Genomic DNA, 69,772 nt, shown 5'->3' with positions numbered 1-69,772 from the left:
GTACACGCACACACAAGTCATGGTTGCGAGTCTGCGTGGAAAATGAACTCCCGTCTCCTTGCCGTCATCCTGCTTTGCTTTCCAAACTCGAGAACCTCTCGCCTCCCCCAGCAGGCGGGAGGTGAGGCCCGCGGGAGATGGGGAGGTGGGGCCGCGAGAGCGTGGGGAGGAGGCTGGAGCCGAGAGGGGGCTCCTGGCTGTCCCAGGCCGGGGCTGGGGGCCCCCATCTCCAGGGCAGGAGAGATAAAGGGGCTGCATCTCGGACCCATCAAGACAGTAAACTTTTTGAGTCTCCGTAAGCTAAAATCAATATTGGCACAACTGTGTGTCGTTACAAGCGAAATGCATACGACGCAGCCAAGCGGCCACCTGTTAAACAAGTGAGTTCTGTCCACACCCAGGCACAGCGGGTCATTAAAATCCACAACACAGGAGCGTCGTCATCTGATGGGAGAGCCTCGCCGTGAGTCGTGTGTGTGTGCCGGGAAGCGGGGCCTCCCGGTCTCCCCGCACAGGGACGCTCGGCCCCTCCGAGCTGCAGGAGGGACCCCAACATCTCGTCTTACCGATGACCACTAGGGCCTGGGATACTTCATCGACGAGAGCCAAGGGACCCGCACCTCCATCTCGGAAGACCCAGCCGTCCCTGGCCAGACAGCCAAGAATATCTGTCTTCCACCCTGATGAGCCCAGAAGCCAGGCGGCTGTGGGGTTGGTGGAATGATTCACCATCGTCGTCACCAAAGGTACTTCCGTCTTTACCGTCTGCCTTCCCCCACTGCGATGTTTGTTCCCTCATGGTCACAGAGCGGCTGCCATGGCTCCGAGTATCTTCACTGCACACAGCCATAGCCAACAGCGGTTTCTCTCCCACATCTCACCGTGTAAGGAAGCAAGATATTTACTGGAGGGGCCGGCACTGTGGCACAGCAGGTTAACGCCCTGGCCTGAAGCACTGGCATCCATATGGGCGCCGGTTCTAGTCCTGGTTGCTCCTCTTCTGATCCAGCTCTCTGCTGTGGCCTGGGAAAGCAATAGAAGATGGTCCAAGTCCTTGGGCCCCTGCACCCACGTGGGAGACTCCTGGCTCCTGGCTTCAGATCAGTGCAGCTCCAGCCGTTGCAGCCATCTGGGGAGTGAACCAACGGATGGAAGACCTCTTTCTCTTCTCTGTGTAACTCTGTCTTTCAAATAAATAAAATAAATCTTAAAAAAATATATATTTTCTGGAAGCCCTGGAAGTTCTCCCCACTGGCCGCAGAGACAAGGGAGCCCAGGGCAGCATCACGGACGTCTTCAGGCTCCCTCTGCCCCTCAAAGAAGATGTCTCCTCCTGCCTTCCAGTTATCTGTGATTCCCCGGGCGCCTCGCTCCTTGGTGCCCCCCGGCCTGCACACCCCGACTTGCCTGGGCCCGGCTCTGCCTTCCGGCTCCCCGAGCTCAGCCAGACCCGAGAAGCACGCTTTGTGCACTTCGCTATTAATTTTCACAGTTGCCCAGCAGAGTAGATGCTGGCGTCTATGGCTGTAATACGTTTAAAGTTTTGTTTTTTGATTGACACTGGGTGCTATTCGTACTCAAGGAGCACAGTGTATAAATGTGTAAAGATCAAGGCGAGACAAAGCCTCCACGTTACAGATAAGGAGACCGAGCAGGCCCTGACACGTGGCAGATCCAGGGTCACACGTGATTCCCAGCACGGCCTGGGCTACGGCCCTCCCTTTACTCTGAGAGCCGCGGCTGGAGAACCACTCTTTCTTTCTTTCTTTCTTTTGACAGGCAGAGTTAGACAGTGAGAGAGAGAGAGAGAGAGAGAGAGAGAGAGAGAGAAAGGTCTTCCTTCCGTTGGTTCACCCCCCAAATGGCCACCACGGCCGGCACTGTGCTGATCTGAAGCCAGGAGCCAGGTGCTTTTCCTGGTCTCCCATGGGGTGCAGGGCCCAAGCACTTGGGCCATCCTCCACTGCACTCCCAGGCCACAGCAGAGAGCTGGACTGGAAGAGGGGCAACCGGGACAGAATCCGGCGCCCTGACCGGGACTAGAACCCAGGGTGCCGGCGCTGCAGGCGGAGGATTAGCCTAGCGAGCCACGGCGCCGGTCCCGCCCTGTCTTTTGAAGCAGGGTCTGTCTGCAGGGTTTGGTCCCACCACTTAACACCGGCCTCCTGCCCCCACTGCCGGTGTTAAGTGGTGATCGCGCTGTGTTAAAGACGACCACACAATATTATTTCAGCACGTGTTCTCATAGCCCGTGACAGTGGCCAAGCTCCGTGCACAGACCTTGACCACTGCCCAGCAAAGGGCAGTTTGCTTGGCGCACACGGTGAGCACACGGCTGGCAGGCAGCCCGCCAGTCGTCCTGGCTGGCTGACACTCAGAGGCGTCTCCCTGAAGGTGACATCGCTGCGGATGGCTGGTGTGGAGAGCTGTGCTGCTTCCTGCTCTGCTGGGGGACCATGGCTTGGGAGGAGCCCTTCGGCCGGGAAGTGTGGGGGCACATGGACGTGGCGACCCCTTCTGGCCAAGAAAGGCATGACAACTAGGAATGACCCTGGGGCATGATGGACAGAGGGCTGGAGCTGGCGAGACCGTGCCCCATGTAGCAGTGCCTCATTTGCAGGGACGTGGCCATCTTTGGCCCCTCTGGAAGCTGGAACAGGTCAGAGCCCCAGGATGCCCTATCCCTAGCCACTACGGTGCTGTCCCTATGTGCCAGCCACTCTGGGTTGTATCAGAGCCCTGCATAGTAGCACACACTACTCCTCCTGCCAGGGTGGCCGCTCCTTCTCTGGGCCATCTGGTCTACCAGGTCACATCCAGCTGCACTACTCCTGGGGCAGAGAGAGCCACTGCCTCCTCCACCCTCCACCAAGGCCCTGAGCCAGAGTTCCTTCTGTGTGCAATGACGCTGTTCTGTTCAAAAATGATGGGGCTGGCGCTGTGGCGTAGCCGGTAAAGCTGCCCCCTGCAGTGGTGGCATCCCATATGGGTGCTGGTTCGAGTCCTGGCTGCTCCACTTCCGATCCAGCTCTCTGCTGTGGCCTGGGAAAGCAGTAGAAGATGGCCCAAGTGCTTGGGCCTCTGCACCCACATGGGAGACCAGGAAGAAGCTCCTGGCTCCTGGCTCCAGATTGGTGCAGCTCCAGCTGTTGCAGCCAATTGGGGAGTGAACCAGTGGATGGAAGACCTCTCTCTCTCTCTCTCTCTTTCTCTCTCTCTCTGCCTCTCCTACTCTCTGTGTGTAACTCTGCCTTTCAAATAAATAAATAAATCTTTTTTAAAAATGACAAGGGCGTTACATCGGCGGCCACTGTCCCTGTGCCAGCTGCTGAGCGGCACGCGGCCGTGGGGGATCCTACGTCAGCCTCATGAACGCACTGAGGTGGGTGCGATGATTCTACTTAGGAACCCAAACATGGGGGCTCGGCGAGGACCGGTGACTCACGTAGCCGCACACAACTGCAGAGCCCGTCCCAAGAGAGAAGGTGGACAGACGCTGGGACTGGGGCGTGTGCCCATTTCCTTGGCGTAACTGTGCCCAGCGTGGTGAGTTCCAGCCGCCAGTGCATCAGCACTGGGTGCGCGATGCCTCTGAAAAGCGGGCTGTTGGCTTCTTTGGGCCGAGTCGAGCTGCTTCCAGTTTGTGGCTGTGACAACGGTGGTCTGTCCCCAACTCTGGGACAGGTTAACCCGTTAACCTCCGTGCCCTGTAGTGGACACTAAATCACTATTTGTTGAAAGGAGATGGATTTGTGAGCACAGAGCGCAGGGGCCGAGGGAACCCAGACAGAGCCCCTCGGCAGAACATTACCTTGCCCTCGTCTGTAGAAGGACGATCAGTGCCCGGAGGGTTCAGACCCGGAAGTGAGCCCCGAGGCTCAGGGCTGGGAACCGGGGTCACCTCTGGGCGACCGTTGGGATGGAGCCTTCAGGGCAGGCAGCCAGGACAGGTTCAGGCCCCCTGCACGTGCCTGCCTCCCACGGTCCCGCCGGGGTCCGGTTCTCCTAGCAGGAGCTCAGGGGCTGCTGCATGGCAGGTGGTGGACAAAGGGACAGTGGCCCTGCTCAGGTTGGCCCCAAATGATAGCAGGGTCCACCTTGAACATGTGTGTGTGCAGGGCAGGGCCAAGGCCAGGAGGGGAGGACCTGGAGAAGAGGGTCCCCGGGGAGGCTGGGGTGCCCATGATGGGCGACTGGGTGTAGGGAGCCTGGGGCCATGAGATGAGCCCTGGCGAGGCTGAGACCTGATCCTGGAGCGGGGTGGGGGACGCGGGGGAACCGGGGGGTGGAACAGCGGCTCTCAAAGTCACAGTAGAGGGACGGGCTGTCCCAGCAGGCTCCAAGGCCAGAGAACTCCAGGTGGTGCGGGATGTAGATGTCTGAGAACAAGAACGCAGTAAAGTTACATGAATGCTGGCATTGGCATCAGAGACCAGCGGCCAAAGCAGGAGCCCAAACCTTGAGTGAGTGATTAACCTAGACCAGAAATAGGGACCCTGGGGGTGTGGACACAGACGGCACGGGGCGGGGCCATCGCCAACAAAGGCAAGAAGCAGACAGGAAGAACGTTATCTGCAACACAGTCACAGCCCCAAAGCCAAAATTCATAAGGCGCTCAGAGGAACCCGAAGAAAAACCTGAAAAAAAAAAAATATAAAGATGCGCGCGTCACCTGGGTGAGCCGTAGCCACTAAAAGAAATGCAATGACTCAATTTGTCAAAGTCCAATAATGAAAGAAAGACGGCTGGATACCAAAAATGAGGTTGCCAGGTGCTTTTTTGCTTCGCTGATTGACCGAGATTTTTATCGCTGGTGTTTTATTTGATTTCTTTCTCCATAGCTTGGTGTTCAGATTGCATCTGATTCTCCGCAATGCTGTCAAGAACAACTCTATGGGGGCCGGCGCTGCGGTGTAGCGGGTAAAGCCGCCGCCTGCAATGCCGGCATCTCATGTGGGTGCCGGTTCAAGACCCGGATGCTCCACTTCCGATCCAGCTCTCTGCTAATGGCCTGGGAAAGCAGTGGAAGATGCCCAAGTCCTTGGGCCCCTGCACCCACGTGGGAGACCAGGAAGGAGCTCCTGGATCCTGACTTCGGATTGGCAGAGCTCCGGCTGTTGCGGCCATCTGGGGAGTGAACCAGCGAGGGAAGACCTCTCTCTCGCTTGCTCCCTCTCTCTCTCCCCCTCTGCCTTAGCCTTTAAAATAGATAAATAAATTATTTTTCTAAAGAACACCATTCTATGATTATTTTTTTTTTATTTATTTTTGACAGGCAGAGTGGACAGTGAGAGAGAGAGACAGAGAGAAAGGTCTTCCTTTGCCGTTGGTTCACTCTCCAATGGCCGCCGCGGCTGGCGCACCGCGCTGATCCGATGGCAGGAGCCAGGAGCCAGGTGCTTTTCCTGGTCTCCCATGGGGTGCAGGGCCCAAGCACCTGGGCCATCCTCCACTGCACTCCCTGGCCACAGCAGAGATCTGGCCTGGAAGAGGGGCAACCGGGACAGAATCCGGCACCCCGACCGGGACTAGAACCCGGTGTGCCGGCGCCGCTAGGCGGAGGATTAGCCTAGTGAGCCGCGGCGCCGGCCTATTTCTTCCTTTAGATAAATTCCTGCCGGGTCAGCCCTGGTTAGCCTCAGGTGTGGCTGATGATGCAGTTTTCTGAGTGATCGGAGCAGGCGGCTGGGGTCAGGGCTGTGGCCCCGGGCCTGCACCCTTCCTTGCCTGAAAGAAGCGAAGGTGCGTCTGTCCCAGTGTGCAGGGGAGGAACAGGCCAGGAGGGGCAGTCCCTTCCCTGAGGTTGCACAGTGAGCAGGGCTGGGGTCCAGGCTGCAGGCGCCTGTGGCGGGGGGTGGCGTTGCACTCCAGGAGGGTAGAGGTCCCGAATGGAGGGAGGTGGGGGGACCCCCCACCCCTGCCCCGGGGACAATTTTGTCTCCATTTACAACGTTCCCCGAGGCTGGCCCTGCCCCCGGATGCCCCCAAGTGCACCCCACAAGGGAGCGTTCTACACGGGAGAAGAGCGCTCCCTGCCCCGCCCCCACCCTGCTTTCCAGGTGCATTTAAATGGGCCCAGGAGGACCGTCTGCGTCCATCGTCCGCGTGTGCACTCACGCTTCCCAGCACTCAGCGAGGGCGAACACATGTCTGTGCTCTCTGGGGTCCCCGAGAATCCAAACCCTCTCTCCTCTAATTGCTCTCCCAGCCTTCGGCGCTGCCTGCCCCGTCATGCCCCTGCCCAGCCCAGCCCTCCCTCCCCTGCAGAGCACAGAGCCGGTGTGTGCGACATTTTCAGCAAAATTGGGACATCCAGCAAAGGGCGTTTGTTTTCTTTTTTTTGAAGATTTATTTATTTGAAAGGCAGGGTGACAGAGAGAGGGAGAGACATGCAGAGAGAGAGATCTTCCATCTGCTGGTTCACTCCCCAAATGGCCACAATGGCCGACACTGGGCCAGGCCGAAGCCAGGAGCCTGAAACTCTATCCAGGTCCCCATGTGGGTGATAGGGGCCTGAAGACTTGGGACACCCTCCACTACCTTTCCAGATGCATTAGCAGGGAGCTGGATCGGAAACAGAGCAGCCGGGACTTAAACCTGCGCTCTGCTATGGGATGCTGGGGCCCCAGGGGGCAGCTTAACCCGCTGCGCCCCACACCTGCTCCGGTTAGTTAATGGCCTAAGAGGAACCACTGCTGTGGCTCATGTGTGTGTCTCCTGATCCTAGACAGCCAAGATGAACCCTGGACCCAGCCAGGGCCGGCAGGCAGATGAACCACCCCGCCTGGGTCCGAGACGGGCGCTGAGCCACTTCCTTCCCATGTCTGTCACCGGCTGCTGTTATCCCCCCAATATTTGGCTGCTCCCTAAAGACACAGAGCTCAACAGGGAGAGCTTGTGAAGTATCAAGACGAGGGAAACTAGGCATGTGCTTTGACCCCGCACAATCTCCCTCCCACGGGAGGGGGAGGACAGCAATGGGACTTGTGCAATGCTCTGCAGGCCGCCTCTTCATGGCCCCTGGGATGCGACTGAGGACTGGAAACAGACCAGCTGTCAACCTGGGCCTGGCAAGGGAAGTGGCTGTGGCTGTTGAAGCTTATGTTGCAGGAAAGGTGAGGCCGGGGGGTTGCCATGTAACCGTTCCTGACGGGGGAGGCGAGGTGGGCTGGAGCCCAGCCACCGCCACCGGACACGGGTTCAGGAAGGAAAAGTGTGGGGAGGAGTGGGGAGGACGGACGGAAGCCCGGGGACCAAAAGTGTGGAGGAATTTGCCTCCAGGTGATGGAGTCACGGGTGGGTCCCCTTCCTCATGCTCTTCAGTTTTCCCTTTTACTGCAGTGAGCTCCCTTTGCAATCAGGGAAACTTCTCTTTTATTTATTTATTTTTAAAGATTTATTTTATTTATTTGAAAGGCAGAGGGAGAGAGAGAGAGTTGTCTTCTACCCACTGGCTCATTCCCCAAATGGCTGTAATGGCAGGGCCTGGGCCAGGCTGAAGCCAGGTCTCCCCTGTGGATGCAGGTGCCCAAGCACTTGGGCCATCTTCTGCTGCTTTCTCAGGCACATTAGCAGGGAGCTGGATTGGAAGCGAAGCAGGCGGGACTCGAACCAGCTCTCACATGGGATGCCAGTGTCACCGGCACCAACTTAACTTGCTACACCACAACACTGGCCCTAAAAACTATTTTTAAAGAGGTGGTTCTGTTCTGGATCCTTCAACTCAGGGCCTTGGGGGCTCGACAGATGGTGGGTGTGCCTGCAGGTGACAGACAGAAGTGTCTGCTTCGGGGTGTGGCCCCTACCAGGAGGACCCGGCTGCAGGTGGCCTTGGGGCTGCTCCACGGTGGCCTTGCCCGTGGACATGGCTCCTGCCTCCCCGGATCCCACGGGGCACCATCAGTATCCCAGATACCCAGCCTGTTAGACAGAGCGGCTGATGGAAGATCAAGTTCTGAGATTAGTGCCCGCTTGAAAAATGACCCGAGCGTCCCCGGAGATGGGGCAGAGCCGGAGCACGGCGTGGCATTTATCACCCGGCCTCCCCACGCCGGCCTGGACTCCGCGCAGCCTTGACAGATGATTCTCCCGAGAAACTTCCGGCTTCTATTTGATTATGGGCTCATAAGCACAGATTGCTACGGAGCGGAGTGCGGGCTGTGCCCACAGTGGATCTGCCGGGCGCACGCCTCTGACACGCCTGTCCGCCACGGGTGCCCTGCAGTCACGCGTGGGTCCTGGTGCAGCTGCAGCAAGTATCCACGTGCAGCCTCCACCGGGGCGTCTGCCTCTGGATCGTCCAGTCCTGCCCAGCTCTGGGGGGCCAGTGTGCCCAGCTTGGGTCTGGGGCTGCCCATCCTGCTGCTTCTTGTTCGCTCGCTCACCACCTGTCGTCACCAAGCAGCTGCTGTGTGTCAGAACCCGGGCCCAGAGACCCCAGGTAGCCCTGGGGATCGGAGACCACAGTCCCACGGCTGCCTCCGGGGACAGGGCCACACGCCTGCACCTGGAGGCTAGCTCAGGGACTAGGGCGGGTGGAAGGGGACCATCCCCGCACGGTGCCCCAGCGTCACCAACCAACACTGCTGCCCGTGGGGACAAGGGGAGGGACTGCCGCAGGACCCGGGGACCAGCGTGCGTGAGCACTCCACAGCAGAGTGATACCTAAGGGACTTGATCTTGGGCTGGACCTGGAAGAGAGAGCTGCTGCTCGCGGTGGCGGGGAGCGCTGGGGGAGGGGGGTGGGGCAGTGCTGCCTCTGTCCCAGCCCTCTGCCTCACAGGCCCCTGACCAGGGCCACACCGTCTTCTGTATACTTCTTTTGTGTACCCCACGCACCTTGCACTGCCTTCCGTGTGCCACAGGAAGACGCTTGCCTCGGGTGGCTCCCCCTTCGTGGTGCAAACGGCCATGCACTGTGGCTCGGAGCCCAAGGTGTCCTCCAGAAGACCAGGCCGCTGAGAACCAGCCCTGGGCACAGACCCTGCAGCTGCTGCAGCCTCTTGGCCGTGCACCCCGCGGTTCCATCCCCTCCCCGGGCCGTTCCAAGGTTTGGTTGCAAAGCCTCCCGCCCAGGCCTTGCCCACACCGGCTCCTTCTGCGTGCCAGCTGCCCTGGTCGCTGTCCTTTCATCCTGGCTCCCAGGACCCTGGCGCAGACACATCTGGGCTTCTTGGGACCACATGACAGAAACATCTGCCGCTGCCACCGGGGAGGGGACAGCACCGGGCTCCTTGTGTCTCACCCCCGACTGTCCCCAGCCCCGGGCCCTCGCATTCTAGGCGTGGATTTAAGCGTTTCGACGATGGCCCAGGAAGCGTGGTTCTGCCCCAGCTGAGCCTTCTGCAGTCCAGGTGGCCGTGGGAAGGAAGAAGGGCACGGAGAGAGAGCCGGCGCCTGTCCCCTGGCTTCCCCTAGAACAGGACTGGGAGAGGGAAGCGGAGGTGACGCAACAGATGGCGCTGTGTCCCGGGGACCCGCAGCTCCCGGGCTTTCCTGTTGGCTCCTGTCTGCAGTGTCCCCGTCTCTCTGTTCCAGGCTGTAGGTGAGCCTGTCCAAGTTTGCTTTGCCAGCAGTTGGGGCGCTAGCGTCTTCCTCCAGAACAGCCTCCCTGGCGGCTGAAGGTGTGCGCACGTCATTACCCCAACTCCCTCACCCCCTGCAGGGCACCCCCATGGGACAAAGCTCCAGTTACCCAAGACCACCCCCATGCCACCCCCACCTCCCCGAGCATGGTCCTGCACCCTTCATGCTGTGCCAGAACCTCCCCTTGGGACCGCTTGGCGGGTGAGCCCATCTGAGACCCAGCATGGCAAGTGTCAGCCTCTAAGGGTTTGGGGGTTGTCTCCAGGGGAGTTCAAACAGGCACGGAGCAACCGTGGGGTGTTCCGAGGCCTCAGAACAGGAAACGGAGGCCAGGGGGCGGGAGTGAGCCGGGGCCAAGTGCAGCTGTCCGCAGCTTTGCTCTGAACGTGGCTCAAGCCCAGAACAGGTGCACGGAGCCAGCCCTCCAACACGGGCGGGGGGAGGGGTGTTCTCTATCACCCCCATCTCCCGACAGACAGGAATGCCCCCTCTTTGCCGGAATCCTGAGCTGTTGAAACCTCGACTCCGGAGTCAGAGGTTGGAATCGAGACGGCGAACTCTGACCTCGTGTAAGATGTCCGAGAGCCGCCACCTCAGTGAGGCGGACGCGGTTCGCTCATGCGCGGCTCTCGTTGGGGAGGTGGAAGTTCTGGGGCCCGGAATTCCTTAGACGGTGAGTATTTGCTGGCTAAGTGTCTCCTTAGCCACAATGCGGTCATAGGGTCACGCGTGTGCGACTTTGCTTTTTTTTTTTCTTTTTTGACAGGCAGAGTGGACAGTGAGAGAGAGAGACAGAGAGAAAGGTCTTCCTTTGCCGTTGGTTCACCCTCCAATGGCCGCCGCGGCCCGGCCGGTGCACCACGCTGACTCGATGGCAGGAGCCAGGTGCTTCTCCTGGTCTCCCATGGGGTGCAGGGCCGAAGCACTTGGGCCATCCTCCACTGCACTCCCGGGCCACAGCAGAGAGCTGGCCTGGAAGAGGGGCAACCGGGACAGAATCCGGCGCCCCGACCAGGACTAGAACCTGGTGTGCCGGCGCCGCTAGGTGGAGGATTAGCCTAGTGAGCCGCGGCGCCGGCCGCGACTTTGCATTTTACAACAGGGAGCCCCCAGCTCCAGTGACTTCATCGGCACCGCCTCACCCCTCCCCTAAAGCGGACTCTCGCTGAACAAAGCCTTGCAAACGTGCGCCCGCTCAGGCCCCTCTGTGCGTCCCCGGGCGCAGCATCCGCGAGTTCAATGAAGTGCAGACTGAGAATATCTGGGAGAAAAAAAAAAATGCATCTGTACGGACTTTTCCTCTTTGGGATTCCCTGAGACTGCAGCAGCAGCGCCACCTCTGGGGTACTCACACTGCGTGCCGTGTCGCAGACAACCCGGAGATGGAGTCTGTGGGAGCAGGTGCCCAGGCTCGGGGCAGACACTGCCCCACACAGCAGCGACCCCTCATTCTACAGCATCTCCTGATCTGGGAATCCTCCAGGGGTCCTGGAGCCCACCCGCGATGGACACCGAGAGGCGACGGATCCGCTTCCACGGTGCCGCCGCCGCCCAGGTCCTTGGTGGCGGACCAGCCTGGTCCACAGCCAGTGCAAGGGCACCCCAGGGTGCAGCTGGGGAAGGGACAGCCCCTCCGCCGTGCTCACAGAGCTGCGGATGCGATGGAGGGGTGTCTGGCTCCCGTCTGAACAGATGGCCTGCTTGCAAATACTTGCTTGGATTCTCTGTAACATACAACATCCTGTCTGCGGTGGGTGGGCACAGACCTCAAAGGAACACCTGCCCCAGGAGGAGCAGCGCTGACTGCTGAGCCAACAGGCCATGGGCACCGCTGCCCCTTTAACGGGGGCGGCCTCCTCTCCCTCAGCAGGCAGAGGCCAGCAGAGGCCGGCTTCCCCCATGTCCCGCCTTTGGAGCTGCGGGCTGAGGTCTGGCATGGGGACGGGCGGCATGTCAGAGCGTCAACCCGGGCTGTGTCGCAGCCGTGCCGGGCACCGGGTTGGAGCAGACAGTGTCTCCAAGAGCTGACGCTAATCTGGGACAGCATCTTACCCTGCCAAGCTATCTGCCGGGCCCAGCCTTGTCCAGTTTTCTTCTCAAGGACAGGCAGCCAGCGCTGGGCCCTCTTTGCAGGACGGCCGTGCTGTAGTCAGGGAGAGGACCCGGCAGGCACTGTGTCACTCACCAGTACCCGCTCAAGGGTGGCACTGGGCCAGGGCTGTGCAGACACCCGATACCTGCTGCGGTGACACTGGCAGGTACCCAGCAGGGGGCGGCCCACGCGGCGGCCATGCCCCGGGCAGCGGTAACTCACGGAATTCTGTGCACCTGGGAGACAGCCTCAGAATCCAGCAGGCAGCCGTGCACACGGGGCTGCAGAGCTGAAGTCCAAGGTGACACCCGTTTGGCATCTTCCCTGGGGACTTGCAGTTGTGTGTAGCAGGTGTGCGGAGGCCTTGTTGAATGAGTGACAAAACCAGAGATGCCCCTTTTCCCTGTCATAAAGTTACGGGTTTTTGCTGTGCTGTGAGGTTTCCAATGGGAGCGTCCCCTGATTCTCGCCCCTGGATTTGACACGAGAGCCGGCCTCACGTGGGCTGGGCGGACGTAGCAATCTGGGCTTAGCGTCTCCCAGCGGGCTGCAGGATTCAGACAGTAAAGCAGGCAAGACTGGCGTCTCCCTTCACCGTGCACCTGTCCAATGCGCTCCTCCTCTGTCCCCTAGCGAGGTGACCACCGATGTCCCCTTCCAAACTGGGGAGTGATCACCAGACACCAGGAGGAAGAGGCGGGGTCCGAGGCAAACAGGGGTCCCTCACCCGCAGCTCCTCCAGGTTTGTAGAGGGAGGGCTGTGTAGAGGGAGGGCTGTGTGTAGGTGTGAGTTGTGAGTGTGACCAGCCGCCTCTCCCCCCACGTAGGGGTCGGTCCCTCCCTGCACCCCTCCCTCTGATGCCAGCTGCCGTGTGCGAAGGTGGGAGAGCACAGATCAGCGGAGTGCCCGGATGCTTCCAGGGCTGGAGCAGTGGACCAAGCCCCTGGTGCAGCTCGCAGCGCTGTCGAGGGCCCTGCGGGGAGCCTTTCAGTCGCCTCTGGAGGGGGTGGCTCCCTTCCCTGTCTGCACCCCAAGGCCCGGCTCAGAGGCAGCCCAGGGGGCCGCTGCAGCGTGGCTGTGGTGGGTCCACCCGGCAGGTTCAGGCTCATGTTTTGTGGAGGCTCCAGGCAGTACACCCTGCGGCTACTGCTTCCCTGACGTGTCCCCTGGGACTTTGTCTGCAGCCTCAGGGCTAACAAAACCCAGCCCGTCACAGGCGGAGACCTGCGAGTCTGGCGGAGTGGAGGGAGTGGGGTTCCCAGACCAGACCCGCTTCCGGGGAAGAAGTCGGACCACAAGGCTGGGCTTGGGGCTCTGCTGTGAGCACGGCTGCTGGAAGACCCAGGACGAAGACTTGGCACCAGCCAGAGGGGCCCACGGAACCTGGACAGGAGCCACACAAGACGCGTTGGGCCTGGCTCTCAGGGGGGTTGGGACCCCTGTGGGAGCTGCCAGGGACACGGTGGCCTCTGGGCTCTGAGATTCTGGGGTGTGGTCTTCGATGGCCTCAGCCCAGCAGCCAGCCCACGGCTCTGCCCTGGTCCCCGGTCCCAGCAGCCCACACTGCAAGCATCGCTTCTGTTTGCAATCCATCAGGCTCCCATCTGCAACAGAGTTCCCTGCCTAAACTCACTTGACTTTGTAGCTGTGTCTGCTGAGGTCAGAATTTCCAGGCGACAGTCTACGAGGGATCTGATGCTGGTGCACACTTCGGGTGTGTGCGTGCGTGCGGTACCCGGCCTGTGTGTGTCGGGGAGGCAGGGCGTGGGAAGCCCAGCCCAGTGAGAGTCCTGAGGCGCTACAGCCTGACAGTGGCCCTGAGGGCAGCTGCCGTCCACACTTCCACCTGTGGTCACCTCGGGGTGGAAGCTGCTCCTGTGGCCCCGTCTGAAAGATGACGATGCTGATTCCAGAGTGGTCCACTCCTCCGGCCCCACAGGTGGGGGTGACAAAGTGGGGTTCCTGTGCCCAAAGCTGCCAGGCTTAGGCAGAGTCCAGCTGGCCTAGAGAAGTTTCCAGAAGCTTCACCACCAAGGGGGTTACTCATTTCTCGGGCCAGGTGGGCGCAGGGTGGGCCTTGAGCCTGTCACGCTTTGGTGCATTTGTTTGCGTTCCTGACACCGTGGGCAGAGGAGGCAGCGGGCTATTGATCTGTAGTCCCCGGGGTTGAGTGCCTGTCCCGGTGCTTGATCGATACAGCGGCTTTGTCTTCATTCAGCTCCCAGCCAGGGGCATGAATCAACCTGCTGGGCGCCTCGGGCCCTGGGGTCACAGCTCTCGGCTGGGGCTCCCCACAGCCAGCGTGATGTGTGCAGAGGCCTTGGGCAGGCCACAGGCTGTCCCACAAGGCTGGTCGGCTCACAAAATCCCATGTGGCGGCCGGTGGCCCAGCCAGGCTGCAGCCAAGTGGACGGCGGGAGGGCAGTGGGCAGCTCCCCAGGCCTCGCCATCATTGGTGCCCACTGAGCCATGGCAAGCCCAGAGCAGGTCGGCAGGTGTGGGGTGGGGTGGGAGGGGGCTGGCGGGAGAGAAGTTTGCATCAGTGCCTTGGCCAGCGGGCGGCAGAAAATGTACTGCAAAATGGTTTAGGAGGACCCCTTGGGGGGGGATATTTCTTGCCCTTTTATTAGAATATCTACGCCTGGCTGGACCCAGGAGCTGGATGCTGTCTCAGCTCTGCTTCTCCACTGGGTCCTTGCTCAGGCAACTGGAGCGAGAGGCTGGCCGGCAGCTCCGGCAGGGGAAGAACAAGCTTCTCTCCTTCAGCCAATAAAAGCCAAGCTCCTGGCCTGCGCTGGATCTCGTGGCCGGTCAGGAACCAATGCTGTGTCCACTGTTTGCTGGCTCCCGGAGCACAGGGCGGGGCCAGCCCCATAGTGAACGGGATGGGGAAGGGGGGTGGATGTGGTCCAAGACCCAAGACTGGGAAGGGCTGCTGGGTGGCCCAGGCAGCTGTCATTGCCCATTAGTTGGGACAGCATCAGCCTGGGTGGGTCAGAAGTGGGGAGCCCCTGGACGGAGCTGCGCCCCAGAGAAGGCAGTGCTGTGGGGAGGAGGGAAGCCGGCCGTGCACCTGTGGGCATGGCTGATGGCGACGGCTTCGTTCAGACAGATCCATTGCTGGGCACCGAGCACCGGGCTGCAGCCGCGCACAGCCCTCAGGAGGGGTCAGGTGTGAGCCGGCAGTGTGTGTGTGCACACCGCGTGGGTGTGACGGCGGAGGCGCCGACGTGCTCCCTGGGACGGCTCACTCACAGACCTTAGCTGTTCCCACCAACAACAGCCAGTACCTCCCTAGTGCGTCCTTGAGTCGGCCCCGTGTCCCCGGGCAGCAGCAAAGGCCACTGCGACCTCTGTCCAGCGGGACAGCCAGCATGGACAGGGCGTGTAACGGACAAGCGGCCCGTCTCTGCGGCACAGACATGGCACGTAACAGACAAGCGGCCCGTCTCTGCGGCAGGCTGCCTGGGTTGGATTCTGGGCTCTGCCGTTTGCAACGGGGGAGCAGGTGCTTGGCCTGTCTGTGCCTCATCTTCCTGATCCGTAACAGATGCGGACGGCAGCAGGGAGAGGGTGAGATATGTCAGGGCGTGTGGCGTGCTAAGAAGACCTGGGACCCGTGTACTGGCCTCTCAAACTCCAGCCTGTGGCTGCTCAGTGACTTCCGGGGCCTAAGGTCATGTGCCATGTGGCTCCAAGGAAACCATGGAAGGCTCTAGAACTCTCCTGTGACGGCTCCTTCCTGCGGCTGGGAGTGTGGGCAAGTCCAGGAACCCCAGAGCCCCCCCGGGGTTGTCGCTGAGCCCGCAAGGCTGAGCCACACCATGACAGCCAGCAGGCTGACGGGCACGCAGCCTGGGCCGCCCTTCTCTGCTCTGCAGCCTGGCCAAGGCCTCCGGGGTGCGGCGGCTTGGGCTCAGGGTTTCCTTTGCTCAAAAAGGACCCCTGCAACCATGCAGCAGTGGTGGGGGCAGAAGGAGGCTGGAGCCGGGAAGGGAGGCGGACTCGCTCCTGCTGGGGAGAGGGGCACACTTGAGGGTCCTGCTGCTCCGAGTGGGGTCTGTGGCCAGCATCGTCCTCCTCACCTGGAACACGCAGGCGGGATGCACGGGGAACCTCAGACCCGCCCCAGAGCAGGATCTGCTTTCGCGCAAGATGCTCTGTGCCACAGATGGGTCCGGGAAGCGCCGAGCTGGTTGTCGTGCACCCCAGGGAAGGAGTTGGTTTCCCCAGCCGTGCTCAGCTCCCCCTGAGATTTCGGAAGCAGGAGGCAGAGCCGCAGGGGCACGTCGGAGGGCTGGGCTCAAGTGTCGCCGTCCAGCGCTGCCGCGGCCGCGCGGGGAGCAGGGATCAACACAAGGGAGCGGACGTGATGGGCGGTGTTCCCGTCCAGAAGTGGCTTCTCTGTGGGTGACACCGCGTGGCTGCTGTGTTCCCGGGGCATCAGGTTAGGGTGGACCCAGGGACAGAGGCACTTCCTGTCCTGCGGCTGTGTCCCTGCCTGTCCACTTCCTCCAGGAAGCCTTGCTGGCCTGCCTGTGTTGGGAGCGATCCTTCGCAGTCCCTCTGCGTGCAGTCCCCGCAGCCCTCCTTGTCCTGACCCCCACACCGTGCTGCCTGGTTTGCTGCCCCATCCCGGTGGGTCTGTGGGACCCGTCACTGCTGCAGGAGCCCGGAGCTCTCCACTGGGCACACTGCATCACAGCAAGAGCCCCGCCCACAGACAGCCCTGGGGTCAGCGCCTCCTGGGGTTCACCAGGTGGGTCACCCCCACTCCTCAGTGCAGCAGGCCAGCGGGGGTGGCAGATCAGGCCTTTGGTGAAGTGCTTGCTGTGTCTCTTGCAGGCGCTCTCTCGTTCTCGCTCTAGCCGGATGGATGCAGTCATGGGCAAGACACCAAGCTGCCAGGCTTCGAAGGCCCGCGTGGGCAGGGCCTGAGGCCGGCTTCCGGCCGCTGGCTGGCGAGGAACAGAAGCCCGTAGGCCAGGACCCCACTAGGACCTCAGTCTGATGGCAGTCTGGTGGGCTTCAGCGTGACTCTCCTCCCCACCCCAGCCTTCAGATGATTTTGGCCTGGGCGAGCCCCTGAGCCGGAGGCCACAGCTGGGTGCAGGGGCCCAAGCATTTGGGCCATCTTATTCTGCTTTCCCGGGCAGGGGCCTGGATCAGAAGTGGAGTAGCTGGGACTCGAACCAGTGCCCATATGGGATGCCAGCACCACAAGCAGAGGTTTAGCCGACTATGCCAAAGTTTTTTTTTTTTAATTTTTTTTTAATTTTTTGACAGGCAGAGTGGACAGTGAGAGAGAGAGACAGAGAGAAAGGTCTTCCTTTTTGCTGTTGGTTCACCCTCCAATGGCCACCGCGGCCGCGGCCGGTGCACCGCGCTGATCCAAAGGCAGGAGCCAGGTACTTATCCTGGTCTCCCATGGGGTGCAGGCCTTCCTCCACTGCACTCCCTGGCCACAGCAGAGAGCTGGCCTGGAAGAGGGGCAACCGGGACAGAATCCGGCACCCCGACCGGGACTAGAACCCGGTGTGCCGGCGCCGCTAGGCGGAGGATTAGCCTAGTGAGCCGCGGCGCTGGCCAGTTTTTTTCTGAACATTAGAGAACCAACATATCCACAAAGAAGCCTTTTGATGGAGTCGGTCCTCACAGGCAAGCAGTCGGCGGTTGGGCTTGGGTTGGTGGCCATCTGGGAAGTGGGAGAAAGCAGGTGTGGGCAGGTGATGACCACATAGCCACCAGGGGCCTCTGGCAGGTGGAGCTGCCTGCTGATGGCCTTGGTGGGGGGGGGGAGTCCCCGTGGATTTGTGCATCTCAGGCGGGTGACAGCTCCCCGTCTGCTCCCGCGGCTGACAAGCTCTCCCGCTCCACTTTCTGTCCACGCAGCCATAAATATTAGCAGGCGCCAGAGGAGAGGCTGCAGAACAGGGCTGTGGGCAAGAGCGCTCGGAGCAGCGGAGAGGAAGCGAGGATGAACGTCCTCTTCCCAATCCCGCGCCGTGCGCTTCCCGCAGAAGGCGCTGTGGGCGACAAGAGCAGGAAGCAGGCTCCGAGGGCGCTTCTGCAGTCGGTCACCTGAGTGGGTTCCCAGCAGCTCCTGGGGCTGCGCTGCTGCTGAGCACAACCCTGAGGCTCCAGCCCCAGGGCAGAAGTCAAAACTAAGTCAGACAGGAGCGCCGGGCGGGGGTGGGGGTCTCGGCTCCACAGCCAGCAGGAGATGCCCAGCTGGCACCTCCACTCCTACACCCTCGCCCCCGAGCCTTGCTCTCCATCCATTCTGCCACAGAAGTGTCTTGGCTTTCCCGCCCCCCCCCCAGCCAGCACCCCATCCACTGCCCCCCACCCCTGCTGCCCGGGAGACGGCCAGGTGCGCTGGTGGGCTCCGCCCCCTCTCCTGCAGCCTGCCCTCAACTTACCCGTGGCGCGGCTGGCTTTGGGCTTATCCCTTCCTTGCTTACAGATCTTCTATTCGTCCCAAACTGTCGGCGAGCCCAGGTCTGAAATCGCTGGTCAGACCGGCAGAGACCCGCAGGTCTCCCGTCTACCACCCACGGAGCGCCCATTCCCGCCCGCTGGCTCCGGTGCCCGCCGCCCTCTGCCTCTTCTCTCGTCCCACACCTCCCGCCCAGCCCGGCGGGTCCCGAGCTGCTCCCGCTGCGTCTTTTCCTGCACAACTCCAACCCCTCCTCCAACACCCAGGCCGAGTCTGGAGCAAACCCAGCCCGGACAGCAGCAGCCCCGAGTGCTCCCTCGGTCCTCTGAGCTCGCCCGCGACGTCAGTCCCTGGGTTCATTTGTGAATTCATCCTGGGCTGCCTTGGGTGCTGATGGGTAACTCTGTGGGGGTTATGTCTCGGCCCCACACCCCTTGCGACCTCTTAGATACAAGGTGCCTTGAGATCTTTTTTTAAAAGTTGTCTTTATTTGAAAGATGAGAGAGAAAAAGAAAGGGAGAGACAGAGAGAGCTGCTGGTTCCCTCCCTCAATGACCACAATGGCTGGGGCTGGGCCAGGGGAAGCCAGGAGCCTGGAACTCCACCAGGGTCTCCCACGTGGGTGCAGAGGCCCAAGCACTTGGGCCATCCTCTGCTGCTTTCCTGGGCGCATTAGCAGGGAGCTGGATCGGAAGTGGAGCAGCCGGGAAATGAACCGGTGCCCACATGGGATGTCAGCATCGCAGGCAGCGGCTTCACCCTCTGAGCCACGATGCTGCCCCAGCTGCTGACTTTGTGTGCCTGGGACTCCCAGCAGAGCTGAGAACGGTCACTCTGGGCATCTTTCTGTCCTTGTCCAGAAATGAAATTCCCAGGGGCTCACCCTGGTCTGGAATAACCTCCGCCACACCCCTCCTCTCCAGCTCTGCTGGAGCCCATGGCTTCCACGGCCCCGCCCTCACTGCTTCCCCGCTCTGCAGGCCCCTGGAGCCAGCTCCCCATGGGGCCTCCGTCCCCTGTCCCGCCGTGTCCCGCCGGCACCTCCTGCACCATGTGGCCCAAACCGAACCCAGTGGACAAGAGTTCGAGGGCGGCCGCAGCGAGGTGTCACACGCCAGGGCGTGTTAACCAGAGGTTTCCTCTCCCGGGGGTCTGGAGGCTGGCAGTCCAACACGCAGGCCGGCTGAGCCACTCCCTGGGGAAGGACGTGATGCCCGGATCTGGTGTCTTCCCTTTGCCAACATCACTCCAATCCCTGCCTCTGTGGACACATGGGCATCGCCTGCTGTTGTCCCTCTGTGTCCTCCTGGGACCATCTCAGAAAGAAAGCTTTCTCTTAGGCAGTGGACGGAGGGCCCACGCTGACCCGTGTGACCACATCTTAACCAATAACCGTGGCAAGGCCCTGGTTCCAAGTCAGGAGCTTCCCGGCGGAGGCAGAGTTTGGAGGGTACCACCTAACCCGTCCCGGCCCAGTGTCTAGTTCCGTAAACGGCACGACCCCTCCACTCACCCAGACCCCCGTGGCCTGGGGCAGGCGCAGCCTCTTCTCCCGCTTCCCCGTCTTCCCCTCCGGCTGCTGACCGCCTCCCATGGGCCCTGCCTGGCGACACCCACATCCATCGTCCCCCTTCTCTCTGTCCCCTGGGGCAGGTCCAGGTTGCTCAGCCTGTAGAGCACCATGAGGTCTCCATGGTCCTGTCCTCGGCCCCTCCCCCCACAAAATGTTAATGGCACAGATACGCAGTCTGCCTCGGTGCCACCAAGAGCCGCTTCTGCCGCTCTGGGCCTCGCCGGGTCTACAGCCATGGCCTGCAGGGGCCTCCCTCCCTCTGCTCTGGTCCCTCCTCTCTCCTCGCCCACCCAGCCTCCCACTCTTACAAAACGCAACAGGCAGCACGCTCAGCTGGAAACGCATGGTCCTGGGACCGTGGGGCCACAGGCTCCCGAGCCAGCCCGGCCCTCCCGCTGTCTGTTGTCACAGCTCCTCGGCCTGCGTGGCCCTAACCCTGCCTGACGGGGCTCTCACTTCCCTTTCAAGGCTCAGGTCGGGGTCACCCGCTACCATCCCCAGGAGCTGGGCCGCCGGCCGCTGCCCCCCGGGGCCCTGTGGCAATGCACAGGGACGGCCCTGCATCCTCTCTGCCCAGCTCCGATGTCTCAGAGCCAGCCGCCGTCCCTCGCCCGTCGCTGCATCCCCGCAGCCTAGGCAATGCAGTGAGCGTTTCCCCACATGAATGAATGAGTGAGTGAATGAATGATGGCCTCTCTGGACGGGTTTCCACCGACTCCCTCGGCTCCACCGTTGCCTCCCCACCCCACCCCCACTGCCGCGTCCTGGTTCCAGCTGCCCTCCCTCTGCCGACACCGTTCCCTCCCCCCGGCTGTCACTGTGCAGGTGCCACCTGCACCCCTCGGCGGCTTCGCTCTCTGCTCGCCCTGCTCCTGTGGCCCCCAGGCCTCCTGCTCTTTCCTCACTCCTCACACTGGGGCAGAGACCCTGGTGCTCTCTCACCCCACCCCTTGTCTCACCTTCCCCCCTACCCCCTGCACCCCCAGCCACCTGCATGCAGGCTCCAGGTGAGTGTCTCTGCCCGCTCCCTCCCCTCCCTGTCGGATCCCCCTCCGGGCACCTGCTCCACCCTTGAGGACAGAAGTGCCTCTTGGTCTTCCAGTGTGTGTGTGTGTGTATGTGGGCGGAGGGTTTGCAGGGAGAGAGGGCAGGTGATCCGGCCCCTGGAGCAGGCCCTGGGCGGTGTGGGACCCTCAGGAGGGAGCAGGCATGGCAGCCACATGAAGGGGGAGGGCCATGGCACTGTGGTGGGCAGCTCCCACCCAGGCCAGACTTCACACCACACAATTGGCTGCCCCAGGACGCCCGCGGGCACAGACGGGGCTGACACTCAGGGAAAGAGTGGAAGCCTCCTGTGAACGCCAGGGCAGCCACACAGCCAAGGTCAGTGCCTTTCTGGGAGGTGGACAGAGCTGGTGAACAGAGGAGAACAGGCGTGCACAGCAGTGACCGGGAGACACACGCTTTGCACAGGAACGGAGGAACTGGCCACCCACCACTGCTCCTCCCCTCAAACACCCACCCCCCCACCTCCCAGACGCCAGCCCCTTCCCCTCTGCCAACCTGGGCCTGCTCTGCTTGGCCAGAACTGCACCATCAGGGCTCACGGCCGTGGCTGCCGTAGTGAATGGTCACACACCAGGAGGCCCACAGCTGCAGGAAGCAGCCCCGTGACAGTCCTGGAGGGCAAAGATCCCAGATCGGTTTCACAGGAGGGTGTGAATCGGGTCAGCCCTGTGTCCTCTGCAGCTGGGGCTGGGGGCTCTGCCCTCTGCCTCCTCCGACGTCGGGCACCTGCCGTAGCTGTGCTTAGGCTGGGCCTTGCCAGCCCCTGCCCCTGGGACCTATGCTTGCTTTCTCCTGTCTGTGCCCAAATCCGCCTCTGCCTCCCACCACCCCTCCCGTCCCCGAGACCCGGGACAACCTCCTCATTTTAAGAACACCTTCAGGGCCAGCGCTGTGGCTCACTTGGTTGGTCCTCCACCTGCGGCACCGGCATCCCATATGGGCTCCGGGTTCTAGTCCCGGCTACTCCTCTTCAAGTCCAGCTCTCTGCTGTGGCCCGGGAGGGCAGTGGAGGATGGCCCAGGTGCTTGAGTCCCTGCACCCGCGTGGGAGACCAGGAGGAAGCACCTGGCTCCTGGCTTTAGATAGGCACAGCGCTGGCCATGGTGGCCATTTGGGGAGTGAACCAAAGGAAAGAAGACCTTTCTCTGTCTCTCTCACTGTCTGGCTCTATCTGTCAAATAAAAAAAAAAAAAAAGAACACCTTCGTGAAATCGCATCGGCAAAGTCCTTTTTTGCTATAGACGGTGAGAGGCCCAGGTTCCAGGGAAGAGGACATGGGTGTTTTGGGGGCTGTTCCTCTGCCTGCCACACCCTCTTTGGCCTCTACAGACCACACAGGTGCCTGTCAATCAAAGGTCTACGGAGGAGCCGCCTGCATCCCACACCAGAGCACCCAGGTTTGGTCCTTGGCCGGCAGTGCACACCCTGGCGGGTAGTTGGGCTCCTGCCTCCCACAAGGGAGACCTGGATTGAGTTTCTGGCTCCAAGTTCCAGCTCCAGCCAAGCCTAGGGGAATGGGAACGCCTTCTCCTTTTCCTCTCTCTCTCTCTGTCTGAAATAAATCAATAAAAATTAAAATTCACAAAAAAGGCCTCCAGTGGAGGTGGAGACGCGTTTGGTGCCCGCCGCAGCCTTGCATCACAGCGGCTGCAGCTCAGCCCGTCTCACTCTCTCCCCTCCCTGTCTCCCGGTTCTGGGGTCTGGTGCTCCGTGGAGGCCCCGCCCGGCCCACCACCCTTCAGAACACTCCTCTGGGGCAGCTGACGCTGCCTTCAAGCCCCTTTGCGTGAAGGTGCTTTGTAGCCCCCGGTGCATGGCGTCTCCAACACTGTCTCCTGGTCGGCAGTGGTGGCTGCGCCACACCGGGGCAGGGACCGTGGGGTCCCAGTCCCTTGTCTCCTTGTGCGTTCACACAGGTGGGTGCTGCGCTGGCCTGGGCTCCTGTCTGTATCAGCTCAAAGAAGGGGCCGCATCACATCACTCCCCTTCCTGCCCCACTAGCTCCCGCCTCGCTCATGGGAGCTCATTCTGATTCACAGGCTAGGAGGGCTGAAGACCAGCGCCCTCTAGAGACCAACGGGGGCGCCTGCTGGGGCCACCAACCCTCACTGCACGCCTGGGGACAGACAAGGATGGAAAAGGACCAGGAGGTGTGGGGGAGGGTGAGAGAGCGCGTGATGTGGGACCCAAAGGAGCTGATATCCTGTAACGCTCCATGTGGTCTCCGAGAAGTCACTTAACCTCTCTGAGCCTGGCCCGGCTCATCTGTCAGCAGCGCTACGGGGCAGCATGAAGATCAATGGGACAAGGTGTCCGGCCCCCTCTTATAAACGCTCTCCGTGTGCCAAGAACGCCCGCTACTCTGTTCTCTGTATCTTGCCCGCGTTGTCTGAGCCCTGTGGCTGGGGGTGGGGGTCTTTGCTACCGCAGACCCTCAAGGAAATAGAGGGGGTGCCTCCTGGGGGACCCCTAAACTCATTCCTGTGTACTGAAGGGCGGGGGCCAGCAGGAGCCGCCCCACCTGCCTCTGTTTGTTATTCCTGGGCAGGAGACCCGCAGCCTCGGATGGGGTGGAAGCGCGCCCTCTGGAGTGACGCGGTGACAGGATGACGGATGGGGCCCAGGCAGGGTTCCGACACCGCCGCACCAACGCCGCATTCTTTATCTGGAACCGCTGCCGGCAGAAGCCTGCAAATAAGCAATCCAGTTACAGGGATCCCTGATAAAATTCCATTATGGGCCCCGGAGACAATCACGCCGGATTCAATCGCACGGCAGGCAGGGAGGCGAGGGGCATGTCGGGAGCGTGGCGCTGCCACTGGGGAAATTCTCCCCGCGCCCGGAGGCTCTCGCGACAGGAATCCCATAAAGGTTGCCGGTCTGATCAGAGACTCAAACCGTCTCTGACATCCAATTGTCTTTGCCATTTGAGACGCGATGGAAATTACCTGGAGGTGGCCCAGGGCTGAGCTGTCGCCAGGAGGCCAGGACCTTGGTGTTGGAGTTGATTGGGTTTTATTACGATGCTGGCCTTCACCCGGGGAACTTGACCGTGGGAGGCCGGCTCAGGGCGGTGGCCCCGCTCCCTTCCTGGCCTGTGGCTGATCCATCACAACCTGTTGATGCCCAACAGCCGATACGGCTCCCCCCACCCACCCCCGGAGATTCAGCAAAACTTGTCTCCAACCCTCGGGGGCCTGCGCGTGGCTGCTGGAAACGTTTTTTCTGGACAGACATGGAGGCAAAACACGAAACACAGCCCTTCCTCTCATTCCCAGGAACTGGCCACTGGCTTTGGGAATTTGGAGGGTCTGGTAGGACGTAAGGGAGGTAGGGGGTGAGGGGCAAGCCCCCAGCCTCCCACACTTCCGGGTTGCCCCCAGCTCCGCCCCGCCTCCCCTTCCAAGGCGACTGACCCACGCACTCCTTTCTGGAATTCTGTGGGTCCATGTTTTCCCCAGCTCCTGCCCCAAGGGGCTTTACCAAGGTGTTCTGCACCGCAAAGTGCTTCTCTCTCTCTCTCTCTCTTTCTCTCTCTCGGAGGGCTCCCCAGGAGCTGCTGAGAGTGCGACACGGCCCCCATCCCATCCTCGGCACGCACCCACAGAGGTCCCCATAGTGGGTCCGGCAGGGGTTTTGCGTGTTCTGACTCATCCAATCCCCTCCGCGAGGTGGGTGCTGTGTTTGTCCCCAGCTTACAGATGGCAAAACCAAGTCACAGGCCGTTTAAGTCCCTGGGCCAAGGGAAGCCTGGCTCTCGTCCTCGTGTCACCATCACCCTGGATGCAGATGGGCCCAGGGGCAAGAGCTCAGTCCTCAACCTCAAGTGAGACCGGGCTGCAAACTTGGCTTTGGTGGCCCCTGCCAGGCCCTGGCAGCATGCGCTGGGCACGGTCACAGCGAGACCTACCCAGGGTGAGTTTCGGGAGCGCGTCCCAGCGCTCCCGCGGGCAGCTGTGATGGAATCCGCCTTTCAGCCCACACTCTGCAGGCTGCGTTGCCTCAGATGCTGGCGTGCCAGCTTTTCCACACCTCCCCGCCCCCCGACTCCTCCCCTGTCCCTGGGAGCCCCAGTTCCAGCCTGGGGACCTGGCCTGGCAGTGGGAGAGAAAGGGCAATGGAAGGAGGCCGGCCAGTCGGGCAAACGCCTCCAGCTGCGCTTGCCCGTGGGCCCTGCACCCTCCCCAGCCCCGTGTGCCGCTGCTCGCTTGCCCGTACACGCAGCCGTGACTCCTTCCTGGCGCCCAGGGTCTGAAGTGAGGCGAGGCACCTGAGCGGGGGTGTGGCGGATGTGGGTCCCTTTTTCCTGCTCTGCATGGCTCCGGCTGCCCTGTGGTGGCCTCTCCCCTTCCCTGGCTCCCTGTGGCCATGGCCAGCCTCAGGTCCCCCCCGTCTCAGAAGCTGAGCTAAGTCACCGCCCCCCGCCCCCACCCAGCCCTGAGCCCGGAGGGCAGGAGAAGGCAGAGGGGGTGCCAATGGTGATGGCCTGGTTCCTTCCGAGGCCTGAGATTTAGGGTCACGGGTCACAGCAGGCCTCGCCCATGTGGAAGGAGGAGAGGGCAGAGAGGAGTGTGTGAGCCGTACCCCGCCACACGCCACACGCCATGCACCACACACCACATGCCATGCACCACACGCCACACGCCATGCACCACGTGCCCAGAGCAGCACCCACGGTGGCCTCAAGGGGGGGCTCCTCCCAGGCTTCAGCCCACCCTTCATCCAACCTTGTCCCGTGCCCAGATTCCCGCACTTGCAGATGGAGTCTCTAAGGAGGGGACCCCATACCCCGGCACCTGGGTTTGGCTCCTGGCACCAGGCCTGGTTCTGGTTTCCTCATTGTGCAAATACCTGGGTCCCTGCCACCCACGTGCAAGACCCTGATGGAGCTCTGGGCTCCTGGGTTTCAGCTTGGCCCAGCCCGTTGTCATGGGCATTTGGGCTGTGAACCAATGGCTGGGGCGCTCTCGCTCGCTCGCTCTCTCTCTCTGCAGGCTGGATCTCCATCCAGCCTCACAGGCGTCCTATAGGATGGGGGGTCAGGGCAGGGCACACACAGATGGACGACCACGCAAGGACGCACCAGGGAAGCAGCCATCTGCAGGCCTGGGGCAGGGCCCAGGAGAAACCAGCCCTGCCGACCCCTTGTCCTGGGCCCTGCAGCCCCAGAGCTGTGGGGCCCACATCTCCGATGTGCGAGCTGCAGCATAGGGTCCTCTGGTATGCAGACGTGCACGGAGCCCAGCACCCCACTCAGGGGAGCCCACGGGGAGGCTCCCAGGCCAGGCCAGCGCACGCCGGGAAGCCCAGGACCCGCCAGGAGGCTGGGCGGTACCAGTGCAGCTCCTCCTTCCATGAGACTGAAAACCTTGAAAAGGCTTGGTGAGGGGACGCGGTGCTGTGTAGGACCTGCCCAAGCCGGGACTTACCCTGGGATTGCCTCCCAGACCCTGGGGCGCCTGGGGAAGCAGGAGCCTGCCCTTTGTGGTCCCCACCAGATGCATGGTGGCTTGAGGTTCTGGCCACAGTAAGCAGGAGGTTCCGCAGCGGGATTAAGCCCAGATCTGTGACCATGACCACTTGCCCGGTCCCCATCCAGGGAAGGCCGTTGCCTTCATGTCCACCTGCCCCGCCGTCACTCGTTCTGCACGCACGGAGCCGTCACCCCAGCTCCTCAGCCGCGGTTTAATCAGGTGCTCAGCTATTAGTCCCCGAGTGGTAATTGGAGTGGCTGATTGGACCTATCTGTTAGGCCCGGGAGCTCCTGGCGACAGCCCTCGCGGCGCTGCCTCTGCCTGCTGATCTATCTGTCTGGCATTTTATCTCGAGCCCTGGGCTCGTGCTTGAGCACTGAGGCATTTTACGGTATTATTATTACTTAGCACTTAGAACGCACTTCATCAGCGAGAGGGCCGAGTGCCGGCGGCCGTAACTCCACAGCCTGCGCCGCAGATGGCGGGAGGATACGGCTCTCGCACGGGTGGGGCCGCCGCGGATGCCTGCCCGCTCGCGTCTCTGGGTTCCTTGTGATCTGGTTACCTGTTAGGTCTCTCTCCCGAGAAATGCAAGGTAGGGGGGAGAGAGAGAGGGGTGCATGCTGGAGAGAGGATGCCGTCAGGGGAGAGGCTGAGCTTGGGGTATTTTTTTTTTTTAAGATTGATTTATTTGAGAGGCAGAGTTACAGATTGAGAGAGGAAGAGACAGAGAGCGAGAAAGAGAGCGAGAGAGAGCGAGAGGTCTTCCATCTGCTGGTTCACTTCCCAAATGGCCACAACTGCCAGAGCTGGGCAGATCCGAAGCCAGGAGCCAGGAGCTTCATCCAGGTCTCCCACGTGGGTGCAGGGGCCCAAGCACTTGGCCCATCCTCCACTGCTTTCCCAGGTGCATTAGCAGGGAGCTGGATCAGAAGTGGAGCAGCCGGGACTCGAACCGGCGCTCACATAGAATGCTGGCATTGCTGGCAGAGGCTTAACCGGCTGCACCACGGCGCTGGCTCCAGAGCTTGGGGTCTTGCAAGCTGGCACCGGCCAGGGCGGTGAGCACAGGTTGCGTATTTGGGAGGTGCTCCCAGGAAGCACTGGTAGAGCAGTAGGGCAGGGACGGAGACTCGGCTACCAACAGGTGACTTCCCCGGGCTGTGGTTCAAGTCCACCAGGAGCTGGTGGTGGGGGTGGGTGCAGGGCACCTCCAAGTCATTGCACCCCAGAGGCCAGGCAGCTGGAGTCGGGAGCCTCTGGTCCCGTCGGAGTGGCTGGGGCTGCCCCCAGGGCCCTTCGCCCCAGCCCTCCGAGCACCCACCTCTACCTCTGCGGGACGTGGCCCTCAGTGGAGCACCCTGGCAGGCAGCCCGTGCCGGCCTGGCCCAGGTGTGTGGGCAGGGTCCTGGCAGGGGACAGCTGTGGCGGTTAGGACCGGACACAGGTGTTCTGATCACAGCACAGCCCTGGGGAGTGGCCCTTCTTCCTCACCCAGCCCCTGCCACCTCCGTCTGTCCCTCTGAGGCTGTCCAGGCTGGCAAGCAGAGGGCTGGGGGCCCTGTCCAGGCAGTGTCGTGTCCATCAAGTGCCTAGCCCCGTGCCTGCCACTGTCTTCCCCTTTCACCCACTGTCGCTCCCCCGCCCAGGACCCACCCTCCAAGGCTCACCTTCCCAGGGTGTGGGGTCCCCGCTCCAAGGACACCTGGCATCATTCCCAAGGGCCTTGCGGTCACTCCAGGGGCCCCTGCACAAGGCTGGGGTGGGAAGTGTCCCTGTGTTCCCGACGGGGCCTCCCCTGCGGGGCTGATTTATGCAGCTTTGAAAACCCCTTCCCCGTCTGGAGGTGTGGGAGGCAGCCGCTGCTGCTGGGGCTGCGTGCCCCTGGGCGCGTGGAAAACGCGCGAGGGAAAGTCTCTTTTCCGTGCGTGTTGCTTCTCGGTGGCAGAGTGCTGCTCCTGTCTCGGCGCCTGACCTCCCCAGAGCAATCGGGGAGCGTGGGGACCAGCGATCTCCGGCCCCCAGGGCACCTCCTCCAGGAAGCCATCGCTGCTTTTCCCCCTGGCCCCAGCGTCCCTCTCCCCGCTGGCTTGCGGCTTCCCCGTGGCCACGTGGGGAGCTCTTCTCTGTGGTCCAATAAGCAGGCGTCCATCTCTCCAGCGGTCTGACAGCATCTCCAAGGACATCCGCAGGGCCTGGCGGGAGGCCTGGGCAGGGGGCACCGGGGCCACTTGGCTCACCCCCGAAAGGCTGGAGTGAGGGCAGCTTCTGAGCTCACCACGGGGCTGCCTGCCCGGCCCATGAGGATCTGGGCAGCAGCCAGCGGCTGCTACAAGGGAATCCATCCAGACAGCACAGCCTGGCTGCCTCGCGTCAGGTTAGAGGTCCATTTGCTGCGGATAAAGGGGACGCAGCCTCTGTTCCCTTGGCCACGCATCCTCCTGAGCTTGGGGCTGGGCAGGGGAGCTCTGGACAGAGAAGGAAAGGCCCTGGGTGCCCAGATGGCACGGGAGCCTGTTCCTGTGCTCTGATGAGCAGCCCGGGGCCTGTAGAGTCCACGCTGTCATTGGCTCCAGTTCCTCCCCAGTGGCCGAGCCTCCTGCGTGATGCCATTTTTACAGCAGATCCTGCGCGACGCTCAGGGGCCCTGCACCTGACTCCTTCCACGGCCATCAGCACCTCGGTCAAGGGCATTGCTCGCCGCCTACCTCCTCTGTCAGTGCCTCAGCCTGGGGCGTCAGCCAGCCAGCTCCTTGGGAACAGGGCCACCTCTCCCTGGCTGGGCCGGGCTGGGGCGGGGCCAGGATCTGCCTTGTTCAGCCTTTACCTTGGGGAACAGGTGTCAGCCCCGAAGCTCTGGCTGCTGCCGGGAAACCTGAGTTGGGAGTGGGTGGAGGGACCTGCTCCCGAGGGAAGGACAGAGAGGGGAGGATGGGCCCTGGCTGACTTCCTCCCGTGTGCACCTGATCCAGGCCCTGTCTGCATCATCTCATCTTGCAAATGCAGCAACGCAGTCAAGAGATGGGCTTGCGGGGTCCACACGGCGGGGTCACCATTTGTTCCAGGGTCCCTTGGCGTCTGGCTAGGTGCAGGGGGCAGGCAGTGTAACCCACCCAAGCTCCAACTTGTTCATCTGTGAAGTGTGCATGCCTCGGGTCCCTGGCCCCCAGAGCTGCCCCCAGCGTTAAAGGAGACCCTGTTGTATCAAAACACAGCACGCTGGGGCGTCAGGACGCAGCCACAACCTCAGCCCCTCCTGGGCTGATCGGCAGGTGCTGTCGCAGTCGCGTCCAGGCCACAGAGGCGGAGCACGGCTGTGCCGAGATTCCGGGCCCAACATCTCCAGGCTTCCAAGCCAGGCCCTGGGCAGGCAGCGCTCCGTCTGCACTGGGAAGGAGATAAATGGGCTCAGCCGCCCACCGTCCGGCCCCTGGCAGCCGCAGAGCTGGGCGAGGCCCCTCCCCGGGGCCGGCCCCGACGTGGAGGGCCGCTCGGCCTGTGCAGCAGGCGTCTTTACCTTGCACGTGGCTTTGTCCTTCGGCCGCGGGGTGGAGGGCCGGGGCTGCGGGGGGCTGACCGCGGAGGAGGTGGAGGCGGCCGGGGCTGCGGCTGCGCGCACGGCAGCAGCGGCTCTGGATAAACAATTACAGTCTATTTACCTCCGACCATATGGCACTGAGGAACAGGTGCGCAGGTAATGAAGAGCCCAGCTCCAATTAAGCGTCTGGGAACCCGGCCGGCTGCCCGCCGCATCTTTTGCTTGGGTTCTGGCCCACTCACAAATGAGAGATAAAAGCCAGAGGCCCCGCGGAGGCAGAGGCGGGGGCGGCGGGGGGGCGGGGGCGGCCGCTCCCTGCCTGCGGGGGTCCTCCCCCTGGCCCTCCTCCTGCGATGTCGGCTGTGTCTCAGAGCTCCTGAGGGGTGGCTTCTAGGCCAGGGCTCTCTTGGCGAGGCCGTCTGGGCACCTGCCAAGGTGATGCCCATGAAGCCCTTGGCGGGGGCGGGGGGTGGGGCGGGCTGTGTCTGCTCAGGTTTCTTCCACCTTGGGCCTTCCAGGACCCTTAATTCCCGACCTCCCAACACATGGCACTGGGTCCCTGCCATGCGCTGAGCCAGGCCTGGCCGATGGACAAATAGCCGGAGACCTGGCTCCGTTCAGTTTCTATTGGAAGGGCATGGAGGTCTGAGACATGTTGGGGGGGTGGAAAGATGCAGCGTGACGTAATTGTAGGGAGCCCCGGGAGAGCCAGGCGCTTCCCCTGCCCGGTGGACCCCGGCAGTCCTCACAGGCCCTGCCCGAGCGGCCCCATCAGCACCTCCTCGGGGCTCCTGGTCACTCCCGCCCCTGTCTCCGGCACAGGGCGAATGCCCACTCCCGTGCCGTCACCCTCCGGGGTGTCCACTCTGCTGTTTCCAGCACGCACAGGGCGCAAGCTCAGACAGGCGGAAGGGAGGGGGGGAGCAGATGGACTTGAACCTCGGCTGCCCCAGCCCCTCCCCCACCCCCACCCGGGGAGGGGGTTCATCTGCCCAGCGGCAGAGAGGGCAGGGGCAGAGGAGCTGCATCCTGGGTGAGGGCCCCCCCCGCCCTCCCCGGGCCTCCTGTGATCCCGGAGCTGGGCAAGGTGCCCTCGCAAGTGTCCCGGAGACGCGAGCCAAGCCAGACGGAAGATGAACGGCTGCTGTCCCCGTGGAGGGCTGACGGGAGCGGAAGGAGGGCACCCGTGCAATGAATCTCGCGTGTCAGCTTTCACTGCGGAGTGAGGAGGCCGCACACGCGGGGGCGGCGGCAGGGGGGGGGGGTTGCCGCGGGAGCTCCAGGAGCCCTGGGCTGCGGGAGGAGAGAGACAGACGCCCTTCTGCCTGCCGCTCTGTTTGCTTTCTTTCAGTCTTGGCTTTGAGGCTGCTCCGGGGGCCAATGTCCCCTCCCGGGAACGCCCCTGGGCCGTCTCCCTGAGGTCCACTCGCAGCCGGGTCCTCTGGGGCGCCCCTCCCCGCCGGGGGGGGGATGCCTTCCAATGGGAACACACAGCTGGGGCCAGGAAATGGACCGTGGGTGATTCCAGGGCCACCGAGTTTCCGATGAGGAATTTGCACGGTTTCTGGGGGCGGGAGGTTTTGGGGGACCCAGGTTCTGGAAGCTCCAGGCCCCGGCCTTCCCCTCCTAACACACAAGGCAGGAAGCAAAGCAAATGGGTTTCCGAGCGGGAAACAAATGGGGTTTTTAAAAAATGCTCCGGCTCTAATGATCGAAGGGGTTATTCATAATCCTGGAGTAGAGAGTGTGTCTTAAAATCTATGCTTTGCACTGACAGCATCTCCCTAACGGGCAAGATCTCACACAAGGCTGGGCAGTAAAACCCGCCCTGCCGCTGGTGTGAGAAGGGAGAGCCGCGGAGCCCAGCCCCCCTCCCCCACCCCGAGCCCCTCCCACCCTGACTGGGCCTGGTCCAGGCCCCTAGCCCTTCCCCGACTCCCAGCAGGTGGGGAGGAGCAGGAGGAGCAAGGGGCAGGAGGCATCAGAATGGAGCCTGGAGCCAGCAGTGTTCAGAATGCCAGGCACCAGGCTCTGCGGAACACAAGCCCCTGGAGGGAGTCTGGGTAGGGGCACGGAGCAGAGGCTGGAATCGTCCACCCGCTCGGTCATGGCGGCCGGGAAGCTTGCAATCAAAAACCGCTCCCCCGACCCCAGCTTTTTCCAGCCCAGGGGCCCCGAGACTCGCTTGACTGCTGAACCCCGATTTTCCACCACCCCTTTGTCTCCCTGCAGAACCCACGCTGCCCAGGTCCTGGGCTTCGGTTGCCACACCCTGCACCACAGCCTGGGGCTTAAACAAGAGTCCCAAACCGAGGTGACAGCCGAGCTGGGCCCTCCTGCAGACTGTGAGGGAGGGATTTGCTCCCAGCCTGTGGCTGCCTGGCTGACGTGCCTCTCCCTGCGTCTCCACACTGTCGCTTCCCTGTGTTTGCATTCAAAGCTCCCTTCCTTGTGAAGAAGCCAGCCCTGTTGGACTCATGTCCCCCTGGGACCACCTCGTTTTCAGGAAATTATCGTTCCAAAGATCCTGTCCCCAAACGCAGGGACCTGCAAGGTTCTGCGGCTTTAGGGCTTGAGCGTGCGCATTGAGGGAGCAAAACCCCCCCTTCAAACAGCTGCAGAACCTGTGCCCCATCCAGCCAGGCTCACCGACCCTGTGCTCTGGCTGAGCCCCTTGGGGAAGGAACTCTTGCCTGGCCCCCCATTCCTCTCCCAGGACCGGGCAGAGAAGGGGCCATGAGCCCCGGGAACCGGATGTGGGAGCTACAGGAGGCTCTGGGCTGGGGTGTGGGCATCTCCCCTCACCTCCCCAGGAAGCCCCCTCAGCTCTGGGCACTTCTCCGGGGAGACACGGCTCAGCCAGCTACCGTAGGGCAGGGCCAGGACTTCGGAGGAAAGGGGGGCCTGGGCTGCAATTTTGAAAAAAAGATTTATTTATATATTTGAAAGACTGAGAGAAAATCTTCCGTCTGCTGGTTTACTCCCTGAATAGCTGCAGTAGTAGGGCTGGGCCAGGCCAAAGCCAGAATCTAGGGCCTCCATCGTGGTCTCCCATGTGAGTGGCAGGGGCCCAAGCCCTTGAGCCGTGCCCTGCTGTCTCCCAGGCACATGAGCAGGGAGCTGGACCAGAAATGTAAGGAGCTGCTCGCTCTCCGGGGTCGACCCAACACTTGCAGGAGGCTGAGAGCCAGCCCTGCCTTAGAGCCTGCATCCTGGGCACCCCTCTGGCCTCACGCTGGCCCCATCCTCACTCTGGGGAGCTTGCTTTCTTGGGTTCTTGGCCCAGATGACCACCACTCCCTGCCCACCCAGGCTCGGCCACGCTGACAGGTTAAAATCGTTCAAGTGCATGGTCTGGGAGGAGAGAAGACCGAGCACCCTGCCCTGTCTGTCTGCGTCATCAATCAGGAGGGCAGTGGGCCGCCCTGAAGACCTGCTGAAGGGTCCTGGGGTTGGTTTTGCCTAGGAAGGAAAAGACAGTGGGCCAGCGCTGTGGTGCAGAGGTAAAGCCACTACCTGTGACACCAGCATCCCATATGGACGCTGGTTTGAGTCCTGACTGCTCTGCTTCCAGTCCAGCTCCCTGCTAATGCACCCGGGAAAGCAGCAGCAGATGGCCCAAGTGCTTGGACTCCTGCACCCACGTGGGAGACCTGGAAGAAGCCCCTGGCTCCTGGCTTCAGACTGGCTCACCTCTGGTCATTGCAGCCATTTTGAGAGTGAACCAGCGGATGGACGATTTCTCTGTCTCTTTGTCTGTCTCCCTCCCTCTCTAAGTCTTTCAAAAATAAATAATCCTAAAAAAGAAAAGAGAGAGAGAGAGAGAGAGAGAGAGAGAGAGAGAGAGAGAGAGAAGCAGGGAGGAAGAAAGAGAAGACGGACAGCACATCTTCAAATATCTGTGGGGGTTAAGCCATGGCCTCAGAGGGTCCCCCGCCTCCTTCCTCCGGGTCCTGTGACGGGGACCTTACTTGGAACAGGGGTCTTTGCAGATGCAGCTAAGCTGAGTTGACCTGAGCACAGAATGAGCTCATCTGGCGTGCAGGGTGGGTCCTCAGCCCACGGCAGGTGTCGGAAGGGAAAGGCCGAGGGGCATTTGGGAGGAAGAGGAGGGGAGAGCTGGGTGAGGATGGAGATGGAGACTGGAGGGATTCAGCCGTGAGTCAAGGTCCCGAGCCCTGTGCCTCCGGAAGCCGGGAGAGGCAGGGATCCTCCCCGGGGCCCTCAGAGGGAGCACGGTCCTGCCACAACTCCAGCGCGGACTCCGGCCAAGACTCCATTTCTATGGGCGCAGTGCCCCTGCCCCACACCATCTGACCATCACCTTCAGGAAGCGTGGTGGAAGCCAGGGAGCCTGCCCGGCGGGGGGGGGGGGGGGGGTTGCTCAGTGGCTTAGCCCCCACCCTCCCCGGAGGACCCCTGCGGGATGGGAGCCCCAAGCACGTGGATGCTGACCGGGGACCTGTCCCTCAGGGGAGCACCCCAGGTCCCAGCGTGAGGCCAGAGGAAGGACTGACGCTCCCTGCTCAGAAGCGACGTGATTGGCCAGTGCTGGGGCTGCGACTGTCATTACCGACGGCTGAGCGGCAGGGCACTCACATATCCGGGACACCTCGCTGAGACTTGACACGGCAGTGGGAGGCACCCCGTGGCCCTCTCCAAGAACGAGCACCGTGCCTCCCCTCCCCTCCCCTCCCCTCCCCCCAGCCCCTCCCCTCCTCTCTGTCTCTCTCTGTTCTGCACCTCCTCGGCCTTTCTTCCCAGCTGTCTCCACTGCGTTCCCCACCCTCTGCCCCTCTGGGTCCACAGCCCTGCCCTCCGCACTCTGAACACCCGTCAGAGCTCAGGGTGACGGCGCCCTGCAACGCCACCCGCAGTGACGGCCTGACGGCCGGCGGCTCAGCACAGCCCTGGGGCGCGCTGCCCTCGTGTCGTGTCCGCTTCTCAGTCCTCGTACTCCCTTATCCACAGGCTCGGCCTCACGCCGCGTGGCTGGTGAGGGCTGGAGGGGAGCCAGGAGCCCAGGCTGCTGGCAGCAGAGGGCGGAGGACCTGCCCCGAGCTCCAGCCTCGGGAGGAGGGGACGGCTTGGAGGGGCAGCGACGCTGGCAGGAAGGACTCGGAGACACCTGGGAGCCCCTCCTGGACTGGGCATCGGTGGGCACGGGGGACCCCCCTACCGTGCCCCTGCCTGGAGCACCGCCCCAGTGCGCCTCTGGGTGCCCTGGGCGGGGAGGGGCTGGGCCCTCTGAGGTCATGTGACTTTCCCAAGCTCCTCCCCTGTCCTCCTGCCTCGGGGTCTTGTTCACTCTCCACACCTCCGGATCTGCAGGTTCTGTTTCACCAACACCCGGACCTCTGAAGGGGACCTGAAGACCGTGCGTGCGCTGTGATGGGAGGAGACGCCTTGAGGGGTTTGGAGGAAAGGGGCACTGGCCTTGACCGTGACAGGTCTGCTGCTGGGCTGCGAAGATGGGGCTTGGGCTTCCAGGGCGAGGGCTTGCTAAAGTCACTGCCGCTCATCACCTCCTGGGACCCATCACCTCCTGGGGACCCATCACCCCCTGAGGACACATCACCTCCTGGGACCCATCACCTCCTGGGATCCATCACCTCCTGGGGACCCATCACCTCCTGGGACCCATCACCCCCTGAGGATGCATCACCCCCTGGGGACACATCACCTCCTGGGATCCATCACCTCCTGGGGATGCATCACCTCCTGGGACCCATCACCTCCTGGGACACATCACCTCCTGGGACCCATCACCTCCTGGGGACACATCACCTCCTGAGGATGCATCATCTCCTGAGGACACATGACCTCCTGGGACCCATCACCTCCTGAGGACACATCACCCCTGGGACCCATCACCCCCTGGGACCCATCACCTCCTGGGACCCACCACCTCCTGAGGACCCATCACCTCCTGAGGACCCATCACCTCCTGAGGATCCATCACCTCCTGGGACCCATCACCTCCTGGGACTCATCACCCCCTGAGGACACATCACCCCTGGGGACACATCACCTCCTGAGGATGCATCACCCCCTGGGACCCATCACCTCCTGGGACCCACCACCTCCTGGGACCCATCACCTCCTGGGACCCACCACCTCCTGGGACCCATCACCCCCTGAGGACACATCACCTCCTGGGACTCATCACCCCCTGGGGACACATCACCTCCTGGGATCCATCACCTCCTGGGGATGCATCACCTCCTGGGACCCATCACCTCCTGGGACACATCACCTCCTGAGGATGCATCATCTCCTGAGGACACATGACCTCCTGGGACCCATCACCCCTGGGACCCATCACCTCCTGAGGACACATCACCCCTGGGACCCATCACCCCCTGGGACCCATCACCTCCTGGGACTCATCACCCCCTGGGGACACATCACCTCCTGGGACCCATCACCCCCTGAGGATGCATCACCTCCTGAGATCCATCACCCCCTGAGGACACATCACCCCTGGGCACCCATCACCCCCTGGGACCCATCACCTCCTGGGACTCATCACCCCCTGGGACCCATCACCCCTGGGGACACATCACCTCCTGGGATCCATCACCTCCTGGGGACACATCACCTCCTGACACCCATCACCTCTTGGGGACACATCACCTCCTGGGACACATCACCTCCTGGGACTCATCACCCCCTGGGACTCATCACCCCCTGGGGCAACGTCACCTAGAGACTAACCCTGAAGGGGGCGGGGCTGCAGAGGGAGGAGGGGATGCAAACCCGCCGTCTTGTGGCCTCAGCCCTCTTTCCAGCCTGCTGCACTGGCAAGGGAGCACAGGGCAGGAATTAGGGGTTTAGGACGTGGCCATTGGGGAAGGCCAAAGGCCCGTGCGGTCCACCTGGGCGTCTCCATGACCATCCAAGCTGCTGAGGGCCGGCTTCCCGCGAACGCCTGGGGACTGGGACGCGCTGGTCTCCCCGGGCGGAGAGCAGCCAGCTGCAGCCCGCGGACACCCCCCGGCCCCTGGCTTCTCGTGGCAGCAGCCGCCGATGCTCCTTGGGAATCCTGTTGGCACGGGCCGAGGCAACAGACAGCAGCTCCTGTACGGCCGCCAGGAACCACAGCTGATGATAAAAGCCATTAAAGGTCAGCTGGGAATAGAGAACGATTTATGCTAAATGTCACAGATTAAGCCGCAGAATGGGCCTCACGTGGCGAGCCCGGGGGAGGGGGGAGGCACTGCTCCCTGTGCCGCCTCTGCAGGGGCCTGAGGAAGGGGGGCGGGTACCTGGGGGTGTTTGGCCAGCTCCCTCCAGCCGCAGGTGATTGGCCTGGCTGGCTGCCCATCAAGGCTGCTGGGCAATCTGAGGACAAGGTCCGGGAGAGAGGACCTGGCAGGTGTCTATCACGGCTGGGTGCGCCCAGGAGGGCGAATGGTTTGGAAGCCCAGGACAGGGGGGAGGGCACCTGGGCGGGGGGTGCTTTACCTTTCACTGAGCTCCCAGGGGTCTGGACTGAGCTGCCCCACTGAGCGGGGCCAGGCGGCGGTGGGCAGGTGAGCGCCGGCTCTCTGCACCTGCTCCCAGTTTCAAGGGCACGGGGAGCTGGAGTGGGAGGGGCCGTGAGGCCCAGCAGGGGCGGGGTCAGGTCCTCCAGGTAGAACCAGAGCCCCAGGCCATAGAAGCGCATCCCCCTGGGCCTGTGTGGCCGGCAGGAGCCCACCAGGCTTTGTGGCTCGGCCCAGTGCAGTCAGCAACACACGGGCAGAGGCGGTTAGTTGATAGGCCTACAGTTCCCTCTAGCCATTGGTCAGATCACTAAGGCCCCACATCACCTCCTGGGGACACGTTCCCCCCTAGAGGACACTCCTGGGTAACCTTGGTGACCCACCTGGGTGGCCTTGATGACCCGCCGGGGCTGGAATGTCTCACAGGTGGAGCCAGCGGCCTCCTCATCTGAGCCTGAGAGCACAGGAAATGCAGGTTCCTGCTAATACTGGTGAGAGCAGGCATAACCAGGAGGGAACTCTAGTGGGGGGAGGGGAGCAGAGAAAGTGACCACCACCCCCCCACCTGAAACCCTGTCCCTCGGCCTGGAGTCGAGTCGCAGGAGGGCGGCTATGGTTTGGGACATCGTGTCGCAGCCTCCCTCGGTCAGCAGCTGTGCAGTCGGAGGGGACCCGAAAGGGACGCGCTCTAGCCGCCTCCCCTGACGCCCTGTGACGGGGAACAGGGCCTCCCAGCCCAAGAGTGCCCAGGCCCTCCCCTCAGTCCTCCTGTGGCTGTGACTGTGGAGGGAATGGGCTGTAAGTGACCCAGCCCAGAAGGGCCCCCAGGAGCCGGGGAGAGCGGGGCAGAGGTCCCAGGGGACTCCCGCAGAGGCCTGGCAGGCGGAGCAGCCTAGCTGAGGGGAGGGGCCGACGCTGGGAGGAGCCACATTCAGCCCTGGCATCAGCAGATAGGTATTGGCAGCTACGCTGCCCCTGCCCAGTGCGTGGCTCTGTGCTAGTTTCCGGAACCACACTGGGAATGGCGGCTATGGGTTGGGTACGGCCAGCCCTTGTGCCTGAAGCCTGGCCCCCCTGGTGGCAGCATCCGGGGGTGGGGCGGGGGACCTGGACAGGTGGCTGTTGTGGCCGTGGGACTCCACCCTAGTGAACGGATCTGTGCGGGCCGGCAGCAGGAGGCCAGCGGGCCAGGTCGGGGGCCTGGACCATCTCCCGGGTCAGTGGGTTGTTGCAGAGTGTGGTGGCTCAGCTCGCTCTCTTTCCACTTCTCGGCCACCTTATGACACCAGGCACCATGTGGCTTTGCCCATGCAGCCCCCAGGCTCTGAGCCGCCGCCGACTCTTCCAAAGTACCGAGCCTCAGGCATTTTGCTGTAGCAACACGACTGGGTGAAGGAAATGGGGGTGGGCTGTGTGTTCCCAAGCAGGTGGGTATCACGGCTCCCGCGAGGACAGGCGTGGGTATAGGCAGCGAGGCTCGTGGGGAACGGGTTCTAGGAGCTACAATTGAGGCACCAGCCGGGTGCTGCTCATGGGGCTGGAATGAGAGGCAGGCGGGAGGACAGCCTGGGCCGGCTGGTGGAGAGTGCCAGCCCCGCTCGCCGAACGAGCCGTGTGCCAGCAGGTACCCAGCGGCCCTGTTTTGGGTGGGCTTCAGCCCTAGGAGGCCATTGCAGCTACAGATGGGCCTGGATTTGAAGGTCAAGGCTGTGGATGCGCAACGGGGAGACACCCAGAGGCCCTGTAGGCAGGGAGGTGCTGGCCCTGTCACTGTGCCCTGTCGCTGGCCCTGACTTGTGGCCCAGGCCCAAGAGTGTCCAATACACAGCCTCTCTCCAGGACCAGAGCCCTAGTGACGTGGGCCCTGCTCGCATTGGCCGCCATCGGGGCTGTCTTCCCGTGCGGGCAGCGGTGGGGGTCTAGTGCCTGCACGCAGGGTCCTGCCCGGGACTCCCTGGGCCTGTGCTGGGGCTGGGCTGCTCCCCGTCGGCACCCAGGACGCACAGCACCGCAGCAGCTGCCTGCCCGGCAGCTCTGGCCTCAGGGCCAAGTCTGTCCCTCCACCTGTTTTCAATAAAGTTTTATTGGCACACAACTGTGCCCATTCGTCCATGGGGTCATGGCCCAGCGGGGCGAGGGCAACACAGCCTGGACGGCTCAGGGGGTCCCAGGTACCTGCTTTCTGGCCCTTTGCTGTCTTAGCTCGGGCAGCGGCTTAAACAGTCTCTCGGTCTGGAGGCCGGAGTTCAGGGTAGCAGCGTGGCTGGGATCTGGTAGGGGGCCTTTACCTGGCTTGCTCTGTCCTCACATGGTGGGGAGTGGGTGCAGAGAGAGAGAGAGTGCGCGAGACAGAGCGAGAGATCTTATGAGCACATGGGGACCCCACCCTTATGACCTCATCTAACCCTCGTCACCCCCAAAAGCTTCCCCCAAAACACAATCACACCGGGTGCCAGGGCTCCCACCTGTGGATTTGGGGGTAGCACATTTATTCCGCCTGTGCCACGCACTGACCCCTGGTCCTCGGTGTCGGGCTGAGCTCAGCTGCGAGATCAGAGATCGATCGGCGAGGGTGGCCTGCCCGTGGGCGTGTCTGTGCAAGGCCCATGACGTCAGCTGAGCTCCCTCTCTCCCTCCCCTCCCCCCGGGGGAGCAGGCGTGGGTGTTGAGTGGGCAGCTCTGTCTTTTCTGAGGGAGCTGCGTTGCACGCGCTGGTGCAGTCAGCACCCCACAGTGGCTGCCGCTGCTGCTGAAATTTCAGTAATTTTCCCCTAATTAAGCAATCGTCTTGGAGCTAGCTGCTCCCAGCGCCAGGCAGTTTTTTTTGGTGCAAGGTGGGGGAGCCGCGAGACGGGGGAGTCACGTTTGGGAAGGGCCCTATATAGAAACAGCCTCCCAGTGAGCTCCCCTGCGTGTGCCGGAGACGGCACACCTGGCCCCGGAAGCGGCCGTCCCTGGAGCCAAGCTCACACGTGGGCAGCTGACTCGGAAGAGGGGGCTGGGCCCACCAGGGCCTGAGGGTCGGGGCCGGATGTCAGGGCTGGGCAGAGAGACGGAGCCCAGTGCCTTCCAGGCTGGGACGAGAGGCAGGCTGGTTCTTCCCTGGGGAGGGCAAAGCTGGGCCACCCCCATCAGCGCTTCCCGGCACACCGGGCTCGCCCCGCTCCCCAGAAAGATTTCACGGAGGAGCGTGGAGGTGGGAGAGGGTGGCGTTGTGGCGCCCCTGGGTGCCGGTTGGAGTCCCGGCTGCCCCATTTCCAATCCAGCTCCCTGCTCATGCACTGGGAAAGCAGCAGAAGATGGCCCGGGGCCCCCAGCCACGTGGGAGACCCGGATGGAGCTCCAGGCTCCCGGCTTCAGCCTGCTGTGGCCATCTGGGGAGGGACCCAGCAGATGGAAGGATCTCTCTGTCTCTCTCTTTCCCTCTTTCTGTAACTTTAGTGGTTACAGGCACACGTACTTCTCCACCAGAGACAGGCAACCCACGGCCCCTCCCCAACCCCTCGTAGGAGCCTGAACCCGCCGCCCAGGTCAGTGACAGGGCACCGAGCTGAACTGGACCTGCAGACAAGCAGTGGACACACGTCCCAGCCACTGCGCAGGGCAGGTTCCCACCCAACACCTGTTAGCAGCTGCCCTTCCCGGCGTCGTCCAGTCGCACTGGGCCTCCTGTCGTTTTTCTTGCTACACCTGGCCGCTCTTCCCAAGGCCTTTGCCCCACAATTCCCAAGCAAGGAAAGGGCCGCCCATCCCCCGAGCAAGCACTGGGTCCGGCCGAGGCAGGGAAGAGAGCCAAGGCTCCCGGTGGAGCCGGCTCAAGGTGGGCGTGTGGGCGCCGCGGGCTCTCGAAGCCGCTTCCTGCCAGGAGAGATGAGAAGGGGCGGAGGCTCCGGGCGGTCAGCGTCTGTCGCCAGTTACTGCGCAGAGAACGGGTTGGAAAGACAGCTGTTGACAGAGCCGTGGCTTCGTGACAGGACGGAGGGAAGTGGGGTTGGCAGGACCGCGGGGCCGACTCCCTGCGCAGACCCCGGCGCTTCCTCCTTTCTCACAGTCTCCACCCCCGCCCCCCGTGGATCCTCCCATGGAACCAGGATGGGGGGGGGCTTCTGATCCCAAACCCACAAAATGGGTATGAAGATCGGTTCCCACCTGCGGGGCCCAGGCGGGTGGGCATGAGCAAGCTGGAGACGGCGCTGGGATGTTGGGGGCTGTGCCTGGGGAGGAGACCCTCACCTCCGGGGTGGGGGTGTTACAGACCCCGCCAGCGCCCGGGGCTCACAAGGCGTGGTGTTGGGCCTGCGGTTGATACAGGCTGCTGGAAGGGACAGTGGATTTATTTATTCCCGAGAAGTGCAGCGGAACCTGCCAGCGCCTGCAGAGCCCATAAAAAGAGTTTCTGGTTTTATGCCGTGGAAGCCGGGGAATGAATTCCCGGTGGACAGAGGTGGCAGGGCGGTGACTGAGTGTGGACAGGTGCAGAGAGGGCCGTGGGAGAGGCAGGGGTGAGGCTGCTGGGCCACGGAGGCGCAGTGCAGTGGGGAAGTGGGGGTGGGTGGGCCGGCTGTGGGCACCAGAGGGCCAGGGGCTTTGCAGAACCGGAACTGGTGCCGATCTGGTCAGGTCACACTTATTTGGCACCTACTGTGTGCCAGGTCCTCGCTGGACACCGTGGGGGTTACAGCAGTGCAGCACCTGCCCTTGGGGGCTCCAGGGATGACCTTGGCCTTCAGACAGTGCAAAGACCACGGCCTGAGGCCAGAGCCCGAGAGCCGCAGTTCTCCTTTGCTTGCTGTCAACCCTGCGATGTGGGCAAGATGCTCACTCTCTCCGCCTCGGTGGCTGCCGGGTAAGACCAGGCTCTCCCTCAGGACGGTGCTGCCAACCGGCTCAGCAGCAGTTTGAGTGAGACGTGGGGTCTTCTCATAGTTCATAGGAAATGCACATTATTTAAAAAAACTGCGTAGATTTCAACAGTTTTTTTGTACAAAAATAAACTTGTCTTTGAATTCCAATCTTTCCACCAACTTTCATGAAGTCCCCTTGTACGGCGATGGCCCCGAGCGATTCAGTCATTGGAGGAGTCTGGGAAGACTTCCTGGAGGAGGTGACTTCTGGTCCAGATTGTAAAGGATGAAGACCTGCCTGGGTGGAGAAGAGGGGGCCAGACCTCCTGCAGGCAGGGGCCCCCAGAGGCACAGGGAGGTGCGACAAGACTGGGAGGCACAGCTGCACTGGACAGTTGGTGCCCTCGGCGGGTCCTGGACAAACTCAGGAGCCCCCTCTAACCGCCCCCCAATTATGTGATGCTGAGTCTGGGGCAGGCGGGAGGAAGGCCAGGCGGAGCCTCGGCTCTGCGGCCCTGTCCACGGCCGACCTGGAGGGGGCCGGGGATTCGGGCTTTGGAAGAGACCCGGGGCGACCCAGCCAGTGCCCTCGGGGCAGAGGGAGAGGGGAGGATGATGAGAAGCTTCCAGAACCCAGCGAGAGAACAGAGCGGAGCCAGCCCGCAGGAACACGACACAACCCACGCGTGGAGCTGGCACTTTCCCAGTGGCCGGGTGACAGAGCGCCAAGAAGCAGGTGAGGCGCCCGCCGACCGCTTCTCTCAGCCCACGATGACCAGATGATGGTTCCAACGCGAGTCAGTGCCAAGGTTCCTCGCCATCGCGTTTCCATACTAACGGCTCCACATCTCGAGTGTTTTAGCCCTCACCTGGCTAAGGTCTGCGTGGCTCCCAGCCCCAGGACTACAGACCAGAGACGTGCGCACCTGCTAGTCCAGGGCGGGGGGCATCTCCCGCTGGCCCTGAGCTGCACCTGCCGAGAGTGGCCAAGCCCTCTGGGCTGGCCAGGCTGTGCCTGTGACAGCGTTCACCTCTGTTCCTCTAGGGCTGAGCAGACAAGTAGTCCAGCTCCGCCCCACCCCCGCTTACAGCCTCGGTGGGTGGGGGGAGGGGGCTCTCCCCACGTGCTGTGCCGAGGCCGTGACCCGAGGATGCCCTGGCTGGGACGCGGCAGCCCTGGTGAGTGTGGGGGCAGTGAGCGCCGTGAGCAGGGAGCACCAGGGCTCTGCCCATCGCAGACTTGAGAATGCCCGGAGCTAGAGGCTCCCCACCGCCGCCCACCCCCACACGCAGCAGAATCAGCTCGGCCAGGACCCACAAGTGCACCAGGCACGGCTGCCAGCCAGTGAGAGGTCCCATCATCCCGTCTGTCTTACAGATGAGCGAGGAGAGGCGCAGAGAGGGCCAGCGGTCACACCGCTAGTGGGCGGGGCACCCGGGATTTGGGGTCCCACTGCCCTGAGACCCAGGAGTCGTCTGTCGCCTCATGGTGACCGGGGAGAGGGAAGCACTGGGAGGTTTTTCAGTAACGCCACAGGGAGGGGAGGGCTGGCGTCTGGCAGGACCACGCAGCCGGTCCCAGATGGTGGGAAGCCTCCCTCCACGCCTGGCCCGGCTGCAGCAGGAGGGGGCACAGGCGGGCTCAGCGACGCGGGTCTCGCGCTCCAGACCGGGGAGCACCAGGCCAGGGAAGGGAAACCTGTGACCTCACCACTGGGCCGTGAGCCCATGACGTCACCGGGAGGGCGCCGAGCCAGGCGCGGGAAGTTATTTATGGAAACGGCTGGCGGCCAGGCGCCGATCCTGAGCGGTTTCAGATGTGGTTGGGATAAAGCCGCCAGCTGGCCCGGTGGGGCCGCCAGGGCTGGGCGGGCAGATGAGGAAGGAAGAAGACAGGAGTGAGCCAGCTGATAGGGCAGGGCGGGGGGGGGGGGAGGGGTGTCCAGCCAGGGTCCCTGGGGCGCCAGCCTCTCCTCCCCGGAGCCTTGCTCCCGTGGGCCTTGGGTTCTGCGCCCTGGGTCCGAGCCTGGGTGCTGATTTCAGAGGCAAACAGCAAGCTGTGTGTGCCTGTGTACATGCCTGTGGCGTGTATGTGTGCACACACGCTCTGCTTCCTTGAGAGTTTGTGCCTTCAGTGGTCACGTGTGCACGTGGGAACAGTTAAGTTTCGAGCACACGCGTGCGTGCGTCTTTGCATGCGTGTGGTGGGGGTGGGCAGGGGAGAGAGCTCTCCGGAGGCAGTTGGGAAGTGTAATTTCGGTGGAAGGCACAGAGACGCTTCAGGAAACCAGACAAACCTTTCAATCCATTTATCAAAAATGCCTGCAGCTCGGCCGCCGGAGCAGGTGCAACAGGAATAAAATATGGAGCAGGCCCGGCGATCGTGGGGCTGGAGGAGCCCATAAATAAAGAGATCCCGAGCTGCTGGCCCTCACTCTGAGGCTCCACTCAAGCCTCTGCCCGTCGCTCCCTGGGGCCCAGGGGCCCTGGCCAGAGCGAGGCTGGCGGGAACCCCAGCGGCCAGATCGCTGGCGTTTTGACTTGTGGCTTCTTGGGGTGATGCCAGGGGACCCCAAGACACTAGAGCTGCAGAGCCCCAGGCGGACAAGCTTCGGAGGGGCGGCCGCCCGCGGGGTCCTGTTTCTCGGGTCTCCTGGGCTTGCGAGTGCCCTGTCTGTCCCCTGGGATCCCTGTGTGGGAAGTAGATCCCATGGCCCTGGATGGAGCTGGGACGGTTGTCCCCCGGGCCCTTGTTAGGGCCGCCGCAAGGGGTGCAAACGGGGTGCAGTGGCGACCAAGGGGCTCCCAGACCCCAGCCGTGCCGCCTGCTGAGACCTCTCCCCGTCTCCCGTGTCTTGATCGCTTGGGTCTTTCAGGGGGTGGCGGGAGGGATGCATACCCTGTAACATCCAGATGCCCACCCTCCTCTGGTCCACACCTTTCACATCACCCTTTCCTCAACCCAGCAAAAGGAAAACAGTAATTTTTTTCCAACGCCCCTGAACGATGCACCCACAAGATGTCTTGTTGATTTTGTTTTGCACCTCCAAGTTCATGAGAGAGTAATGGGCACTGCCCCCAGCACCCCAGCACACACAGGCCACTCAGTGCCCAGGGGACGGCCCCACCCCCATCCCCATCTTTTGCTGTCAATGGTACAACCCAGGGTGTTGGGTCTTGTTTTTTTTTTTTTTTTTAAGATTTATTTTTATTTATTCAAAAGTCAGAGTTACACAGAGAGAGGAGAGGCAGAGAGAGAGAAAGGTCTTCCAGCCTATGGTTCACTCCCCAATTGGCCACAACAGTCAGAGCTGCACCGATCTGAAGCCAGAAGCCAGGAGCTTCCTCCAGGTCTCCCACCCAGGTGCAGGGGCCCAAGGACCTGGGCCATCTTCTACTGCTTTCCCAGGCCACAGCAGAGCTGGATCGGAAGAGGAGCAGCCAGGACTCGAACCGGCACCCATATGGGATGCCAGTGCTTTAGGCCAGGGTGTTAACCTGCTGCGCCACAGCACTGGCCCCTGGGTGTAGGGTCTTCATGCCGACAACCTAAGGGGCCTGGGAGACAGTCCAGGGCCAGGCTGTGGGAGGCCGTTCTCTGAGCTCCCTTCAGCTGTGGTCCAGGCTCGGGGTGGACAAGTAACAGTTGAGAGGCTCCCCGGGGAACCGAGCTGCACATGTGGAATGCAGGACGTCGGATTAACCCCGGGCAGGGGAGAGAGGGGCAAAGGTTCATGAGGGGGCAGAGAGCACCCATGGGCTCTGTGGGAGCCACCTGAGGTCACGCCCCCTGCCCCCTGCCGATAGGAGCTCCACTTTTTCTAGAATGTTCTTGGAAAGTGCGTGTCCTGTCCATACATGGCTGCCCAACCTGCCTGGATTTTGCCCGCCCCGGCCTCCTGCAGCCTGTCCCTGCTTTCTGTCCCCAGAGGGCTTGGTTTCTCTGCGGTTCTTAAAGGACCTGGACCAGCCAAGAAACGCTCAGCTCCTTTGAGCCTGTCCCCGTCTCATCCTCCCACCTCTGTCTTGCCCTGCATCCCAGGGACGGCAGCAGGTCCCCGTCGGGGCCCCCGGGAGGCGCAGCACCTTCCCGCGTGGACCTGCTAACGGCTGGGCTGTGCGTCCGCAGACGGGCCAGCAGCTGCTGGGACTCCACAGCGCCCCCCTCCTTGGACAGGACAGAGGAGGAACAGCACAGAGAACTCCCCACCTGCCGTCGCTCTGGGATTTTAGGGACTATTCCATCCTGGCCCAGCGACAGGATGAACAGGGGTTGGGGGAGCAGCACCTGGTTCTCAGGGCTGTTAATGTTTTAAAATTTACAGATTTATTTATTTAAAAGGCAGAGTGACAGAGAGAGAGGGAGAGACAGAGAAGTGAAGATCTTCCATCTGCTGGTTTACTCCCCAGATGGTCACAGTGACTAGGCAGGGCTGGGCCAGGCTGAAGCCAGGAGCCAGGAGCTCCACCGGATCTCCCACATGGACTGCAGGGGCCCAAGCGCTTGGGCCATCCTCCACTGCTTTCCCAGAAGCATTAGCAAGGAGCTGGATCGGAAGTGGAACAGCCGGGATTTGAACCCATACCCATAGGGGATGCTGGCATCCCAGGCTGTGGCTTAACTGGTTGCAGCACAACGCTGGCCCCATCTCAGGGCTGCTACTGATTTATCACGTCTGTACACCCATACAACGCCGTTGCTGGCTGCTGGCCCCAGGACTAGTCCCTCTCCCTGTCTCTCTCCATCCACGCCTAATCGTAGGAGGGGGGAGTGAGCAAAGTTGCCAGGGCAACCATCCCAGCCCCTCTTCCCTCTGCCTTTGGAAATCTGGAAGAAGAGGAAGCAGTCATTTTCCTGGGGTGCTGGGGCGCAGCCTCCCGGGAGCCAAATGACGCAAGGCACAGCGCCAGGCGGAGAGACCTGGTCCTCAGCCCATCATCTGCCTCCCAGCTGCCTGCATCCCAGGAGCCTTTCAAAGACCGCCGTCTGGGCCCCAGCCAGGGCTCAGGCTGTGGCGGCGAGCGGCGCGGGAGGGGGCTGGCTTCATCAGCTTCTAGAAGGGCCCTTGGCCGGGCTCACACCTTCCCTGTAGCCTTGTTGAAGGAGACGAGTTCAGATGATGACGGTGAGAGTGTGGCCGCCTGCTCACCCTGTGCCGGGTGCATCCTTTGCGCTCGCTCTCTCTCTCTCTCTCTCTCTCCCTGTGCACGCTGACCCCATGACGTAGGTATCGCTTCCTCCACGTTGCATGTGGGGGAACTGAGGCTGAGAAAGGCTATGTATCTTGCCAATGCCCACAAGCAGCGAGTGACAGATCCTGGCCCCAAGCCCGGGACTGCATGGCTCTGAAGCCAGCGAGCGCCCAAGGGCTTATCTCTGCTGCGAGCAGTGGTTTAAGGCAGAGTGAGCTGAAAGCCGGCGGAGTAATTAGCTCTCCTGGTCGTGCACACGGAGCGGGACCCCAGGCAGAGGATGTAGAGCAAAGAACTCGTCTTGGTTACTCGGGACTTTCCTGATTGCGTCATTGAAAAAACCTGCACCTTGGAGCCCCTCGGTCCCACACAAACTGAGACGGGGATGGGTCCCCAGAGGGGGTGCGCGTGGAACGGTGTGGAGCATTGCACTGGGTGCACCTGCCTGCCATGTGGCTTAAGGTAGTTCAAGGCTCGGATCCAGGAGCAGAACAGGGTCTGCGCGCAGGGGCTCTTGCAGCTGGCACACGTGGCACCAAGCAGGACCCTGGCCCCTGACACCTGCCTCGCCTGGCCCCATCTGCTGATTTCCCTGCAGACGGTGAACGAGAAGAGGCCAATCCTTTTCCTAGCCTCTTTCACTCCAGGTGACCTCCACCTTCAACACGTCGGGTCAGAATGGGGTCCTGGGGGCCGGGAGGAGCATGCCGGGAGACCATGCCAGGCCCTACACTGCCAGAGACAGGGTTCCGGGCAGCCCAGGGTGCTGCCCGGTGAGACCAGGGAAGAAGAGGAAGAGGAGAAAGGCGAAACTCCTGGCCAAAAAAAAAAAAAAAAAAAAAGTTCAATCAAATTTGTAAAGGGCACAATCTACAAATCCGTCACATATTTTACTAGGCGAGGATTTACGGATTAGCCTGTAATACTTAGGCGGCTTTTTGTAATAAAACCTTGAGCCGAGGCAGTGAGGAGGAGGAAGGAGCCTTCTCTCCCTATCTCACTTTCATTTTCCCAGCTTTTTTTGATCTAGGCAGCCCCATTAATCTGCGCTTTATCTGCCTATGGAGAAGGATTGAGCTCTTTATTGGATTTTTGTCAAGAATAAATGATTTAGTTTGGGATATTGTGGAAACGATTTTTGTGGTATTACACCATCTAATAAATGAAACAGCAGGGATCAATTCCTTTCTTGCAATGTGTTCAACAGGCAGGGTGAAATATGCGCCGTAATTATTTAGTATTGCACTCGATGGATATTTATAACCGAGGGTGCGGGCACGGGCGGGGTCTGCCCCGGTGCAGGCACCTGTCCTGGGCGAGGTGATCGTGAAGCCCCAAAGCCTGGGACTCGGGGCCCATTGACAGCCGGCCAGGAATTCAGGTCAAGTTCAAGTTCACAGTCAGGGTTGAGCGCTGGAGAGCAGGAGTCGGACCTGAGGGTGACGGCCGAGCTCGGGAGGTTGGTCGTGTTTGCCAAAGCGCTTGTCTAGAGAGCATCTCCTGGGACCAGGGAAAGGATGGTGGCCATCGTGGCCACGGCAGGGCTGGCAAACCAGGAGAGGCAGAGTCCGGCCCTCCCCCATCCACGCCCCCCCCCCCACCCTGGGGAGCTGACACTCTGGGAGCTGGGAGCTGGCTCCTGCCTGGGTCAGCTGGTCAGGTTAATAGCCCTACAGGCTCACAGACGTTTGCCGAGAGCCTGAGACGTCAGTGTGCTTAGCACGGGCCGGGCACGCAGGAGACTGCGCACCGGCATTGGTTCATAGCTCCACTGACGGACAGCTCCCTCCTCTGCCCCTCCCCCACACCGATCTCACAAACAGACACCCGGGGCAGCAGGGCTGGGTGAGGGGGAGATTGACAGGGTCCGCAGGATTCTGCCGCGAGGTGCCAGGCTGTTTGCCATCCCTCGTCCAAGGGGAAGGAGCAGGCGGCAGCTGGGTCGCTGGCAGAGACGCACGGCTCACACCTCGCTGAGACCCCAGGAAGGACACATCTTGGTACTCTGGGCAGCCAGGTGTTGGTCCACCTGATCCAAATGGGTCCCATTGGAGAGGACACCACGTCTAAGACCCGCCACTGCGACCCTGCGTGCGCGGCTTCAGGCGTGGCATTTAGGGAACACGCACGCCACGTGGGGGCTGTGGCAGGAGAGCCGGGCTCTGCACCCCAGAGCTCCACGGCAGGGCCGCGGCTGCGATGTGTTCATTCCCTCCACAGTCCTGCCCCCCAGCCCTGTGCCGTGTGGATGCCAGCGGGACTGAGAGACACTGCAGCTCCCTGTCAAGACCCGCCCACTCTACTCTAGTTCTCTTCCGTACTCGCTCCACCTGCTGTGACGACAATCCCAGGAACCCGGCGCTGCTGAGAAGGGGTTCCACGTGTCTTTGGCGCTTTTTTCTGCCTGGAGTTCAGTTTGAAAACAGCTCCCGTCGCTGAGTGCTCCAGGGTCACCAGCAACCCAGCCAGGCCCTGACGGTGGCCGCTCAGAGGCCTGACTCAGCAATGCACAGTCTTGGGGACATTTCCAGGGCAGAAGCAAGATGTGGCCCGGTGAGGAGGTGGGCGCGGAGGCTGGGGTCCTGGTGCTACGGTTGCCCACCTCGACCACTAGAGGGCACTGATGAGATACCGTCTGACACCTGGGCTGGCTTGGAGGACCTGGGTCTTGGCCTTGTGCTCTTGGGGTTCATGAAGGCTTCTCCCGACCTGCCAAGTGGCCTTTTGATCACTCGAGTCCTCCTGTTGGCTCTCGAGACCACGTGGCTCTGCGCAGCCACCATGTTTCCCTGCCCCGCCCCCACCCACCTGCTGTCCATCACGGAGACCTGTGGGCTCACGCAAGCCTTCCAGAACCTTGCCATCACCCTTCCCCACTTACCCTGCCTCCACCCTGTCTGAGCCGCCACCATGCCTGGCTGGGATTCCCGCTCTGCCTCTGCCCCCTGGTGGCCCCTGCTCAGCACAGGCGCTGGGACAGACAAACCATGCAGAGCTCCGCCTCCCTCCACGATGAGTCAGGTCTTCACCGTGGCCCCACGGCCCCTCGCAATGCGGCCCGAGTAATCGCTCTGCCCACCCCACGCCAGCCGCACTGGCTGCCTCGGCAGTGCAGCCCGAAGACCCCACCTGCTCCTGCCTGCATGGCTTCTGCGGGGCTGACTCCTCTGCCCCTGCTATTCTTATCCAAGCACCAAGCAGCACTGGTGGAAGATGAGCGTGCGGCCTGGGCCCCTGGTGGCCAGCCTCGGGCCCCTCTGCTGCCACGTGCTGGTCACCTGACTCTGCAAATGGCATTTGCCTCTCTGTGACTCGGTTTTCTCCTCTGTGACTCGGTTTTCTCCTCTGTAAAATGGGAACGTCAATGGTGTCGATTAATGGGAATGTCAATGGCGTTGATTGATGGGAATGTCAAAGGTATTGATTAATGGGAATGTCAATGGCGTCGGTTTGCGGGTAGTAAGTAAGTGATTTAACCCTTGTGCTCAGAGCCTGACACTCAGCAGGCACTAGGGAATTACCGCACAAATAAATCAAACAAACCAGCACTATCCTGCCATGCCAGCCCACGGCCTGTGCATCACCCCACGGCCGCCCGTCTCCCTCTGCTGTGGGATTGACCGTTCTCTCTCTCTCTCTTTTTTAAAGATTTATTTATTTGAAAGGCAGAGTTACACACAGAGAGAAGGAGAAGCAGAGAGAGAGAGAGAGAGAGGTCTTCCATCCACTAACTCACTCCCCAGGTGAACACAACGGCTGGAGCTAGCTGATCTGAAGCCAGGAACCAGGAGCTTCTTCCGGGACTCCACGTGGGTGCAGGGGCCCAAGGACCTGGGCCATCTTCCACTGCTATCCCAGGCCATAGCAGAGAGCTGGATCGGAAGTGGAGCAGCTGGGACTAGAACTGGCGCCCATGTGGGATGCCGGCACTGCCTGCCCGGAGCTCCGGGAGGGAGGACTCTGCCCTGGGCCATTCCTAGCTGGCTGTGCCCCACACCCCACAGCCCGTGAAAGCCGTGGCTCGGGCTTCTTGCTCCTGCATCTGCTCCGGGACTCCGACCTCCTGCTCCGGCTCAGGAGGAGCCTTGGAGCCACGCTCAGGAGCCCCTGGATCGCCCAGGACCCTCCCCCGGTCTTAAGGTCACATCAGCAAACAGGAGACGCTGGTGTGGCAGGGACCTGAGCACCTGAGCCGTCCCTGCTGCCTCCCCGGGTCTGCGTTAGCAGGAAGCTGGGGTCAGGAGGAGGAACGGGCAGTCAACCCAGGTCCTCCGACGTGCGAGTGGGCACCTTAACTGCTTGGCGATCTCGTTGTTTAACTCAGTGCTAAGATTTGTGTGCTCGTGCACACGCGTGTCTGTGCATGATGACACACACGTGTATGACAAAACTCCATGGAGATGGAATGAAGAGACAACGTGCGTTTCCATGGGTTCTTTAAAGACCTCGCACACACGTACAGGAGAGAGTGTGCACACACGTGTGTACTTGTGCACGTGGTGGGTAAGCCCCTCGCACACATGTGTGCACACACACGCATACAGCTGGAGCATCCCTAATCTGAAACCCAAAACGCTCCAGCACCTGAGAAAATTCTAAACCGGACCGCGCGGGACAGGTTGCAGGCAAAACGCAGGCGCACTCCAAGCTGTGCATAAGATTACCTGCAGGCTACGTGTCTGAAGTGGGTGCGAGACAGAAGTGAATTTCTTGTTTGGACTTAGGTCCCCTCGGCAAGGTAGCTCATTATGCATATGCAGATGTCCCCAAATCGGCAACACTTCTGTCCAGAGCGTTCTGGATGGGAGGTCCCAAGCCTGTATGTATGTGGATCTCTCTCTCTCTCTCTCTCTCTCTCTCTCTCTCTCTCACACACACACACACACACACACTTACATGTGATGTCCCGGAGACCGTATGCATATGATGAATGGTGATGGGGGGCGGGGCTTTCGCTTCTATACACCTGGGCTTACTCTTGTATATAATTAGAGGAATTTATTTCTCCATGCAGAATGTCTTATTTTGTACAGGAGAATTTGTTTTCCTTTTTATTTCTTTGAGCAGTAGAGAGATGAGAGAGAGAGAGAGAGAGTCCATCCACTGGCTCACTCCTCAACTGTCTGCAACAGGTGGGCCAAGGAGCTCCATCCGGGTCTCCCAGGTGGGGGCAGGGACCCGACCACGGAGCCCTCACCCCTGCCTCCCAGGTGTGCATCAGCAGGGAGCTGGGGTCAGGAGCCGGGGTCAGGAGCCGGGGTCAGGAGCTGGGGTCAGGAGCCGGGGTCAGGAGCCGGGGTCAGGAGCCGGGGACAGGAGCCGGGGTCAGGAGCCGGGGACAGGAGCCGGGGTCAGGAGCCGGGGTCAGGAGCCGGGGTCAGGAGCCGGGGACAGGAGCCGGGGACAGGAGCTGGGGACAGGAGCCGGGGTCAGGAGCCGGGGACAGGAGCTGGGGACAGGAGCCGGGGTCAGGAGCTGGGGACAGGAGCTGGGGTCAGGAGCCGGGGTCAGGAGCCGGGGTCAGGAGCCGGGGACAGGAGCCGGGGTCAGGAGCCGGGATCAGGAGCCGGGGTCAGGAGCCGGGGACAGGAGCCGGGGTCAGGAGCCGGGGTCAGGAGCCGGGGACAGGAGCCGGGGACAGGAGCTGGGGTCAGGAGCCGGGGTCAGGAGCCGGGGACAGGAGCCGGGGTCAGGAGCCGGGGACAGGAGCCGGGGACAGGAGCTGGGGTCAGAAGCTGGGCGCAGTCTCCAACTCAGGTCCTCCAGTGTGGCTTGGGGCTGTCTTAGCTGGTGGGCTTAATGCCCACCCTCAAGCTTCAGAAAAGTTTCAAAATGAACAAAAACTAAAATCAGCAAGGGGCAGGCACATGGTGGGGCGCACGGGAGACACAGACACGGACACTGAACATCCTCCGTGCATTTCCTTCTGGTCCTCTTTCCACAGCGAGCGGCCAGTACTGAAGGCGCTGTTTTTTTATTTTTTTATTATTTATTTATTTATTTATTTTTTGATAGGCAGAGTAGACAGTGAGAGAGAGAGAGACAGAGAGAAAGGTCTTCCTTTTGCCGTTGGTTCACCCTCCAATGGCCGCCGCAGCTGGTGCACCACGCTGATCCGAAGCCAGGAGCCAGGTGCTTCTCCTGGTCTCTCATGTGGGTGCAGGGCCCAAGGACCTTGGCCATCTTCCACTGCACTCCTGGGCCACAGCAGAGAGCTGGCCTGGAAGAGGGGCAACCGGGACAGAATCCAGCGCCCTGACTGGGACTAGAACCCGGTGTGCCGGCGCCACAGGCGGAGGATTAGCCTATTGAGCTGCAGCGCCAGCCAAGGCACAGTTCTAAGCCCTTGTTTGTTTGTTTGTTTGTTTTAATTAATTTTATAGTGTGTGCATTTCCTGTGTCATGAAAGACTTTCACACATATTTTTAACGGCTGTGTAATACTCCTCCATGGATCCGTCATCAGTCATTCACTGCCCCCCTCCGGCTCCCCCATCAACTTCCCTCCCCACCTTCCCTGACAGCCTCACCTGTTTGGATGAGAAGTGGCGGCTGTCGCAGACCCTGGTCCGCGAGCGTGTGCCTGGGGTCTGTTAGGGACCATCAGAGTCGCCGCTTCCTTCCTGTAGAGAGAGCACGGACCAAGCCAACCGATCTCTCCGTGACACGTCCTGCCTCAAGGAGCAGTCCTTAGGGTCGTGTTTCGGGGACGAGGTGACCTGCTCTGAGCCCTCTGCATCCCCCGGCCCCTCCCCCGGCAGGCGCCCCCACAGAGCCACCTGGTCTTGTTAGCGCAAGAACAAAGTAGGTCTGCATAGAAGCCGGGCTGGGCTCCGAGCTCGGTCAGTTCTGGGACGAGCCCTCCGCGGGCCCCACTGCCTTGCTCTGGTGAGAGACGGCACAGGCTGCCGCCGGAGAGATGGCTCGCGGGATGGACCAGAGATGCCGGGCTCTGACGGCAGCGAGGAGGGGATGGGGGTCTTGTGGCTTCGTGGGATTTCTCAGCAGAACACCCAGAACTGCCGCCTGGGAGGACACGCGAGGGAGGGGCTCGGGGGTCGAGGAGAGGCCAGTGCCCCTGCAGCGTGGGGACTGTGACTGCCTCCTGGCTGCCCCGGGGGACAGCCCTGACCTGCTCCGCTTTGGCATCGATACCCTAACAGAGGTGAGCTTGGACAGCTTCCTGCCCTCGGAGGGCACCTTTGCGCGGTGCAGAGTCTGGGAGGAGAGGAGGGTTGACGGGGTGCCTGGTTCTCCCTCCCGGAGCCACCAACTGTGAATACAACACAGCCAGGCGACCTTGGGAAAAGCCAGCCCAGCCTCCCGACTCAACGTACCCGGGCAGGGACGATCCTTGCAGCCATGGGGTCCAGTGCACTTGACACTTTGATTGGGTTCAATGCCCCAGAAAACCCATGAAGCCAGGCGGTGTCTGGAGACCATGGGCACAGACGATGAAGACGGGATGTTGCTGGGCTGCTGCTTGTGGTGCTGGTTCGCGTCCCGGCTGCTCCACTTCCTACCCAGCTCCCTGCTATGGCCTGGGAAAGCAGCAGAAGATGGCCCAAGTCCTTGAACCCCTGCACCCACATGGGAGACCCAGGAGAAGCTCCTGGCTGCTGGCTTCAGCCTGACCCAGCCCTGGCCATTGCGGCCATTTGGGGGAGTCAAGAAGCAGATCCCCCCCGACTCTGCTTTTCAAATAAAGAAAGTAAATCTTAAAAAAAAAGGGGGGGGGGCGCTCAATGTGGCCTGGGAGTCTCAGTCTAGAGAAAATCATCCCAGTGGGCAGGGAGGCATAAGATACCGAGTTCTTTCATGTTCCAGCGAATCTCGCCTGCTGTGTGCCGGGCACCGTCCTCCCCCTCCTCCCCCCCCCTTCTTCTCCCCCCCCCCCTTCTCCGGGCGCTGTGCTCACTAAGGGTCGCCTGGCCGCAGCTGACGCGGTTCTGCCGTGTAGGAACTAGTGGGCCGGGGAGCGAAGGAGACCTTGAATAAGCCACACAACAGGACAGGGCTTCACAGGGCTCACGGAAAGTGTGTGTGACGAAACGAGCACACGTGGGTGTCAAAAATGCCTGGCGCTAAACACGCTTATCTCTTGATGCCGTTTCCCACGCACTGTTTGAAGCGTGCGCGTCCCAGGCTCGTTTGTGACGGGGCTGTGGAAAGAAGTCCGGGCAGCTGGACAGGACCCGAGATAATTCCACGCACGGCCGCCCTGGACACTCCTTCTGCAGGGGGAGGGGGCACTCGCCCCTCCTTAACCAGGGGCTGACCTTTCACCTCTCACTCCTGGGATGCCTGCCACGCCCCTGGGGGTGGAAGCTGCTGCCTTCACGAAGACAGCCGTGGTCACACGTGGTCACACGTGGCTGATGCGTCCCCCCGGGCTCGCGGGGACGAGCCAGCTGGCGCAGGGAACACGCCCTGGTTAGGGAAGCTGGAGACCCCGGGATCCAGACTCGGCTCCGGCACAGACGGAGTCAGCAGGGCCCAGGGAGGTCCTGGGCCTTGAACCCTGGCCTTTGGGGGTCAGGTTCACCCTCTACTCTGCTGCTGCTTCCTGGACCCAGGCTGCGGGCACAAACAGCACCAGGAGGGGGAGGGGCCATCGGGGACAGGGGCCGCCCAGGTGGCTTCGAGTCTGTATGTGCTCAGTGGACATGACACAAGGAAGCGAGGAAGCGGGCACTCTCGCTGCCCAGAGCACCTGCCGGTGCTGCCCGCGGGGGCAGGGCTGCAGTAGCGTTTCCAGCCCCTCAGGCGAAGCTGACACCTGTGGCCCCTCCAGCCCTCTGTGGGACTCCTCCCGGGGCGGGGGGGAGGGGCACAGCTCTACCTCTCGGCAGCCCACAGCTCCCACGACCACCCTGGGGAGATCAGCATGAAGCTGCAGGGCCACGGGGCTGGTATCCTCCCGTCAGCCCATCGCCTGGGGACTGGGGGTGGCGGGGCACGTGGGGCTGCAGCCCGGTGTGGAGCGGGGGCTGAAAGAGATGTGACGATGACAAAGCTGCGAACGCATCACTTTGAGGTGCACAAGGTGAATGCCACCGCTGGACTGGCAGCTTCAGGGGCTGGGATTCGGATAACGAATTGTCATCACCTAGGGAAAAGAAACCGGAGCTTAAACGCCAATTCGAAGAAGGAGCCCAGGATACAGGAGGTGTCCTGGGCTCCCTGAGCGCTCCCTGTCTCCCCCGCAGGCCAGCCCTGGCCTTCTGCACATGCAGCTCCAGCCCCGGGGCCAAGCCTCCCCCTCCCCAGACTTGTCCCTCTTTTCCTTCCTCCCCTGTGTAAGCCACTCCTGCCCCAGTGGGAGTCACTAGCCCAAAGGGTGCTGAAGTTTGGGCCCATCGCGTTGGAGAGCTCAGCCCCCAAGGGGCAGCTACGAGGAAATCCGTGTTCCTTCCGAGTCCACTCCAACAAATTATAAAGAGAGCGGCTTGGAACAGGCAGCCAGGCTCCGCTGGGGTGTGGGCTGGGCAGCTCCCGCGGGGGACAGCTGATCGCGTTAGCCCAGGTTCCAGGAAGCTGCTGCCTTTTCGCTCGATCAGTGTCTATGCCAATCCCTCTCCAGTCTCAAAACCCCACCCCACCCCCTGGATCTGGGCTCCTGCTTCCCTGTGCCTGAAGCCATCAAGCCACGCCCCCATCTGACCTCCTTGCCCGTTGCCATGGCGATGGGCCTGCGATGTCACTCGTGGAGGTCCTGAGCCTGCAGGTGGTTGGCATGGGAGCAGCAGGTGCTTGAGAAATGGGAAGAAGATGGTGCTTTTGTGTCCCCGTCCCTAAGGGAGGGGACGCAGGGCTGGGGAGAGGGCGGCAGGGCAGCCGCGGCCACTTCTAATCCAGCGTGGACTAGGCAGAGGCGCCCTGAGCCTCTTCCCTGAGCACAGAGGAGCTACGGTTTAAAGAGGCACATGGGGGGTGGCAGTGGCGGCCAGGACTCAGTTTCCCCAGGGAACCGTTTTCTCAGCCGCCCTGCACCTTGCAACAGGTGTGTCCCGAGAGGAGACCCACCTGCCGACTCCCTCCCGCCTGCCCAGTGGCTTTCGGTGGAGGGTGGAGGCCACCTCGGTGACCGACACAGTAGCTCCCCCAGCTTCCGTCTGTATGGGGGGGGGGTCCTTTTTGTTGTCTCCATGCACAGAGAAGAAAGCCGTAGCTTCCAGGCTCTGCCTGTCTTGAAAGCCCGCGGGCGCTGGAGTTTCTAGTAATTTGCCTGCAGCCTGAATTATGGAGACAAATCAGGGCTCCCCCGGACTTCAGGTGTCTCAATTACCTGGGGGATTTGCATGTTTATAAGGGAGGGGGACTGATGCTGCTCAAAGCCAGCTCCAAATGCTGGCTTTGGAACGCAAGTCCCTGAAGCCCCTCCGTCTGCCCCCTTGCCGACACCAAGTGCGTGGGTTGGAAGGGAAGAGCAACAGGACAGAGCACAGCAGGTGCAGGCGAATGGGCCGTGCCTCACTTTCTCCTTCTGCGCCTGCCAGCAAAGCCAAGAGAACCGCCTACGAAAGGTGGGGAAGCAAGTGGAGGCTACCGACAGGAAAAAGAGGATTGCCACAGCCGACCCAGCAGGTGAAGAGTTAACGCTCTCTCCAGGCTGCCGGGAACCAGGCAAGGATGGAGCTATTTTCAACCCTAACTGTGCAGGCAGAATGCCTGATGCTTGGGGGCGGGGGGGGGGGGTGGCGGTATGGCTGGGGTACGGCTTGGAAGGCGGGCACCACTCACAAGCATGAAGGGAGTGCCCAGGGTGGAGTTCCCGGGGGCACCGGGACTGCCCCCTACCTACGGTTAGACCACGGGCTCCGTCTGCCCCCTCCCCCCCACCCCCTGGATGCTGCAAAAGCCTGGTGACATTTTCAGACCGAGCCCAATTACACTCAGGTTAAACCGCTTGAGCAGTGCGAAGTCGCGTGTGCAAAAACCTTCCAGTCGTGGGACTCAGAGCGCCCGTCCCCCTCCCCAGCCGGGAGCTGGCCTTCCCGGCACAAGGCCAGAGTCCCACCCCCCCGAGAGCTTGATTTAATGGGCACTGGACGCGGTGGCATTTCTGAGAGCTCCCCACGTGGTTTAAACACGGTGCCCCAGAGCCATTCAGGGGATTCGCGTGTTTCCTGCGGCGTGTGGGGGCCGACGTCGGCCAGGTCTGAGCCTCTGTCCATGGCATTAGGACACAGCAGGGTTCTGTTTGCCCAGACTCCTGCTAGCTTGAAAGAGAACAGAGATACGAGGTGTTCAAGGGAGCGTTGGTGCAGGGGACACGCAGGAGGGCTGGGACGAGAGTAGATTTCCAAAGCAGGGCGCCTCCCTGGGCTGCCGAGGGGTCAGCTTTTCTCGCGTGTCCGTTGTGTGCCCGGGGCTGTGCTTGCTTGCAGGACCACACGGCTCTTTCCTGAACTCTGCAGCCACGTGCTGGGTGAGACTGTCCCCAAGTCACAGAGGAGGAGGGGACGAGTGACGTGGCCCAGACCAGACGGCTGCTGAGTGCGTGCAGACAGGCCGTGGGCCTCCCACGTCTCTGTGTGTCTCGTGAGCACCACCTTCCTCCGCACTGTCTTTGCAAGGACTCTGTGTAGACGGCTTCGGAGCACACAGGGCCACTCTCGGCAGCCTGCTTACTGTCCAGTATAAAAGGCTCGGATTCCCTAAGCTTAGGGCGCCCCTTGTGTAACACGCCCCACTGTGTGTGGGTGTCCCCTGGCCTCTTTGCCTTGACTTATGGGAACTGTTCCCCTGGGGAACCGGTACAAAAATGGTGCCACTCTGACCACGGCGCTTGCTGCCATAACCCACCTTTGTCCCCGATCAGCCAGCCTCAAGGGCTCTGCCAGCACCCACAAGCCTGTGGCTGGCTGGGCCGACTCGTCCCTAGGGGGCAGACGGGGTAGCACCTCAGACCCCGACTGTCTTGACAGGAAGAAGTGGGTCGGGCAACTTCGTCCACACCGACTTCCCTCCAAGACCTGTGGATTAGGGCGTGGCTGAGCAGGAGACAATAGCACAGCACCACGCCCTGGACGCCCCATGGCTGGCTGTCTGCTGCCATATGGGGACCTTGAATTAATTCCTCTCCCTTTCCGTGACGTCAGTCGCTTCGCAGAGTCCCTCTGTATCAAGAGGAGCACACAACTCAGGGATGATGAGGTCCCCCGCTGGGGCCGACTTCTGCCAACGTTGAGCTCCGAGCTAGTTCCTCTTCAGGACACGTGGCTGCGGGCTGCTGGGCCGGGCTAACCTGGGCCCAGCCTGGCCTTGGTGCTCGCCCCGCGGCTGTTGGAAACCCATTACTGTGGTCTGCCTCCGCCTCCACTGGCTCAGACTGCAGAGAGCTGAGTTTGCTTCTTCCGGGGCGAAGGCAACGCCCTACTCGCCCCTGCATCTGCGCCCTGTATTTTCAGTGACCGGTCACCAGCACACCGAGCCTGTCTCTCTCAGGATCGTGCAAAGCCCGGAGCTGACCCAAGTCTGGCGTCTTAGCCCAGCTAAGGTGCTAGGTAGGCTTCATGGCTTCCTTTCCGTTCCAATTCCCTTCCCTTCTAATGGGTGAGAATTAATATGCAATAGTGATTTCTAGCAGGCGCTGTATAATCTTCAGCTGCTAATTATTATTATTAAAAATTATTAAAAATAACTACTCTTGATGCGCCAGGAACTTTCAAAGTGCTTTAGAAAGTACCTTAAGTCTACTCCACCGCACTCAGGTGAAGGATTTGCACTCCCAGACGCCAGGGTCGCTGGGAGGTTTGAGGTCTCGTGCTCAGAGCTGGCAAGCGACAGAGCTGAAACCCAAAGTCAGGTCCACTGAGCCCCAAACCCGAACTTCTCGCCACCAGCGGCGCCCCCTGTAACAACAGCTCTCAGGGCTACTGCACCTGCTGTTAAAGCTCGCCCGTCGATGTTTTCGGCAGATTCTGAGATGTGTGCCACCACCGCCAAGGGCCATTTTTACAGCATTTTCAGGGCCAGCTTTGTGGCCCAGCTGGGTGAGCCGCGGCTTGCAGCTCTGGCATCCCGTATTGGAGCGCTGGTTCAAGACCCGGCTGCTCCGCTTCCCATCCTGCTCCCTGCTAATGCGCCTGGGGAAGCAGCGGAAGATGGCCCAGGTGCTTGGGCCCCTGCACCCCCGTGGGAGACCTGGAGGATATTCCAGGCTCCTGGCTTCAGCCTGGACCAGCCTGGGGGGAGTGAACCAGCGGATAGAAGATCGTTCTCTCCGTCTCTCTCTCTCTCTGTCACTCTGCCTTTCAATTAAGTACGTCTTTCATCACTCCCAAAAAAGCTGGCACATCACCCCCACCCACCTCCCTCCCCAGTCCTAACTGCCTGCCTTTGATGACGTCTTTTTTTAAAAACAGGTATATTTGGGGGCCGGCGCCGTGGCTCACTTGGTTAATCCTCCACCTGCAGTTCCGGCATCCCATATGGGCACTGGGTTCTAGTCCTGGTTGCTCCCCTTCCAATCTAGCTCTCTGCTGTGGCCCAGGAGGGCAGTGGAGGATGGCCCAAGTGCTTGGGCCCTGCACCCGCATGGGAGACCAGGAGAAGACACCTGGCTCCTGGCTTCGGATCAGCATAGCTCCGGCCGCAGCGGCCATTTGGGGAATGAACTCGGTTCACTTCCTTCCCTTGGGGAGGAAGACCTCTCTTGCTCTCACTGTCTATCAAATAAAAAACAAACAAACAAACAAAAAAAAGCAAAAACAGGTATATCTGTTTATTTGAAAGTCAGAGTGAGAGAGAGAGAGAGAGAGAGAGAGAAAGCGAGCGAGCTTCCATCTGCTGGTCACCCCTCAGATGGCCACAATGGGCCAGGACTGAACCAGGCTGAAGCCAGGGGCCTGGTGCTCCATCCAGGTCTCTCATGTGGGTGGTAGGGACCCAAGCACTTGGGCCACCCTCTGCTGCTTTCCCAGGTGCATTAGCAGGATCTCGGTTGGAAGTAGAGCAGCCAGGACACGAACCGGCGTCATGGGCGGTGGCTTTACCCGCTATGCCACAGCGCAGGTCCCTGACGACATCTCTCTGTAAAGGAGCCCAGCCTTCCGTCCCCATGTTAGGTGTGGAGGATTCGGTCCACGTGCCTTCATACGTGAGCGGCCGCCTGCCACTGCTGAGGAGCTGGGCTTGGTGATTCCCTCCTGCTTCTGGGACAGAGCCCGAGAGGAGCCCCAGCAGAACCAGGGGGTCCCACGTGGCCTTGCTGTTCCACTCAGCAGCTGGGCCCAGGAGGTGGGTGTTGGGTGTTGAGTTGAAAGTGAGGGGGATGGGGACCCCAGCCAACTCCATCCAGCCTGGACTCAAGCCTTGCATCTCACAGGAGAAGAGACCCCCCACCTCATTCCAGACACGGCCGATGCCCTTGGAGAACCCCCACATCCATCCTCCTAACTGGGGGCTGGATCCTGAGGGGCGCCAACCTTGCCCGAGCACAGCTCCGCTAGCCTGGCCGAGGGACGTCTGACTTGGCCAGGAGTTTGTGTGCGCGTATGTTTTCATCTGGGTGACTCCACTTGGAGCTTTAACTGGGCGGTGCAGAGACCCTGGGTGAAGCGAGGAGGGCAGGGGAAGGGGTACCAGAAGGGAAGGCAGAAGCCGCTGAGCCAGCTGCCCCAGAGGGGGAGAACAGACCCTTACTCTGGTAGGTAAATGCTAGCGAGCGCCGCAAAACACGCACTCGCATCACTCCACAGGGCAGGGAGGACACTGCAGTGTTTATGGGTGGGCCCCCATGGTACCACCCACTCCTGTGTGTGCACACATGCACACACACATGCACACATGCACACACTCATGCACGCACTCACGCACGCACACACACGCATGGTGGGCCCAGAAGGTGGCCACAGCGGGACCACATCCCTCACCCTGGCTCCGCCCCCGCTCTCTGAGGCCGGCCACGGTGCACGCGTCCATGGTGACGAGCAAGTTCCTTGTGGGAGGCACATCAGGAACCAGGTGGTAAAGATCTATTATCACCAGCACTGGCCAGCTGCCCAGCGAGCTGGGCAGGGAGTCACGGGGTGGGGGGTGGGCGTCCCTCTGTCCCTCCGGGCTGGAGGAGAAGGGAGAGGAGGGGGAGGGGGACGAGGGAGAGGAGGAGGGGGAGGAAGCTCCTCCTCTCTGCATCTGGTTTGCATCATCAGAGTCCTGTTGCGTCGCAGTCCCGCCATCCGAGCCGCTCATCCTGGGGCAGCTCAGGGCCCCCAGGCAGCCTGGGCGTGCTGTCCTCACGCAGGAGCTAGACCAGGCTGGTGTCTTGAAGGCTGAGGGTCTTGAGGGTCTCTGTCTTTGGGGGATGGCAGGGAGCTCTGGGAGTCTGGGGTGTGGAGTGCGGATAGCGGATGATGGTGATGAGACGCAGAGGCAGGAGGCTGTGTGGGCTCACGTCTCAGCCTTGGCATGAGTCTGCGAGCGCCCCGGGCAGAGGGCGTGCGGTCCCGGCCACCACCACGTCCTCATAACCTGGTGCTGTCCCTTGCACGTGACAGGAACTCAGACGGACGTGTGTGTCTGAGGACAGGACACCAGCCGTGGTTTCTTACATAGCTCTGTATCCACGTATCCGGGTGTCAGTGCAGCATTTGCACAGCTGGGCGTCATTGTTTCTGCACATGTGTGGAACGGCGTGCGTGCGTGCACGTGCGTGCGTGCACGTGTGAGAGACAGGGCGCCCTTCAGAGACCCGGCCCTCGCGGTGCCTCAGGAAGGAGCAGTTTGCTCTCTGCCATCTGACTCCAGGCGCTCAATCTGCATTTTCCACACACACGCTGCTCCCCAGACTCTCAAATATTTATACTCCTATATTTAAAATCTGTGAAACTTCTCCCTCTCATCCTGCTGCTGCTGCTTCCTCTCTTTCTTCCTCTCCCTCTCTCCTCCCCCCTGCCAGCCCTCCCTCTCCACCCCACTTCCTCTTGGTCCCCAGATACACAAGCGCACACACACACACACACATGCACACACACACGGGAGTGAAGAACCTCTCAGGCCCAGCCCCACTTCTCACGCCCAAGCTGGGGCCCCAGAGGGGTGCACGGGTGCCCCCACGTTTGACAAATGCTGAAGGCAGAGCCCAGCCAGGGAGGGGCGGGGTGCCCTTCCCCCACACCTGGGCAACTCCCAAAGGGAGGGTCCCCCGTCTGTCAGGGTGGCATGTCCCCAGGCTGCGGGGAGCTCTGGGGAGAACTGTTTGCCCAGAGCTTCAGGCCCTGGTGCTGAGTCACCGTCTCCATCACCTGGGGTTCTCACGTCACGGAGGTGACGGCCCAGGGACAGAGGGATGGCCGCAGGTTCTTGCACCTGGGATGGGCGCTGGGTCTGGGCCTCAGCTCCCTGTGGCAAAGCCGCAGACCCCTCGCCTCTCGCTACGGCTCCCCGCCTTCACTCCCCGATTCCCTCTGCCCCACTCAGTCTGCTGAGTCCCGAGAACCCCGCCCCAGCGCCTACCGCCGTGCGCGAAGTTTCTCTGTGCCTAGAGATGATCTCTTCGCACACCTGAGCCGGGGAAGCGTGCAGCCCTCGTGCTCAGCCCGCCTGGCACAGAGCTGGGCCGACAGGAATGTAGGGACGAGCGCACCGCGTGGGGCCAGGCCACGGCTGACGGCGCCAGGAAGGGCTCGGGAGACCCACGCAGGCGAGCGAGATTCCGATTCCGGTTCAGGACCCCTTGTCTGCAATGCTTGAGAGCAAGTCTTTCGGATTCTTCCAGATGTTGGCGTATTTGCATATACATAATGAGGTATCTTGGGGGATGGAGCCCATATTTAAATGTGAAATTCATTTATGTTTCATATACGCCTAGCTCGAAGATAATTTTTGGCAATGTTTTCCGTGTGCGTGCTTTTTGACGGGGTCAGATGAATTTTGAGTTGGCATGCCAAAGTTTCAGGTTTACAGATTGTAGGTGCACGTAACCTATATCCGCGTTTGCTTCTCAAAATCTTTGAAGGTGGAATCGTGTCCATTTGCCAGGGGAGAAGACTGAGACTCAGAGAGCGTGTGTGACCTGCCCCGGGTCCCCACGGCAGTGATGGGGCTGTCAGCCCAGGTGCGTCCGATTCGAAAGCTGGGATCTTACCCCGTGAGACACACGGCCCTATGTGTCTCAAGCCTTATTGTCCAAATGTATTCAAAGGACAAAAATTTAATGAACCAAAAACTTAATAACATTTTACTTCCACTGGTGGATCAGAGGATTTGGGGACGGAGCAGCTCCCGGAACAAGGTCCTTGGCGACCCCTTGGTCCCCCCTCCTCCCGCCTGCCCTGGATGCCCGCGCCGTCCACCGGCCTCCCTCTGGGCTTGGGCACAATCGCAGTGAGACGCAGGCCCGTGCTGGCTTCTGCACACTGCACGTGGGCAGCTTTGGTTTGCCAGCCGAGGTCTTTCCTGTCCGCTGCCACACCGTGAAGCCCCTAAGGAAAGAGACCACCGTCCCACCTCAGAGCCTCAGGGAGACGGAAGTGCCTTCAGCTGGGGGCCAGTCGGGGGTCCTCACGCGCGTCACTGGGGGCTGGCATTGTGCTGCAGCGGGTTTAGCTGCCACCTGTCGCTGGCATTCTATAGCAGAGCACCGGTTCAAGTCCTGGCTGCTCCACTTCCGCTCCAGCTCCCTGCTGATGGCCTGGGAAAGCAGCAGAAGATGACCAGAGTGCTTGGGCCCCTGCACCCACGTGGGAGACCCAGAAGGAGTTCCAGGCTCCTGGCTTTGGCCTGGCCCAGCTCTGGCTGTTGCAGCCATTTGGAAAGTGACCAGTGGATGAAGACCTCTTTCTCTCTCTCCCTCTGTCACTGTGACTTTTTTTTTTTTTTTTTTTTTTTTTTTGACAGGCAGAGTGGATAGCGAGAGAGAGAGACAGAGAGAAAGGTCTTCCTTTTGCCGTTGGTTCACCCTCTAATGGCTGCCACGGCTGGCACGCTGCGGCCGGCGCACCGCGCTGATCCGATGGCAGGAGCCAGGTGCTTCTCCTGGTCTCCCATGGGGTGCAGGGCCCAAGCACTTGGGCCATCCTCCACTGCACTCCCGGGCCACAGCAGAGAGCTGGCCTGGAAGCTGGGCAACCGGGACAGAATCCGGCGCCCTGACCGGGACTAGAACCTGGTGTGCTGGCGCCGCAGGCGGAGGATTAGCCTAGTGAGCCGCGGCGCCGGCCCACTGTGACTTTCAAACAAAATAAATCTTTTTTTAAAGGCACTGGGGCTCCTTGGGGTCCACGCTGTTATGCCCATGGCACACAGGAGAGCCCCAAGGCTCTGGGGGATTGGACTGCTCTGTGCAAGATTCCCCAGCTCGTGAGATTAACTAAGGACAGCCTTCTGCCCTTCTGGGGCGGGGCTTCTCAATGGTGGAAGTCGGCACTTCCCGGGGTTTCTAACCTGGGAGGAAGAAACTGATGTTTGCCCAGGGCTTCCAAGGCAGGCAGAGCTGACACCAGCTTCTGCAGGTTCATGCCTGGGAGGTTTTGAGATGTCCTGTGCTGACCGGGGGTGGGGGGAGGGGCAGGGAGCCCCAAGATTCTTCCTGGCTGAGCTGTAGCCAGGGACCTCCTCGTCCTGCTTCCCCCCTCTCTCAAAGGGAGCTCATCTGGTCCTGAAAACCAGTCCATCAGGACCTACAGGAGCCCAGGATCTTCGGACATCCTGTGGGCTGGGCCGGTGCCAGGGGGTCACCCGGATGGCCGCTGGGTGCCTCGAGGTGTGACCCGTGCTCTCCTGCCTGCCTGCCAGAGGGCCAGCCCCCAAAGCCAGCCTGGTCAGGTCTCACCCGGGCCCCCGTAGAGCTCCCCATTCCAGACTCAGGTTTAGCAAAACAAAAACCGCACACACACCCCACCCCCACCCCCACACTTGGTGCCTGGACGGATGGAGCAGGGATATGGCTGTAAGACAGGAGCCGCGGGCAGGTGCACCTGACGTCCTGGCTCACTGGAGGTTGACCTGAAAGACCCCCCCCCCCCAGAACTGCAGGCGCTGTGGCCCACAGGGTGCCTGGCCAGAGATGCGAGGGAGGGGGATGGCGGTTGCATCCAGCGCCTTCCTCCAGGTGCCCTCTCACGGCGGCCCTTTCCACACCGCGTAGGCCGCCTCGTGGTCACCGTCCCTGCCCCACCTCCCAGGCTCCGGCTGCTCCTAACCCTGACATGGCGGCCTCCCCTCGCCCCCTTACACAACAGCCCCCTTCCTCTCACTCCAAACCGCCTCCTTTGAGTGTTTGCTTCAATTCCATTGAGTGCCGGAGGCTTGCGCTCACGCATCTGCGCAGGCGTGCAGGCAGGGATGTGGGCGCTGCTCCGCCCACTGCCCACCGCCCACCGCCCACCGCCCACCGCCCGAGACCACGGGTCTAAGAGGGCGCCCCGCGTGTCTCAAATCGGCAACGTGGTCACCCCTCCAACGATGGCCTCCTTCACTCTGAGGAGAAGCTCAGGGTGCCTGCGGCCCGCACCGCCCTGGGCGCCTTCCGACTCTGCCGAGGGAGCTGGGTGCCGGCCAGGCGCTGGGTGTCAGACGTGCTGCGTGCGAATCGGCGTCACCCAGCAGCTCGGGTGATAACTCTGCTCCACGGAAGACAAGGATGTGTGCTGGCCTCTTTCTTTCCAGTGTCTCTCTGGGACTGGAAATTCCTCTTGGATTATCTGGATAGTCCTCTTTTTATAGAAAATGGAAAAAAAGAAAAATTCCGCGGCCTCCTCCCGGTGGAGCTGGCACCGCATCGTCTCCGAGAGCCGGCAGACTCCTCAGCCTGCGGCTCGCCTCCCTTAAGACGGGAGGGAAGGCGGCCTCAGAGCAGCAGCCCCGGGGCCTGCGCTGTGGCGCAGTGGGTTAATCCTCCACCTGCAGTGCCAGCATCCCAGATGGAAGCCAGTTCGAATCCCGGCTGCTCCACTTCCGATCCGGCTCCCTGCTGTGGCCTGGGAAAGCAGTGGAAGATGGCCCAAGTCCTTGGGCTCCTGCACCTGCATGGGAGACCCGGAGGAGGCTCCTGGCTCTTGGCTCCATTTCGGCCATCTGGGGAGTGAACCAGCGGATGGAAGACCTTTCTGTCTGTCTCTCCCTCTCACTGTCTATAACTCTACCTCTCAAATAAATAATAAAATCTTAAAGCAAAAAAAAAAAAAAAAAAAGCCCTAAAGCAAGGCGATCTGTTCCAGGGAGATGCACCTGCCCCCGCCCGACACTCTGGGCTTGTATCCCGGCTCTTCTGGGTGGAGAGTGAATTTCTTTGGAGAATAAAGACAAATGTAACCGCTCCGTGGGACTCATAAGTGGTATCACCCCTGGAATCAGACGCATCGCGCTTGTCACTGGGGACTCATCTGGGACCACAGTGGGCACACGGTCGCTCCGCACCCGTGTCTCCAGGCCAAGCCTTGGAAGTGTGAGCGCTCACCTGCTGGTTATCTAGTCAGGATAGGATAAGCGGTGCTGCTGTAACATCCCCAAACCTCAGTCACTCAAAAACAGGAACTCCTACGTCTCTCATGTCAGACATCCAGTGACACAAATGGGGACTCAACCCCCACGTCACCACCCCCACGCCAGAGCGGGTGGAGCTTTGCCGGTCTCTGCAGCAGAAGGAGAAGTCAACCTGGCAGAGCACAAAGGCCAGGCTCTCCATCGGGTCTCCTGTGTAAGTGCAGGGGCCCAAGCCCCTGGGCCATCTTCCACTGCCTTCCCAGGCGCATTAGCAGGGAGCTGGATCAGGCGCAGGGTAGCTGGGACTCATACCAGATACTGGCATTGCAAGTAGGGGCTTGACCGGGTGCACCTCAGCGCCAGCCCTCTGTGTTTCGTTGGCCATGGGACTAACGGGTACCTTAAAGCAGGAAGAGCCCCGATATTTGTAATTAAACTTAGTGGCTACCATTTCTTGGGAAAAACTCTAGAAATCCCGATCAGTAAGCCGGGTGGAGACGAACCTGCTCCATGTGGGTGGGAAGAAATTCAGAATCTTCTCATTTCCAATCTTGCTCTGGTGGGCAGAGCCGCTGTGTTCAGAGATCAGTGGTGGCAGGTGCAGTCTGTCTGCCATCTCTCCCGTCCCTAGGCTGGAGCCCACGGGCTCTCTCCTGCTGTCTCATCGATGGTTCCCAGGGCTGGAACCCACCTCTGCCCGCCACAGTGTAACAATCTGAGACCCCAGCTCTGGGGGAGGAGAAGGTCCCCTATGTAGGGACCTGGGTTCTTTAGCTGAAGACCGGAGCTGGTGGAGTGGCTCAGTGTGTACACAGATGCCTGCGAAGTCTTCCCACATGAGCGACTGGGCTGCTCTGCTTCTGATCCAGCGCTCTGCTACTGCGCCTGGGAAAGCAGCTGCAGATGGCCCAAGTACCTGCGCCCCTGCCACTCACGTGGGAGACCCAGGCGGAGCCCCTGACTCCTGGCTTCAGCCCGGCCCAGCCCTGGCTGTAGCCGCCATTTGTGGGGGTGAAATCAGCAGATGGAAGACCTCCCTGTTGCTCTCTGTCCCTGTCGCTCTGCTTTTTAAGTAAATAAATATTTAACAATTTTAAAAAGAAAACCCAGATATATATGTATGTATGAATAAGACAGCCTTGAGGCAGTGCTGTGGTGCAGAGGGTTAAAGCCCTGACCTGCAGTGCCAGCATCCCATATGGGCGCCGGTTCAAGTCCCAGCTGCTCCTCTTCTGATCCAGCTCTCTGCTGTGGCCTGGGAAAGCAGTGGAAGATGGCCCAAGTCCTTGGGCCCCTGAACCCACGTGGGAGACCTGGAGGAAGTTCCTGGTTCTGGATCAGCTCAGCTCTGGCCATTGCGGACATTTGGGGAGTGAACCTGCAGATGGAAGACCTCCCTCTCTCTCTGGCTCTGCCTCTCTCTGTCTTTCAAATAAATAAAATAAATCTTTAAAAGAAAAAAAAAAAAGCCTTGGCCGGACTCAGCCAGGTGGGCTTCCCCCTCTTGTGCTGGGACTGGATCTGGCCCCGTGGCTTCCTCCTTGTCAGCTTGCGCCTTGGGTCTGCATGGTCTCCTCACTTGGGGGCCTCCCAGCTGGGGCATGAGGTCAGACAGAGGGTCCATGCATGCGTGGTCCCTGCTGGCCCAGCATGCCCCGGGTTCTCCCAGCATCCTCCAGCCAGAGGTCAGGCCAGCTCTCCTGGAGCAGCCCCAGGGGAGTGGGCAGGTTTCTGGGGCTTTGTGGAATGAAGAGATCAGCATTAGCCGTGGAGGAGAAATGGCTGGGGAGCACTGGAAACCCGAGCTTACGGGGGCCCCACTTCTGCGGGGGGGGGGGGGTGGTGTCGAGCCCCCACCCAGCACAGCGGCCCCCTGCAAGTGAGCTTGCTGCCAGTCGGGATTCGGAGCTGCTGGCCAGACGGGAGCCCTGGATTCGATCAGCTCACCCTCACCTGCAGGCCTCGCAATGGGCCGGGCTGCGCCCGCCGGAGAATCCTCCGCGCACCCCAGTGGGTGCAGCGTTGGCTGCAGGGACGCGGGCTCGGTGT

Source organism: Oryctolagus cuniculus, chromosome 17 (assembly GCF_051225735.1).
Source record: "Oryctolagus cuniculus isolate XC-2025 breed Fujian yellow rabbit chromosome 17, ASM5122573v1, whole genome shotgun sequence".
Lineage (NCBI taxonomy): Eukaryota > Metazoa > Chordata > Mammalia > Lagomorpha > Leporidae > Oryctolagus > Oryctolagus cuniculus.
The sequence above is the reverse complement of the archived record's forward strand: the minus strand, read 5'-3'. Positions refer to the sequence as shown.